General features: G+C 35.7%; 2 protein-coding genes across 2 annotated transcripts; one reads left to right on the top strand and one right to left on the bottom strand.

Moving 5' to 3' along the window:
- Positions 1-37,225: 37,225 nt before the first annotated feature.
- On the top strand, positions 37,226-37,896 carry LOC112715876 (histone H3.2). The gene has a single exon (XM_025767695.3). The coding sequence runs from the start codon at positions 37,323-37,325 to the stop codon at positions 37,731-37,733; it is 411 nt and encodes a 136-aa protein (XP_025623480.1). The 5' UTR covers positions 37,226-37,322; the 3' UTR covers positions 37,734-37,896.
- Positions 37,897-38,129: 233 nt separating this feature from the next.
- On the bottom strand, positions 38,130-41,620 carry LOC112715875 (carbamoyl phosphate synthase small chain, chloroplastic). Its single transcript, XM_025767694.3, has 9 exons — positions 41,414-41,620; positions 41,070-41,202; positions 40,902-40,990; positions 40,679-40,807; positions 40,446-40,574; positions 40,258-40,370; positions 39,820-40,167; positions 39,286-39,451; positions 38,130-38,773 (listed from the first exon to the last, which is right to left on the bottom strand). The coding sequence occupies exons 1-9, from the start codon at positions 41,535-41,537 to the stop codon at positions 38,682-38,684; spliced, it is 1,323 nt and encodes a 440-aa protein (XP_025623479.1). The 5' UTR covers positions 41,538-41,620; the 3' UTR covers positions 38,130-38,681.
- Between the last annotated feature and the right edge of the window lie 22,771 nt (positions 41,621-64,391).

Raw genomic sequence — 64,391 nt, 5'->3', positions numbered from 1 at the left:
GGCGTCGGTCACGCGATCGCGTCGGTCACGCGATCGCGTGACCCATGTTATGCTTCTGGCGCGAGTGCAGCCTCGCGCCTGCACAACTCTCTGTTCGAATTTATATATTTGCCAAATTTGGGGTGACGCGATCGCGTGGGGCATGCGATCGCGTGAGTGGGCTTCAGGAGAGAATGACGCGGACGCGTCGACAACGCGGTCGCGTGGTAAGGATTGTGCGTCTAGCACCACTCTCGCACAATAATTCGTTGTGCACCCTTTTTACGTCGAAAAATCATGGCACGCGGCCGCATGGGGAACGCGTTGCGTGGGAGGCCATTATTCCCATGCGACACGGACGCGTCGGTGACGCGGTCGCGTGGGATAATTTGTGCTACTGGCACGTCTCCAGCCACGCTTCAGCATGACTCTCTATTCATTTTTATTTTCTCCCCTCTCATTTCGACGCGGACACGTCGCTGATGCGGTCGCGTCGCGTGGCAAAAAAATTTTTTTTTTTAGAAATATATCCGGTTTCTGTTCTAAAATAGCTCATGATCAGAAATTTAGTAAGAACTCAATGGAATCAAATAAGTAAGAAAACTACTACTACGAAAAATAAAAATGGCTAAGGATACGAAATTATCGGGTTGCCTCCCGACAAGCGCTTCTTTATTGTCACTAGTTTGACGGTCAGTTATGCTAGTTCAGCAGATGAGTGGACCTTTGGCGATCAATCTCGCCTCCAAGGTAATGTTTCAACCTCTGGCCATTCACTGTAAATTTCCTGTCAGAATTCTCTTCCTGTATTTCCACATGACCGTATGGTGAAGCTCTGGTAACCACAAATGGTCCTGGCCACCGGGATTTCAGCTTCCCGGGAAAGAATTTGAGTCTTGAATTATATAGAAGTACTCTCTGTTCGGGTTCAAAAACTCTGATGGCTATCTTCTTGTCATGCAATAGCTTATTTCTTTCCTTATAGAGCTTGGCATTCTCATAGGCTGAATATCTGAATTCGTCAAGCTCATTCAACTGAAGCATTCGCTTAATTCCTGTAGCTTCTGAGTCAAGGTTCAGGTATCTGATTGCCCAGTAAGCTTTATGCTCCAGCTCAACTGGCAAGTGACAGGCTTTGCCATAGACCAACTGATAAGGGGACATGCCAATGGGAGTCTTATATGCTGTCCGGTATGCCCAGAGAGTATCATCAAGCTTCTTAGACCAGTCCTTTCTTGAAATACTGACAGTCTTCTCTAGAATCCTCTTAAGTTCCCTGTTGGAAACTTTAACCTGTCCACTTGTCTGAGGGTGATAGGGGGTTACCACTTTATGACGGACTCCATATCTCTGCAGAAGAGAGTCCAACTGTCTGTTGCAGAAATGGCTTCCTCCATCACTAATGAGTGTCCTTGGGACACCAAACCGGCTAAAGATATATCTCTGAAGAAAGCTCATTACCACTTTGGCATCATTGGTGGGCAAAGCTACGGCTTCCACCCACTTAGACACATAGTCAACTGCCACTAGAATATAGTTATTTGAATGTGAGGGTGGGAAAGGTCCCATGAAATCAATACCCCACACATCAAACAACTCAACCTCATGGATCTCCTGCTGTGGCATTTCATGGTTTGTAGGGAGATTTGCAGCTTTTTCACATCTGCCACAGTGCTTCACAAATGCTCTTGATTCTTTAAAGAGAGTCGGCCAGTAAAACCCGCTCTGAAGGACTTTTGTAGCTGTCCTTTCACCACCAAAGTGGCCTCCATAATCAGACCCATGACAATGCCAAAGAATTTGCTGCTTTTCCTCATCCGGGACACATCTCTGGATTATTCCATCCGAGCACCTTTTAAAAAGGTATGGTTCTTCCCAAATGTAGTACTTTGCATCAGTCAATAGCTTCTTCACTTGTTGCCTACTGTACTCCCTTGGGATAAAATTCATGGCTTTATAGTTTGCAATGTCTGCAAACCATGGTGCTTGCTGAATGAGGAACAACTGCTCATCTGGAAACGTCTCAGTCACAGTTTTTGGTGGTTGTACTCCTGCTTCAGGCTCAATTCTGGAAAGATGGTCGGCTACTTGATTCTCTGACCCTTTTCTGTCTTTTATCTCAATATCAAACTCCTAAAGGAGCAACACCCATCTGATTAATCTTGGTTTAGAATCCTGTTTGGTTAGAAGGTACTTCAAAGCAGCATGATCAGTATAAATAATAACCTTAGAACCAAGTAAATAGGACCTAAACTTATCAACAGCATACACAACAGCTAATAATTCCTTTTTTGTAGTTATGTAATTCTTTTGGGCATCATTCAACACACGACTGGCATAGTAAATGACATGTACAAGCTTACCATGCCTCTGTCTTAAAACAACTCCTATAGCAAAGTCACTAGCATCACATATTAATTCAAATGGTAGATCCCAGTCAGGGGGAGCTATAATGGGAGCAGAGGTAAGGTTTGCTTTCAGAGTTTCAAAAGCATGCAAACAATCAGAATCAAAGACAAAAGGAACATTAGCAACCAAGAGGTTGCTTAGAGGTTTAGTAATTTTAGAAAAATCCTTTATAAATCTTCTATAAAATCCTGCATGACCCAAGAAACTCCTGACTGCTTTAACATTAGTAGGTGGTGGTAATTTTTCAATTACCTCTACCTTTGCTCTATCAACCTCAATTCCCTTACTTGAAATCCGGTGTCCAAGAACAATACCTTCTGTAACCATAAAATGACATTTTTTCCAGTTTAAAACAAGGTTTGATTCTTGGCACCATTTCAAAACAAGAGATAAATGATTAAGGCAGGATTCAAAAGAATTACCAAAAACATAAAAGTCATCCATAAATACCTCAATAAACTTTTCAACCATATCAGAAAAAATTGAAAGCATACACCTCTGAAAAGTTACTGGAGCATTGCAAAGTTCAAAAGGCATTCTTCTGTAGGCAAATACTCCAAAGGGGCATGTGAATGCTGTTTTCTCTTGATCTTGAGGGTCCACTACAATTTGATTATATCCAGAATATCCATCTAGAAAACAATAAAATGCATGACCAGCTAACCTCTCAAGCATCTGGTCAATGAAAGGTAGGGGAAATGATCTTTCCTTGTAGCAGTGTTGAGCCTCCTGTAGTCTATACACATTCTCCATCCTGTGATGGTTCGTATGGGAATAAGCTCATTCTTTTCATTCTTGATCACTGTCATCCCTCCTTTCTTGGGAACTACCTGCACAGGACTTACCCAAGGACTGTCAAAAATAGGATAAATAATTCCTGCTTCCCATAGTTTCATTACCTCTTTTTGGACCACCTCTTTCATGGTTGGATTGAGTCTCCTTTGTGGTTGCACGACTAGTTTAGCATCATCTTCAAGGAGGATCTTGTGCATACACTTGGTTGGACTAATCCCCTTTAAGTCACTAATGGTCCATCCAAGAGCTGTTTTATGGCTCTTGAGCACTGAAATAAGCGCCTATTCCTCTTCAGGCTTCAGGAAAGAGCTAATAATTACTGGATATGAGTCATTCTTACCCAAGAACACATATTTCAGAGAAGGAGGTAAGGATTTGAGCTCAAGCTTGGGGACTTCCTCCTCTGCTTTAGACGTGTAGACCATAGCCTTCTGGGGTGGTGAATTATCAATTTCAACTAATTTATATTCAGAGATAGGATCCAGAATGTCATCCAGCATCTCAGCTTTCAGTACCTCTTGAACAAGTGGTTCAATAATATCTATTTTCATACACCCTTCAGAATCATTAGGGTGCTTGAGAGCTTCAAAAACATGAAGGACCACCTGTTATTCATTGACTCTCAGAGTCAATTCACCGTTTTGTACATCAATCAAAACTCTACCTGTAGCTAAAAAGGGTCTACCAAGTATGATAGAGGATTTTACTTCCTCTTCCATGTCTAATACAACAAAATCAACAGGAAAGATGAATGGTCCTACCTTAACAAGTAAATCCTCAACAACACCCACAGGTAATTTAATAGAAAGGTCAGCAAGTTGAAGAGAAATACGAGTAGATTTTACCTCCTCAATTTGAAGCTTTTTCATCACTGAAAGTGGCATGAGATTGATACTGGCTCCAAGGTCACATAAAGTTCTCTGAATGGTGACATCTCCAATGGTGCAAGGAATGACAAAGCTCCCTGGATCTGGCATCTTCTCAGGAAGGTTGTGTTGAATAATGGCATTGCATTCCTTGGTTAACACCACTGTTTCTTGTTTCTTCCAGTTCCTCTTGTGGGTCAACAATTCTTTCATAAATTTAGCATAGAGAGGCATTTGCTCCAGAGCCTCTACAAAGGGAATGTTGATCTGTAGCTTCTTGAAGACATCTAAAAATTTAGAGAACTATTTTTTCTCGGAAGCCTTCTGAAGTCTCTGAGGATATGACATTTTTGGCTTGTATTCAGAGCCTTTGGCAATGTAGGATACGTGTCTAGAGAGTCAGAGAATGGGTTGTTTGCACGCTTTGTAAGGGCGTGCTCGACTTCTTCCTTTTTCTCCTCTGGAGCTTTCTTTTCAACTAGCTCTTCATTAGCCCTTGTCTCAGAGCCAGCTGTTTTACCACTTCTCAATTGAATCACCTTGCAGTCTTCTCTTGGGTTCACCACTGTATCACTTAGAAATGTAGTTGCAGACCTTTCAGGTATTTGCTTGCTTAGCTGGCCCATTTGCACTTCCAGGTTTCTGATGGAGGCTCTTGTTTCCTGCATAAAACTCCTCATCATCTCCCAATTCGAATCTTCCTTGGATTTAGAGTTAGCCTGCTGAGGCTGAGGTTGGCGGTTATTGTAATTATTCTGTTGGAAGCCGCCTTGAGAATTATTGTTGAAATTTTGAGGTCTCTGAAGTTGGTCTCTCCATCCAAAATTTGGGTGATTTTTCCATCCTTGATTGTATGTCTGAGAATAGGGATCATTGTTGGGATTTCTAGTAGCACTCCCCATGTAATTGACCTGTTCAGAAGAGGCTTGAGTATAATCATAGTTATCATTCTGCACAAAATTACCTGTCATGTCATACGAGGCTTCTTGAGGGGAATTTTGGATGTTGATAGTTGAGACTTGCATGCCACCCATCTGTTGAGTAAGAAGATTTATTTGCTGAGACATAAGCTTGTTCTGAGCAAGAATAGCATTAAGAGTTTCCACTTCCATGACACCCTTCTTTTGAGGAGCCTCATAGTTCATAGGATTCTTGTTAGAGGAGTATAAATATTGGTTGCTAGCAACCAATTTAATAAGCTCAGTAGTCTCCTCTGGTGTCTTCTTCTTGTGCAATGAGCCTCCTGCAGAATTATCTAAGCACATTTTGGACATTTCACCCAAGCTTTCATAAAATATGCCTATTTGTGTCCATTTGGAGAACATGTCTGGAGGGCATTGCCTAGTCAGTAGCTTGTATCTCTCCCAAGCTTCATACAGAGTCTCACCATCCTTTTGTCTGAATGTCTGAACCTCTATCCTAAGCTTAGTTAGCTTCTTTGGTGGGAAAAATTTTGTGAGAAACTCAGTAACCACCTTGTTCCAAGTATCCAAACTGTCCTTGGGTTGAGAATCTAGCCATAGTTTTGCTCCATCTCTCAGAGCAAATGGGAAGAGCATGAGTTTGTACACCTCTGGGTTTACTCCATTTGTTTTCACGGTGTCACAAATTTGCAGAAAACTAGAAATAAACTGATTTGGGTCTTCGTGGGGAAGGCCATGATACTGACAATTTTGTTGCACCAGGGTGACCAGTTGAGGCTTCAACTCAAAGTTGTTCGCAGCAATAGGGGGCACCACAATGCTTTTTCCATAAAGATCCGCAGTATGGACAGAATAAGAGCCAAGCACTCTCCTTTGTTGATCATCCCCATTCGGATTTGCCATATTGACATTAGCATTATTATTGGGATCCATAGTGGATTCTGTAGCCTTGTAAAGTCTTGCTTGTTGTAAACGCCACCTGAAAGTCCTTTCAGGTTCAGGATCAAAGTCTAAGAGATGTTCTTTGTCTCTATTCCTGCGCATAAACAACCAGAAAACAAGAAAGAATGGGAGTCTCTACGTCAGAGTGTAGAGAATTCCCAGTGAGGTAACCTGTGTAAAGAGATAAAAATATTGAATAAAATAAATAGAAGGAAAATAATAAATAGGTAACACCAAACTTAATTTCAGAAATTAAGAAAAATATTAGTGCACCGGGTCGTACCAAGTAATACCTTACGTGAGTAAGGGTCGATCCCACGAGGATTGATGGATCAAGCAACAATAGCGTTTGATAGGATTAGTTAGGCAAGCAGAAAAGAGTGTTTTGGTATTCAAAGAGCATTAAACATAGACAAATAAATAAGTTGGGAATAATATAATGAGAAGATAGTTAAGGTTTCAGAGTTATCTATTTTTCCGGATTAATTTTTATTACTGACTAATTTAATCATGCAATATATAATTTCATAGCAAACTATATGTGACTAGGCCCTAATTCCTTAGACCTTCCTAGTCTCCTCTAAAATTCATTAACTGCCAATTCATTGGTCAGTTAATTCCAATTAGAGGGTAAAAATCAATTTTCAATTTATATGCCACAAAAATTTTAATTACCAAAAAATAAGGGGATTATATGTCACGTATCCCATTAAATCCAAATAATTAAAATTTAGGATAATATGTTTCCAAGCTGTTGTTCAAGTAAAGAGGTTTTCCAAGTTTTACAAGAACTCAATTAGAACATGGGTCATACTTCCGTTCCACCCAATATTAATTAAATTAAGAACGAAAACAATTATTGAAATATAGATCAAAACATGAATAAATTAGAAAGATCAAACGAATTAATCCATTACAAATAGACAGAACTCCTAACCTTAACAATGAAGGATTAGTTGCTCATGGTTCAGAGAAGAAAAATAAGGGTTCTGGTAACAATCTATATGTCCTTGTCTAAATGTACACAGTTCCTATTTATAACTAATCCTAATTAATTAAAAAAATCTAATATCTAAAATTAAGATAAAATCTTTTCCTAAAAGATAATATTTGAATTTAAATTTGAATTAATTAACAAATCTTCAATTGATGGGTGAGGACCACTTGATTTGTCCATTCTGCAGCTTTTAATCTGTGTTTTCTGGGCTGGAAACTGGGTTAAAACAGCCCAGAATTCGCCCCCAGCGTCATTTGTACTTTTGCAGATCGCGCATGTGATGCGTCCGCGTCATCCACGCGTTCGCATCATTTGTGCAGATTCCAGTCCACGCGTTCGCGTCAGGCACGCGATCGCGTCATTGTGATTTCTCCATTCCGCGCGGTCGCGTGGGCCATGCGTCCGCGTCGGTCTTTGCTGGGCATCTCTTTGGTTTCTTCTTCTTCTCTGCAGAAACTTCATCAAATCCATCCGAATGCTACCTAAAATAAATAAAATTGCACAAAACTCAAAATAGCATCCATAGTGGCTAAAATATAATTAATTCTCAATTAAACTCAACAATTTAGATGCAAATTCACTAAGAAAAGATAAACAAGATGCTCACGCATCAATAACCCTACTCTTTATCGAAAGTTAGTTGGAGGTCTCGTCTACTTGATTGTCACATGACCATACATCGCCTATCCAGTTCATGTTCTTAGCCAGTTCTTGTCAGCTCCTCGTACTACTTACTATGGTGCAATTCTTTGTATTCTTCGCTACATCAAAGACACTCTATTTTATGGTCTTCATTTTTCTGTCCAGTCATCCTTAACCCTTCAGGCGTACTCAAATGCTGATTATGCTGGTGATCCCATTGATCGTCATTCTACTACTGGTTATTGTTTGTTTCTTGGTGACTCTCTTATTTCCTGGTGAGCCAAGAAACAAACGTTCACTGTTCGATCAAGCACCAAAGCTGAATACCGAGCTCTCGCTGACACCATTGCTGAGGTTGTCTTGATTCGTTGGCTTCTCGAAGACTTGGGTTTTCTTCAATGATCCCTAACTAATGTTTATTGTGACAACTGTAGTGCTATTCAGATTGCTCATAATGATGTTTTTCATGAACGCACCAAACACATTGAGATTGATTGCCATTTTGTCTGGCAACGCCTTCTTATTGATGTTGTTCGTCTCATAGCTATTGGGACTTTGGATCAGACTGCTGATATCTTCATGAAGGCTCATCATCCTACTTGTTTTCGGACTCTAATGTCCAAACTCAAGATTGTATCTTTAGCTTCCACTTGAGTTTGAAGGAGAGGGGAGAATGTTTAAGTATAATTAAGATCAATTAGATCAATTAACATTATTTAACATATCTATATATTTATCATAAGATATTATGCTTTTATTACTTTAATTTTTCTAACACCTATATATAATACTCGTTTATATTGTATCATTCTTAACTCACTCAATAATATATCATACTTTCTTCAATTTAGTCTCTTGTTTTTAACATAAGTCATACCATGGTTTAAGGTATTTTTCGGAACAATTTTGTTACAAAAATATTAATATTATTAAATATTTTTTTATTTAAAGATTAAGTACTGACATATATTAAAAAATTAAAAATAAATAAATTAGTTAATTAATTTGTAATATTATTACAAGCATAAATATTAGTTGTATCAATAACTAAGAAGTCAACGACCACCTCTGCAATGATTTAGGGCATTCTTATTATTAGTTGATAAAGGTCCAGCTAGCTAGCAACATCATGGTAGTGCCAGGCCATGCATGTCGAGTTCGGTTTGGCGGCAGTGATTACCAAATCGGGACACGTTGCAAGAGTGACGATGGAAGGATTGACTTGATGGCGGAGCCGGCAATTGCGCTTGAAGCGTGGGGATGAAATGCTAACATTGAAGAGACAATGTCTACCCGGATTGAGTTGTCTTTCTCAAAACATGTGAGTCTTTGTTTTGAAATAAATTTTAGTTAATTTAATTCTTTTTAATGATTTTAATATAATCAATTCATTTTCTTTAATGTTTAATGGCCTCTAATACTTATTTTTTAGGCCACGAATTCTATATTCCAATCAAGGTTATGAAAATCAGATTAGTCATTAAACTGTTTTAATCATTGGTTATTGATTTATTAGTCTAATCAATCTAACCAATGGTTTAATTAAAAAAATTATTTTAGAATAAAATAATAAATAAACATCTTAAAATATAATTATAGTCTAATATAAATATTAAAATATTTTTTGAATTTAAAATACTATATAAAATATTTTTAGCCAAATCTATATGATCTTATCAAAATACAAACTCAAGTTAAATAGTAAAAAAAAAATATCAAATTTTAAATGCCAACATAAAAATTTATCAATCATCAAAATCTGCAAGAACTTGTTGCAGACCACACTAATAGCAACTCTCAAAAGATAAATCCAATCAAAAACACTATTAACAAGAGACTAAACAGAGCATAAAGTAACCACACTAAACCTGAAATCAAATAAAGATAAAAAAAATAAAAAATTTTAATAATGATTTGATTTCTATTTTTTGCAATAGCAAAAAAATTTCAACAAAAATTTTAGAAATTGAAAAAATAGCAATAGCACAAAATTAATGAGCAAAAGCACAAAATTTTCAGTAATTATTTGATTTTCATGTTTAGCAGTAGTAACCAAATTTCAACAAAACTTTCAGAAATTAAAAACACAACAACAGTACAAAATCAATGAATAGCAACATAAAATTTGAATAATGATTTCCTTTCCATTAATTGATTCACAAATTTTAGTCCAATCAACAGAAAAATTAATATTATCACCAACATTCGAATTCATGGTCTTAACATGAAAGAAGGTTCCATTCCAGCCGCTTTAATCTATAGGATTCAATACAAGGTCATGAACACTTGTAACTCTAGAGTCCTTCTTAAGTCCCAAGATCGTGAAACCACTTTGTTTGTCACAGACATGACAAAGGCCAACGTTATGATCCCAAGGCTCATAAGATGGGATGAAATTGACCTCCCTCAATCATGGTCAATTGACCGAGCCATTCCAACGCAACCTAGACAAGCACCTCTATTACGAGAAGTAAAACAAGATGAATCAGGGAAAGTAGAGATTTTCTTTGATAGACGAAACTCTTTTTCTTCTAGATCTGAAGCAGGAACATCTAATGATTTTGCTTCAGCAAGAAGATCTTTTTCAGTAACTTCCCAATCTCAGTTTTCAAAAATGTCGAGACCAGCCAATTCTGAAATACATATTTCCGGATTACAAAACAATTCAAGCATTTCTCAAGGAGTTTACCAAGAAGATGATGGTGATGTAGAATTTGAAGTTGAATCTTCTATTCCATCCCATCAATCTCCAACATATTCTTCTTTGAATGGTAAATGAATAACACGAAATTTATTATAAACAGAGACGTCTTACTTAAAAACCTTAACTCTAAAGAGTATGACCTCCAAAGAGAATGGTATTTAAGTACTTATACAGCTTCTCAAATCTCATCATTCAAAGAAAAATATTACAAATTTTTAAATGATGTTAGATTGCATATTCCTTTTTTTGAATGGTTTCATGCTTACTCCATAAAAAACAACATTGAGTATCCTTTTAAAACTAAACAAACTTCATTTTCAGCAAATATTATTTCAACTTGGAAAGTCAAAGATGGGAACTTAGTTAGATCCGAGTTTCCTCTAAAAGGAGCTTTTATTATCTCAAATACGGAAGGACATAATCCTGTTATGGCCTCTCCTTTTAAAACAAAGAATGTGGATGAAGCTGTCGCCCCTAAAGATATTAAAAATCTCATTGAACAATCAAATTATACCAACAGATTTTTACAATGCTTGGGTGACAACCTTTCATCTTCAGGATCTACTTTCTCTTTGAAAAATGTTTCTGAAACATCTACTTCTAAAAGTATTGAGAAACCTCTTTTTAAACCTTTTAAAATAAGTAGCAAGGCTAAGCAAAGTCTTAAAACCTCCATTTTAAAACAACAATCTAGTGATTCGGAAGTTATTCAAAAGATTGACCAACTTTTGAACCGTTTTACTACTATCCCTGAAACTCCTACAAACTCGGGTGAATCTACTTCTCGTATTCAAACACGCGCATCTAAAGCTATTAATGCCCTTGGCCTTGAGTCCAATGAATCTTGCTCTGAGCAAAGTGATGATTCTGGCAAATCATCCCTTAAGATCAGCCCCATTTTGACCAACTCCCTAACCAAGTGGAAGGGTTTAACTAAACCATCTACGTATGGTTATAATCGTGTTTCCGCTCCAGATCTAGCTCTCGAAGAAAGAGAACTAGGTTTTGTTAGCTTCAATGCCAATAATGTCTATGAATGGAATATAGATGGCAAAACGGAATATAATATCATGAGTATGCTCCAGCACATGACAATGGTAGGCACAGCCTATCAAGCAGCCCATGACACCTCTGAAGAAGCTATAGCCAATGTTATTGTTTCTGGATTTAGTGGCCAGCTGAAGGGATGGTGGGATAACTACCTTTCCGATAACCAAAAACACTCAATCTTTTCTGCCATAAAAGTCAACGACCAGAACGAACCCATCATTGGTGACGACGGGGAACCTATCCCCGATGCTGTCAATACCTTAATTTTTACCATAGCAAGCCACTTCATTGGTGATCCATCTCTTTGGAAAGACCGTTCTGCTGAGCTGCTTTCCAATCTCAGATGCAAAAATCTGATATCATAGCCCTCCTTTGGTTCAGAGAGAACATATATATTATCACTAAACTATCACTCAAATTTCGAATCTGGGTTTTTAACTCTTTTTTTTTATATTCCTTTAAATCTATAGCCACCAGGAGTTCTTACGTTTAGACCATTATCACTTTTGGGGACATCATCAAGTTAGCCTTACTGCCCGAAATCCAGAGTCTTACTGCTACAGTCCCTTTGAGTGATAAGGTTAAACGGCCTGTACTTCCAGATTTAAAGTATTGTTTCTTATGTACATAGTGAACAGTAAACAAGAACATGAACAACAGTAAATAAGAACATGAACAATAAAATCCCAGATCCATGAATTTCAGAGAAAGTTTAATGATAATATGTATATTCCTACTTCCCCATCAGGCTCTAATACCAGATGGCCCGAAGTGGATCAAGGAGGGAAAGGGGAAGAAGGAGGTAGGTGTCAGTATGAATGCAGTATGATATATGCAAGAGCAAAGAAATAAATATGAAGTTAGATGCAGCAGTAGTCCGCACGCAGATGCAGGTTAGATATGTAGTTAGATGTGGCGGTAGTCCGCACACATATGCAGTTGCAGAAATGTAAATATGGAAACACTTAAAATAAAGAACTGAATAAAAGATTTTTATTGAATGTATTGAAAAGGGAGAAGAGGGAAGAAGAGCTGGAGAGCTTACAAGGGGAACTCTCAGAGCGTCTCTCACTAACTTCTCTCTATGTTTTTGTGAAAATGAAAAGGGTGCCTTACAATGAAAGCGTGGCCTCCTTTTATAGTTGAGAAAATTACTGTTTCTACAGTGCCGGTTATGTTAACCGGTACTATTGGTACAGTACAAGTTGATACATTTTTGTTTTTTGCCAATTTGGCTTAAGATCTAATCTTCTCCTAGATTGATTCCAAAGCAATCGTCTTCATTTTAATTGTAATCACTTGATGATTCTTCTGAGGGAGTAGGATCATCTTTGTGTTTTTTGTCTTCATCGATCATCTGCATGATTTGTTGAAGGTGTCTTGCTAAGGTTTCTTTTGATTGGGCCCCTGCAAGGGCTGCTGCAATCTGGGCTTTCTGGTTGAGGAATACTGATTCTTCATGGTCGAATGGTTTGGTGAACTTGGGGGTGCTCTTTGAACCAATTTCGAACTTTTTCTGGATGAGCCATGGCGGCATCAAACTGAGACCACCATTTTACAAAGGCATTTCTTTGGAGCATAGGTGGTGCTTTTGGATGTTCTTGTTTGCCGTACCTGTACTGCCATGAGAATACCCAGGCCAGGGAAAAAACAGAGAAAAATTGAAGATCTACAAGAATGCTTGTTTCCTGTTGGTCAAATTTTTTGGTGAAAATTTTGAACCCCTCATCGGCAAGTGGGGGCAAGATTTCTGGTAGAGGACCAAAGTAATCCCACCATTGGGAGAACCAATTTGGGAATTGATAATTGGTATTTTTCTTGAAATAGATGAGTCAAGAATGTCTGTTCTGATTATTTTGTAACCAAAATACTCTTGTCCAGGCATCCACATAATCCCAATAAGAATATCCTATCGGGTCATAAGGATTAGAGAATTTTTTTGTATTGTTTGGGTTTTTACCAAATTGATTAGGGGTGAGTACTTTTAGAATTTGAATGGTTGAATGAGTTATGTTGGTGGCATCTTTAGGATCTTTGTAATGTTTTATTGAGACTGAATCTGAATCCACTAATATGAATTCATAAAACTGTCTGGTTTTGTTTAAGGCTGTTGGTCTAAAATGGAATCCTGGTGGAAAGACTTTAGGTATAACTTTAAAAGGTGATTTTTCCCAAAACTCAGGTTCCATTAGAAGGACAGATGAGAACTTGTTTTTTGAAATGTATGTGGTTGGTTGTTTTGATTGAGTCTTGACATGATGGGTTTGGTTTGATTGAGGTGGCATGATTTGGGCAATTGTTTTTCCTTTTGGATCATTGCAAATGGTTTTTTGAGTTGCCATCTGTGAGATAAGTTTGGTAAGGTCTATTTCATCTTCATCTGAGCTGTCACATATGTCAGCCCAGGATTTTTTATGGAGTTTTATAAGGCCTGCATCTTGTAAGGCCAACAAGGTTTGGATTGGGAAGGCATAATCTGCCTTTGTTTGTTTGGCTGTTTGACTACTTGGGGGTTGAGTAGATGACTCAACTACATTTTTTGTGATCTGAGTAGATGACCCAGTCGGCTCTTGGGTTATAGGGGAAGGTTGTTGGGTAGATGACCCGGTTGGGGTACTTGACCCAGATCTCTTGGTTGGCCCAGGAAGGGCTAGGCGAATACCTCTGCCTCTTACCGAGGCTAATGTTGCCTTTTTAGGCATCTTTTCCTTGATTATCTCTCTGCAAATATTCACGTGTGAGAAAGTCAGGGAGAGAGTTTGAGTTACCCTTGATATGCTCAATGTTGAAATCAAAGACACTTAAAATTGCTTGCCATCTGGCAAAAATTTGTTTTGATGCAAGATTTTTCACATCATTTTGTAAAACATCTTTGGCTGATTTGCAATCAACTCAGACTAAAAATTTTTGATTGAGTAAGTCGGATTGAAATTTTGTGATGCATAAAACAATGGCTAAAATTTCTTTTTTAATTGTGGAATATTTTTGTTGAGTAGAATTCCAGTGTTTGGATGTAAATGCAATAATACATTCTTTATCATGCAGTTTTTGTTTTAAAATACCACCGTATCCTAAATCTGATGCATCAGTTTCTACTATTTTGAATGCATGAGGAATGGGCAGGTAAAGACATGGAAGGTTGCGGACTTTGGTTTTAAGAAATCTGATAATATCCGAATGTTTGTCTGTCCAAGGTGGGGGATTTTTCTTAAGCCTATCATGAAGGGGCTTAAGGAGATTGTTTAGATTCGGGATGAAATCTGAAACATAATTGAGACATCCTAGAAACCTCTGGAGCTGAGGTTTATCGAGGATATAATCTGGAAACTTTTCTGCAAACAAAATTGATCTTTCAATAGGAGTTATTGTTCCTTGGAAAATTATGTGACCAAGAAATCGGATTTTTGTTTGAAAAAGAACAATTTTTGGTTTAGAAACAGCAAGTCCATTTTTTTGGATGATGTACATAAAAGTTTTAACATGTTTGAAATGTTCATCCAGAGTCTGGGAAAAAATTAAGACATCATCAATATAAACGATTGCAAAGTTTGAGTATGGGTTGAAAATATCATTCATGATTTTCTGAAATTCGGAAGGGGCATTTTTCAGACCAAAAGGCATTACATTCCATTCATATTGTCCGAATGGAACGGTAAAAGCTGTTTTATATCGGTCTGATTCAGTGATTTGGATTTGCCAAAAGCTCGATTTCATATCAAATTTTGAAAAAATATTTGCTGAGTTTAATCTATTAAGCAAATCCTTTTTGTTTGGGATGGGGTAACGAATCCACTGTAAAGCTTGATTCAAAGGTTTGTAATTGATAACAAGCCTGGGAGTTCCTCTTTCAATTTCAGCTTGTTTATTAACATAAGAAGCAGAGCAAGACCAAGGACTTTTGCTAGGACGGATTAATCTTTTATCCAAGAGATCATTAATTTCTTGTTGACAATGCTGCAAAAGCTGCTCATTCATTTGAATAGGACGGGCTTTTGTAGGGATTTTTGATTCTTTAAAATCCTTTTCATATGGAAGATCAACTATGTGTTCTTTCCTATCCCAGAAAGCATGAGGCAAATCAGAACAAATAGATTTTTCAATTTGATTTAAAAGATTTTTTATTTTTTCTTGAATCTTTGGTTGCGAAAGCTGTGATTCAAGGGTTTTGAAAGAGATTTCTTCTTTTAGAAAACAAATCTGTTTGGTTTTGGATTCAATTAGGTTTAGAGATCTTTGCTTTGGTGAGTCTAGAAACTCAAAGAAAGTTACTTGTCCTCCTACAAAAGAGGTAAGTCCAGGAAAATCTGCCAGGTATGGAAACAATAGATTTATGAAAGGTGTCCCCAAAACTACATCATTTTTTATATCTTTTGCTATGATAAAATCGGTGGGAATTCTGATATTTCCCTTTTCAATAAAGACATTGGTTATTTTAAAATTGATACCTAGCCTTTCACCCGTTATTGAGCAAAGGAGTTTAGTAGTTTTTTCGAAATATTTTGTGGGGACCAGACCTTCCCTAATACAATTTGAATCTGCACCTGAATCAAAGAGTGCAATGGTGTCAAAAGCAAAATCATTAACGACAATTCGGACATTAACACGATGCTTCATAAAGGAGAATACATTTATTATTCTCAAAATTTGTTTTACCTCATTGTCGTTAGAAATTTTATTTTCTTGTCCTTTAGAGCACTCAGTTTGGTTTAAAAGAGAACCAAGATCCTCATCACCAGATTCTTCTTCTTGTACTAATTGCGAGAGAATAAGATGATGATCGTTTTGGTTTCTTTTGAATAACTTCCGAATCACTAGATTGTTGTTTTAAAATGGAGGTTTTAAGACTTTGCTTAGCCTTGCTACTTATTTTAAAAGGTTTAAAAAGAGGTTTCTCAATACTTTTAGAAGTAGATGTTTCAGAAATATTTTTCAAAGAGAAAGTAGATCCTGAAGATGAAAGGTTGTCACCCAAGCATTGCAAAAATCTGTTGGTATAATTTGATTGTTCAATGAGATTTTTAATATCTTTAGGGGCGACAGCTTCATCCACATTCTTTGTTTTAAAAGGAGAGGCCATAACAGGATTATGTCCTTCCGTATTTGAGATAATAAAAGCTCCTTTTGGAGGAAACTCGGATCTAACTAAGTTCCCATCTTTGACTTTCCAAGTTGAAATAACATTTGCTGAAAATGAAGTTTGTTTAGTTTTAAAAGGATACTCAATGTTGTTTTTTATGGAGTAAGCATGAAACCATTCAAAAAAAGGAATATGCAATCTAACATCATTTAAAAATTTGTAATATTTTTCTTTGAATGATGAGATTTGAGAAGCTGTATAAGTACTTAAATACCATTCTCTTTGGAGGTCATACTCTTTAGAGTTAAGGTTTTTAAGTAAGGCTTCTCTGTTTATAATAAATTCCGTGTTATTCATTTACCATTCAAAGAAGAATATGTTGGAGATTGATGGGATGGAATAGAAGATTCAACTTCAAATTCTACATCACCATCATCTTCTTGGTAAACTCCTTGAGAAATGCTTGAATTGTTTTGTAATCCGGAAATATGTATTTCAGAATTGGCTGGTCTCGACATTTTTGAAAACTAAGATTGGGAAGTTACTGAAAAAGATCTTCTTGCTGAAGCAAAATCATTAGATGTTCCTGCTTCAGATCTAGAAGAAAAAGAGTTTCGTCTATCAAAGAAAATCTCTACTTTCCCTGATTCATCTTGTTTTACTTCTCGTAATAGAGGTGCTTGTCTAGGTTGCGTTGGAATGGCTCGGTCAATTGACCATGATTGAGGGAAGTCAATTTCATCCCATCTTATGAGCCTTGGGATCATAACGTTGGCCTTTGTCATGTCTGTGCCAAACAAAGTGGTTTCACGATCTTGGGACTTAAGAAGGACTCTAGAGTTACAAGTATTCATGACCTTGTATTGAATCCTATAGATTAAAGCGGCTGGAATGGAACCTTCTTTCATGTTAAGACCATGAATTCGAATGTTTAGGAAAAGAGAGTCAAGAATGTTAAGGTCTAACTGACTGACTGTCTTGTTTGGGAAACAGTTGAAGTAAACTGGACCATGTCCTAGACTTGTTTCAACTGTTCCGATTAAGGAGTCTTGGAAGTCATTGTGTCTAATGTCTCTAAGACACATGAGGATAGAGGCATTCAAACCTTCTCGGATGAGTGGTTTGACTGCAACTTGGACACACCCTATGTGAAGATATCTGTAGTGGCGGGCATGTTCTCTAACTGATTGTTTAGTCAGAAGATGGAATTCCTCACTGGAATCGGGTCCTAGAGGAATATTATTTTCAGCGGTTTTGATGATATAATCAGATTTTCTCTTGTTATCATCAGGGACATATAATTCATCTTGTGGGATTTTGGGTATTTCCCAATTGTCAATGGCTTGATTGATATCTTCGAAGTAGACTTCTTCTTCAAAGATATTGTGTTTGGGGGAAAGTTCCTCAGGACGAGTAACTTTCTCAGTAAGGGGATTGGAAGAAGAATGGATCGGAGAGGAGGAAGAAGAGGACGGTGAAGAAAAGGAAAGGCGTCTAGAGAGAGAGCGAAAGAGTTTAGACATAATTACATAAAATCTGATATCATAGCCCTCCTTTGGTTCAGAGATAACATATATATTATCACTAAACTATCACTCAAATTTTGAATTTGGGTTTTTAACTCTTTTTTTATATTCCTTTAAATCTATAGCCACCAGGAGTTCTTACGTTTAGACCATTATCACTTTTGGGGACATCATCAAGTTAGCCTTACTGCCCGAAATCCAGGGTCTTACTGCTACAGTCCCTTTGAGTGATAAGGTTAAACGGCCTGTACTTCCAGATTTAAAGTATTGTTTCTTATGTACATAGTGAACAGTAAACAAGAACATGAACAACAGTAAATAAGAACATGAACAATAAAATCCCAGATCCATGAATTTCAGAGAAAGTTTAATATATATATATATATATATATATATATATATATATATATATATATATATATATATATATATATATATATAGGAGTTGGTTGCAAGCAAGTACCATGAAAGCAGTGCCATTAACCTTATACAGAGAGACGGACGGTGAGTGACAAGATGACGGCGAGCTGCTTCAAGCCTTGAACACAGAAGTCAAGGACGATGGGGACGTCGTGCTGAGCTACAGCCAACAAGACAGGGCTTGGGTTGGAAAGGAGGGGAAGGAGGAAGCCAGGGACGGCGGAGATACTGCGACAGAACCGTTGAGGAGAAAACTAGGATTTTGGGCTTCAGATAGGATGAGTGAGAGTGTTTGAGTCTGAATGTGAGTCTCATGAGTGAGGGGGTGTTGGAGAAAAGAGTGGGTGATTGACTTTTTTGAATCAAAATAGTGGCATTTATATAGAATCGGCCAGATTCTGGATGGTTGGACCGACCGAAAATCATCCAGTTTAACGATTTTAAATCAGTTCGTGACTGGACGGTTATAAGTAGCGGATTGGACTGTTTTCTTTGCTGGGTCCCGATTGAACTGGTTCGACCGGTCAGTCCAATCTGGTTTTCAGAACCACGATTCCAATACAAAAGAATAAGATACTTTATCATTAAAAATCTTAAAATATTTTCTCTCGTATAGGGCTGACAATATATACTCTACCCGCGGGTACCCAACCCTAACCAACCCTTTCGAGTAGAGTTGTCTACCCTACCCGCTGCAGGTAGGATAGGGTAGGGTAGGGTAGGGTGCAAACTTGCCTGTGGATAGGATAGGGTATGGGTTTAGGGTATCCTACCCTACCCTACCCGCATCTTTAATATATTATATAATATATATGTAAAAGTTATATATGTTGTGAAGAAAGTGAGTCATGTACTCACAATGTCCTTCTTATAAAAACTTGAAATAATCACTAAGTTAGTTGATAATCATATTATTTATAATTTTATGTTGGATTTTTTTTAAATTTTATTATTTTTAGTTTTAATTTGAACTTAGTTTTTTATTTTTTATTTTATTAATATGTATGAAATTTGGAATGGTTGAATTTTATATTTGTTTGAATTTTTTTTTGTTTCTGCAGGTAGGGTCGGATAGGGTAGGGTTTAGAACTTTTGGGTGCGGGTATGGTTAGGGTTGAGAGATTTTTAACCCATGGATAAGGTAGGGTTAGGGTAGAATATAAATCTTACCCTACTCTATCCATTGCCGGTCCTACTCTCATCATACAACAACAAATTAATATATACTGATTTAAGTTTAATTCTATTTAATTATATTACAAATAAAATATTGATTTAAAATAACTAAAATGGGTAAAATACTTCTTTAAGAACTAATTTAAAAAAACTAAAAAAATAACCCTTTAAATATTGATTATTAAATGACTAGGATAACTTTTAGGATTAATTTTTTTTACTTGTATTATAAATGAAATTTGAAATTAATTTTAAAGATATTAATATACTCTTTTTATTTATTTTTAAAAGACTAAAATACACATTTTAGGATTAAAATTTTTAATTGTGTTAGAAATTAGATTTAGAATTCGATTAGAAAAAGGTTTACATAATTTATTTAATTTTTAAAAAACAAAAACAATCGTTTATGATTATTTATTAAAAAAAAGCAAAAATATTCCTCCAGAGTTGTTTAATTTTTATTAGAAATAAAAAAAATTTGAATTTAATTTTGAAAAAGAACTAAAATGTCTTTTTATTGTTTAATTATATTGTATCAGAAATTAGAAAGATGGATTTAATTTTTTAGAATAAAATATAATTTTCAAGATTTATTTTAAAAGATTAAAATTCCCTTTTAAACAAACGTTGTTTAAATGGATTAGAAAGCAAGAATTTAAATTTGATTTAAAATGACTGAAACGCTGATTTAATAAATTTTACAGGATTAAAATACCATGTTTAATATTAAGAAAAAGGTTATATGGTCATTATAATTTATTATTTTTAGTCATTATTTAGTTATTAATTTAATTTCTTTAGTCTAATAATTTTAAACATATTATATTTCATATTTTTAAATATTAATAATTAATTAATAACAAAAAATAATAAATTTTTATAATCCTCTAAAATTTTTTTAGTATTAATTTTTAAATCTAAAATTCTCATTTTGGATTAAGGTTTTTTTTAAAAAGACAAAATTTGAACTTCATTTTAAAAGACTAAAATAATGTTTTAATTAATTTTAAATAGATTGAAATACTCTTTTTAAGGTCAAAGTTGTTAATTTTTGTAGAAATTTAAATTTTGAATTTTCTAAATTTAAAACAATGAAAAACACCTCATTTGTGATTTGTTACATATTATAATGTTCTTTTAGTATTCTAACGGTATAATTGTACTAAAAGTTAAAAAAATTTAAGAGTAAAATATCTTGGTCTATTTTACAAAAGGACAATAATTTATTTTTTACAATTAAAAAAAAACAATTTAATGGACGTGTTACGTACTCAAATATAATATTAGATCGGGACAAATAGCCTCTTTACTAAAATTTTTATTTGGGATAATAAATAATTCTTTAAGAAGACACTATCAATTCTTCGTTTATCGTTAAGAGATCAGACTAAATTTACGGCTATGCTAGAAAGATAACGAAAGATTTAAACAACATGAATATTGGGCTAAATATTTGACTCAATAAAATTAAAAAAAAATTATTTAAATTATTCAAAAAAAATATTATTCAAAAATTTTAACCATTTATTATTGTTACGGCCTGGCCCGGGATCCCCGCGGGTCAACCTGGCCCGAGCTCCACCCGGCCCGGTCACGCGGCTTTCAACCGACCCGGACACGCGTCCCGTACGGCTCACACGTAGCCACAGGACAACGTCCTTGAGAATATGGGCCTGTCCCCATAAGGGGGCCCACTACTGACATGTATATAAGGGGTAGATTGGCTCTTCCCCCGAGGTACGTCATATCCTCTCACCATATTATTCTACCCGCCTGCACATCGCTGACTTGAGCGTCAGAGTGTCTTTGCAGGTGGCACCCCCCCCTTTTTTGTCCTCTCTTCAAGACAAGTACTCGGCTACTCGGCAAATCCACAACCAGTGCGACCAAAGCTAAGGCGTCCTCACTCCCTCTCCTGCTCACCCGATCTGTCCGGAACCCGACAACCGAACATTGGCGCCGTCTGTGGGGACTCCTGCCTAAATGGAAGTCGTGCTGGGTCCCGGCGACCAAGCTCGAGCAGCCGGAGCGGAGGGGGCAGCCTCCGTCGCCTCGCTAAGGGGGCGGCGGAGGTCCCCCCAACAACACACGAGAACACGACCATTCGGGGGAACGGGCGGCGATAGTGCGATAATAATGCAGGAGCTACGCCACAGAGTCAAGAACCTAGAACGACAGCTGGCCGACCGGGAACGGGAGGGACGGTCCACCGATCCTAGCTATACCCCGTCTCCCGGGAGCGAAGAGGAAGACTCTCACAGAAGCCGCCCGCGGCGTACATCCGCATCCCGGACGGAAGCGGAGAGCACACGGGAGGAGTCACCCATAATAAGAAGACGAAACGACACGATCATCTACTCTCGCGGCAGACCAATCCGCCGAGCGGCAAGAGGTCGTGAAGACGGGGAAGGGAGATCTGAGAGAACACGACAACCTGTGATAATGGGCGTCACCCCGTTCCACCGATCTATCCTCGAGGTCCGGTTGCCGAAACACTTCGACAAACCAACAGACATGAGGTACGACGGAACTCAAGACCCTCTAGAACACCTCACGGCCTTTGAGGCCAGGATGAATCTAGAGGGAGTGGGGGACGAAGTAAGATGCCGCGCCTTCCCGGTAACCCTAGCTGGGCCAGCGATCAGATGGTTTAACGGCCTCCCTCAAGGTTCCATCTACAGTTTCTCGGACATCAGCCGTGCATTCCTGGCCCAATTTACAACGCGGATAGCAAAGGCCAAGCACCCTATCAACCTTCTGGGGGTAACCCAGAGACAAGGAGAGCCGACCAGGAGGTACTTAGATCGGTTCAACGACGAATGCTTGGAAATTGACGGCTTAACCGACTCGGTGGCCAGTCTCTGCCTGACAAACGGCCTCCTCAACGAGAACTTCCGAAAACACCTTACCACAAAGCCGGTTTGGACAATGCATGAAATCCAGACGGTGGCCAAGGAGTACATAAACGACGAGGAAGTCAGCCGAGTCGTGGCTGCCAATAAGCGGCAGTCCGGTTACAGCCAAGCTCGGCAACCAGGTGACAGAGAGAGAGCAAAAGAAAAAACCAGGGAGGAGGCATCAAACAAGGCACCTAGACCGTTCCCTCGGGTCGGGAAATTTACTAACTACACTCCACTCACTCTCCCCATCGTGGAAGTCTATCAGCAAATAGCTGAGAAGGGAATTCTTCCGAAGCCCCGACCACTTAAGGACCGTACGGGAGGAAACAAGAACCTTTATTGTGATTATCACAAAGGTTATGGCCATCAAACGCAGGACTGTTTTGACCTGAAGGATGCACTAGAACAAGCGATAAGGGAAGGAAAGCTGGCAGCGTTCTCCCACCTCATCAGGGAGCCGAGAAGACGTTATCGCGATCAAGACGAGGAAGGCAAAACCGTCCGGCCAAGCGGCGACAAGAACTCGAAGACAGAGACCACGGCCTCACTGTGATAAACGTGGTAACGGCAAAAAACGCCGCGCCAAAATCCCGGTCGGCACACAAGAAAGACGCTAAGGTTCTGACGATCTCATCCCCGCCGGTGCAAAACTCTAAGAAACCTCCCTCCATTTCTTTCGGCCCGGAAGACCAATGGTTCAACGACGCCCCGGAAACCCCCCCATGGTCATTACGGCCAGAGTGGGAACCGGCCTCGTCAAACGGATCCTCGTCGACACAGGAGCTGATTCAAACATCATGTTCCGCAACGTGTTCGACGCACTAGGGCTAAAGGATGCCGACCTGACGACTCACCAGCACGGGGTTATCGGGTTGGGCGACCACTTCATCAAACCGGACGGAGTGATATCCCTACCAATCTCGGTGGGGCAAGCCCAAGGCCGAAGATCGGCGATGGCCGAGTTCGTAATCCTCCGAGATTCCACAGCCTATAACATCATCTTGGGAAGAAAAACAATCAACGATTTCGAAGCCATAATCAACACCAAGCTGCTAGTCATGAAGTTCGTTGCCGATGACGGATCCATAGGGACCATAAGGGGAGACCTCGAGACGGCGGTCGCTTGTGACAACGCCAGCCTCTCCCTTCGAAAGAAGTCCAAGGAAGCATCCGGCGTGTTCCTAGCTGACCTTGATGCCAGAGTGGAAGACAAGCCGAGGCCAGAACCAGAAGGGGACCTGGAGAAGTTTAGAATCGGTGACGAAGTGGAAAAGTTCACATTCGTTAACAAGAACCTCCCACTTGAGCTGAAGGAGCCTTTGATCGAAATGATAAGAGCCAACAGGGACTTGTTCGCCTGGACTCCAGCCGACATGCCGGGCATAGATCCAAAAATCATTTCACATCATCTAGCCGTCAAGGCGGAAGCACGCCCAGTGGCTCAACGGAGGAGAAAGATGTCGGCGGAAAGAGCAGAGGAGGTGGCCAGACAGACGGCCAGCCTCCTAGAAGCAGGCTTCATACGGGAAGTGGACTACTCGACATGGCTCTCGAATGTGGTACTCGTGAGAAAACACAACGGCAAGTGGAGAATGTGCGTGGACTATTCTGACCTTAACAAAGCATGCCCCAAAGAATACTTCCCCCTCCCTAACATAGATGCACTCGTCGATGCCGCGGCGGGATATCGGTATCTGAGTTTCATGGACGCCTACTCCGGTTACAATCAGATACCGATGCACCGTCCTGACGAAGACAAGACGGCGTTCATAACGCCAGGAGGAACTTTCTGCTATAAGGTAATGCCATTCGGCTTGAAAAATGCGGGGGCAACATATCAAAGGCTGATGAACAGGATATTCCACGACCTCATAGGGAAAACAGTTGAAGTCTACGTGGATGACATCCTGGCAAAAACAACACGACCTGACGATCTCTTGAGCGACCTGGCGAGTGTATTCGCGTCCCTCCGTCAACACGGTATGAGGCTGAATCCCCTCAAGTGCGCCTTCGCCATGGAAGCCGGCAAGTTCCTGGGATTCATGATAACTCAAAGAGGGGTAGAAGCTAACCCGGAGAAATGCCAGGCAATACTCCAGATGAAGAGCCCGAGTTGCATCAAGGATGTCCAGAGGTTGGCAGGGCGGTTGACCTCATTATCCCGATTTCTCGGAGCTTCGGCAACAAAGGCCCTTCCATTTTTTAACCTCATGAAGAAAGGGATGGCGTTTGAGTGGACACCCGCATGTGAAGAGGCCTTTCAGCACTTCAAAGAAATCCTGGCGGCACCACCCGTTCTCGGGAAGCCGAAGGACGGGGAACCATTATACCTATACCTCGCCATAACGAGTGAAGCCCTGGCCGCAGTTCTGGTACGGGAGGACAGAAAAGCTCAACAGCCAGTCTATTTCATAAGCAGGGCCTTGCAAGGGGCAGAATTAAGGTATAGCAAGTTGGAAAAGCTAGCCTTAGCACTCCTAACTTCCTCACGAAGGTTAAAGCAGTACTTCCAGAGTCATCAAGTTGTCGTCAGAACGGACCAAGGGATCCGGCAAGTACTCCAAAAACCCGATCTGGCGGGAAGAATGATGACTTGGTCCATCGAACTCTCCCAGTATGACATACGATACGAACCTCAGCAAGCCATCAAGGCGCAGGCGATGGCGGATTTTCTAGTAGAAGTAACGGGAGATCCAAGCGAAGAAGTGGGTACACGGTGGAAGCTCCATGTGGACGGAGCCTCCAACCAGACCTTCGGAGGTGCCGGGATCATCCTGGAAAGCCCGATTGGGGTTGTATACGAACAGTCGGTCAGATTCGAGTTTCCCGTCTCGAACAACCAGGTAGAATATGAAGCCCTTATAGGAGGCTTAACCCTAGCGGCAGAAGTCGGCGCAAGAAGACTAGAAATATGCAGCGATTCCCAAGTCGTCACCTCCCAAGTAAACGGTAGCTCCCAAGCCAAAGACCCTTTGCTACAGAAATACTTGGAAAAGGTTAAAAGCTTGAGCCAAAAGTTCGAAGAGGTCACGGTCTACCACGTACCTAGAGAAAGGAACACACGGGCAGACCTCCTGTCAAAGTTAGCCAGCACAAAGCCAGGAGAAGGGAACCGGTCTCTCATCCAAGGCATGACAAGAGAACCAGCAATCACACTGCACATAACAAGCCTAGGTCCTTCATGGCTAGACCCCATCACCGACTTCCTAGAACACGGCAAACTCCCTACTGATGAAAAGGACGCGGCGAAATTGAGAAGGGAAGCGGCCAAATACGCCGTCATCCAAGGACAGCTGTTCAGGAAAGGGTTCAACCAACCCCTACTGAAGTGCCTACACCCCGACCAGACGGACTACGTCCTCAGGAAAGTCCATGAGGGCTGCTGTGGGCACCACATTGGAGGCAAGGCCCTAGCGAGGAAACTAATCCGAGCCGGTTACTATTGGCCGTCGATGATGGCAGATTCCAAGGAGTTTGTCAAAAAATGCGTAAAGTGCCAACAGAACGCCAACTTTGCCAGGGCGCCGGCCTCCGAGTTAAGCTTGCTAACGACCTCCCGGCCATTCTCTCAATGGGGAGTCGACCTCTTAGGGCCCTTCCCAGTCGGCCCCGGGCAAGTCAAATACCTCATAGTCGCAATTGACTACTACACCAAATGGATAGAAGCCGAACCACTAGCTAGCATATCCTCGTCCAATTGCAGGAAATTCATGTGGAGGCAGGTGATAACGCGATTTGGGATACCGGAAGTCGTCATCTCGGACAACGGCACGCAGTTTACTGACAAAAAATTCATGGAATTTCTCCACGGCCTGGGTATAAGGCAAAGGTTCTCTTCGGTAGAACACCCTCAGACGAACGGACAAGTAGAGTCCGCCAACAAGGTTATCCTTTTAGGGCTAAAAAAGAGGTTGGACAATAAAAAGGGTGCTTGGGCCGACGAGCTAGCAGCGGTTCTCTGGTCCTACCGAACAACTGAACAATCCTCCACTAAGGAAACTCCTTTCCGACTAACGTACGGGGTGGATGCAGTAATACCCGTAGAGATCGGTGAGCCAAGCCCGCGGTTGCTTTTGAAAGGAGTGGAGGAAACCGTAGAAAAAGACCTGATAGATGAAGCCAGGGAAATGGCCCATTTGACAGAAACGGCGCTAAAACAAAGAATGGCTCTGCGCTACAACACCAAAGTGCTCAAGAGGGAATTCGAGCCAAACGACCTCGTCCTGAGGCGAAATGATATCGGCCTACCGACCCCCGGAGAAGGCAAGCTAGCGGCGAACTGGGAAGGCCCATACAGAGTCAAAAAAGTGATGGGAAAAGGAGCCTTCAAGTTAGAAAGGCTTGACGGCAAGGAAGTCCCGAGAACATGGAACGCGGACAACCTAAGAAGATTCTACTCCTAGAAGATGGCCCGACAAGCCGACCAACCTAGCTAAGTAGTTAATTTGCAAATTTGACTTTTGAACTTTTCATAGCGACTTACGAGTCCTTTATACGATTACCGAATAAGATATACTTGTGCAAATTTTCTCTTCTGTTTTGTCACTCAATTCTCCAGATAAACCATCTCATCACGACCAACGACGACGCGTGACCCCGGGACTGATCACCCCGGGAACCCGTCAACCACCGTCGTAACGACTACGCGAAAGACCATGGGCCGTTGATATAAATGACGACAATAAACCAAAAACGGTTAATAGAAACGATAACACGACCAGACGAATAAGAAAAAGTTTATCACGACAACTCGAGCAAACGACTAAAAAGGTCATTGTTCACAAGCCAAAATAAAACGGCTAAAATCGAATTGTCCATAAGCCAAAACGGCTAAAATTAAAATTGTTCATAAGCCAAAACAAAACGGCTAAACAAAAACTTTAAACAGAAGATTCATTTCTTGGGGACGTCGAATACTTTGCCATCCTGAATGACTTTGAGAACACCAATCGCCGACGTATCAAACTCGGGAGCAATGACTTTGACCTGAGCCTTAAGAGCCTCCTCGGTCGCCAAGATCGCACCCTTCCCCTGCTTCACGACATCTTTGTACTTGGCCTTCCACGTTGCCAATTCGGCCTCCACGGCCTGCTTTTCCTTCTCCATCTCGGCTACCCATTTTTGCGCTGCGCCGACCTGGCTCTCCAAAGTCATCTCACGTTCGACAAGGCGAGAAACCGTGGCGTCCGAGTCTTTTAACTTCTTCTCAGCAGTGGCAGTTTTCTTCTCGGCAGCAGTGGCCTTCTTCTCGGCGGCGTCAAGTTTTTCATTCAATTGGGTCAACTGCTCCCGGAGAGTCTCGACTTCACTCTTCAGTTCATTGTTAGCCTTCCCACTAGATTCCAACCTTCTGCGGAGGGACTCCATCCCGGACAGCTCAAACTCGGCCTTCCGGGCTATCACGGCGCCCCGCAGAAGGGTACGATACATCCACCTCGCCTGCCCGGCAAGGGAAGACTCGTGGAAATACTCCTCAGTACCAGGGATCAGCTGGGAATCTATAAAGTTCCCAGCATCAAAATTCCTCTCCATGACGGTAAGGACCCCCTCGGGACTGGAGGACGTCTTCCTTTTCCTCTTAGGGTTAGGGACCTCTTCCACACCGTCATCGACCTCAGGGGTAGACGTCGAACCCCCGGTGCCTATCACCTCGCGGAAGGGAGAAGCATGAACCGTTTTGTCGCCCTCGACCTGGGAAGCTTGGGTCGAGGTCCCAGTCCCGTCAACCGCGGCTTCCTGCTCGGAAGTAGTTTTGTCCTCCGGAGGAATTGCAGACTTCTCGGCGGCAGATTTTTCATTGTCCCCTTCGTCGTCGCTAGCGCAGAGGAAAGTTTGGAATAAGTTGGGAAGTCCCGTCACCGACGCAGACATCTCCACTGCAGGAAAGCAAAGAAGGTCGGTTAATCGCCACAAAACATCAATAAAAGCAAAAGGATAAAAGGTAAAGTAAAAGTTTCTCACAAATATAATTACGACCGGACTCCCGGTCACCCATAAGGAGGTGGGGATTTACTTGATTCTTCCCAAAGACTGCCATCAACACCTCGGCAATCTGCCTATCCACCGCCGACATGCCATTATAGGTTACCTTAATAAAGGTATTGGACCCTGCCCCGAAACTCCAATAGGTCGGGATGAGCCGTACCCCCTCCAATGACAGCCAAAAGGGGTGACGACCTTTGACAGGGCGGACTTTGAAATATTTGTCCTTAAACCCATGGTAGGAATCTTCGAACAAACCGAAAATCCTCCGACCCTGGGCAGACCGGAAGGACATGAACCCCTTTTTGTGTTTCCCCTCCTTTGAAGGGTTTGTGAGGGTGAAAAAGAAGAGGAAGACATCTACGGACACCGGCAGTTCGAGGTACTCACAAACCATCTCGAAACAGTGGATCGAGGCCCAACTGTTCGGATGCAACTGCGACGGCGCCACGGAAATTCGACCTAAAAGCTCCATTTGAAAGGCTGAGAACGGAATACGAACTCCGACTTGGGTGAACATGGACTTGTAGAACCAAATCCAGTCGGCGACTCGGGGATGTTGGAAGTTGATTTCATACAATCGCTCGTGAGGAGCCGGGACAAAAACGTCATAATTGGCTTCCTCGTCAGTCCCTCCACACAAGTACTCGACTTGTCGGAACTCGGTGAGCTCCTCCTCGCCCATTTGGTTAGGCGAATCCTTCACGTCGGAAACGACCCAAGCATAGGGATCGTACGCCGCGGGGTTAACGGAAGCCCGGGAAACCGTGCGAGCCATACCTACATGGGGGGACCATCCAGTCAGTCTAAGAGATCGGTTGCTCAGGCCGAATACAGACACTACCCCCACGACTCCCCGACTAAGGCCAAACGAGACCAAATCACGAAAAGAACAAGAAAAAACCTACCCTGGAATGGTACTTTCTCCCCTAACACATCTAGTCGCAATTAAAAGGCTACGCAACAACAACAAAAAACCAAACAACAAACATGCAAAAATAATGCATAAAAGAGAGAGTAATTCGAAAGTTACCTGAATTAGTGGAAGAAGGACGGAGCAGTTGATAGAGAAAGATGCGAAGGAAGGGGCGCACAACAGCACTACAAAGAAGTGTTGAGGTTTGGGAGCAAGAAGAAGGCAGAAAAAAGGAGATGCAAAAGAAAGAAAGGAGTGCCAAAACTGGCCTGTTTAAAAACTACCCCCCCAGGAAGCGCGAAACGTCTGGGGGCAGAATGGTCTTTTCAGCAAGGGTTTTTCACCCCATTATGAGCATTTAATGCTCGGCACTAGGAACGATGCGACGAAACGGTTGCTTGTTCAACCAAAGGACACGCGCGTTGGGGGCATATCCTTATCACGAACGGCCGACCAGACGATCCCGAATGAGAGGCGAGACAACACGCCATTGATAGCTCCCACAGCTACCATTGGCGCGTGGGGGGCACTGTTACGGCCTGGCCCGGGATCCCCGCGGGTCAACCCGGCCCGAGCTTCACCCGGCCCGGTCACGCGGCTTTCAACCGACCCGGACACGCGTCCCGTACGGCTCACACGTAGCCACAGGACAACGTCCTTGAGAATATGGGCCTGTCCCCATAAGGGGGCCCACTACTGACATGTATATAAGGGGTAGATTGGCTCTTCCCTCGAGGTACGTCATATCCTCTCACCATATTATTCTACCCGCCTGCACATCGCTGACTTGAGCGTCGGAGTGTCTTTGCAGGTGGCACCCCCCCTTTTTTGTCCTCTCTTCAAGACAAGTACTCGGCTACTCGGCAAACCCACAACCAGTGCGACCAAAGCTAAGGCGTCCTCACTCCCTCTCCTGCTCACCCGATCTGTCCGGAACCCGACAACCAAACAATTATATTCTAATTTACGAAAGCAACAATTTCTCTTCTAAATCATCTGTTGTCACCGCCATCACTTGGTCACCAACCAGTTCCATCATCGCATCCAAGATCCACCTCATCGCCGTTGGTTCGTCAACAATGATCTCATTGACGCTTAAGGATACCCATCCACTTAAGGATAAAAATAATAATCCACATACCTAATAAACATCTACCATATTTTAATTGTACCTAACTAAATCCATTCCAATCAAATAACTATCCACATAAGAATTAAAATAACCATCTGCATATCTACTAAAAGAACCATTCAGCATATTATGGGTTGACCACAACAAGGTGAAAATAAGAGAGAGAGAAAGGGTGTTGTGATGATCAGCAGCGCTGCGAATCGCAAGGGGAGAGGTGCTACAGTGATCGGGCGGCGATGGTTGCGTCACGCGAGGAGAAACCCGCTGATAGTGGATGGCATTTGGCGGTAATTTTTGGTAAAGAAACATAGTTACAAATAGTCATACAATTTGTTTAACATTAAAAACTATCCAAGTCTTTAAGGCTATATTTGTTTAGAGGCACGTGACACTGAAACAAAGACATATAGATATAAAATTGTATTTAACATATTAAACATAGACGTATACGTTATATTTAGAAATATGAATCAATGTATTTTATATTCATGAAAAATACTGAAACATTAAAAAGAAACATAATTTATTATTTTTATTTTTTTATTATTTCTATCGATTTTTTATATTTATATTTTTATCATTATATATATTTTTAAATTTTTTATATGAAAAAATAAGAATAAATTATTTTTTATCATTTGTTTATTTTTAAATTTAATTTATCACCAAACATAATGGTATAGTTAGGAGTTATATTTAGTGTGTCAGGTATCAAATCTTTGATCATCTTTTTGATTGGTACTGCAGTAGCCCTTTGGTTGGGTATTGGAGCAACATTACCTATTGAGAAATTCCTAACTTTAGGTCTCTTTTAAATTGATTCACTTGTAATTGCTCCATAGATCCTATATCTATCTATATGAAGAAGAAATCTTGTAACGAGCGAGATTTTTATTTGTACAAATGGTACTTCGAACTTGGAACGAACATGAAGAAATGGCAATTAACTTTTATCTCTTATTCTAATATGTGCGTCCGGAGGAGCATGTATGCAAGAAGGAAGTCTGAGTTTGATGCAAATGGTTAAAATATCTTCTACTTTATATGAGTATCAAAAAAATAAAAAGAAAGAATATCTTTTGCTTATCCATCCAATTTGTCGACTTTTCTAAAAATAATGGAAAAAAGAATAGACCCTTTAACAAGAGAAAAAATCTTCTGAGAGATAAGTAATTCGACTCATTCACATCGAGATCATGAATGTTTAGAATCCATATTATGCAAGGAGACATTGCTTTTGCTAATTCGAATTGAAGGGCCGATTCATCTGATTTTGATATAATTGACCGCTATTTGCGGATATGCAGAAATCTTTTTCATTATTATAATGGATCCTCAAAAAAAAGTTTGTATCGAATAAAATATATAATTCGACTTTGGAGCTATTCCCTTAGTGACATTAGCATCTTTCTTTCAAACATTCGGACATTGTAGGCTCTCCTCCAACAAAGGACTGGGAAACAAAAACTCACATTCCCGAATAAGACGCAAAAACTGAAAAAAGATACTCAATTCAATAAAACGTAAATTATAGTATCATAAGCATATCTTTATCCACATCCACAAATCTCATTTATTCCTATGGTTTTTTGGGGTGGAATTTGTGGCGGCAACCTATAAGTTTCGTCGTTTTTCTAATTTCTTCCCTAACAGAATGTGAAAGATTGCCTTTTGATTTACCAGAAGCGGAAGAAGTTTCTGAACCCAGCTCACGTACCGCTTTAATGGACGAACAGTCCAACCCTTGAAACATACTACAGTCCCAGATGATGAAGAGCCGACATCGAAGTAAACACTAATTATTAGGTTTTGATTAGTTTGAGCATTTTTATTTTTATTTTTAATGAAAATAAAAATAAGGCATTAAAATATATTTGAGTGAACATTTTAAAAATATTTTCAATAAAAATATTTTTAAAAAATAAAACAAAGTTGAAAAATACATTTTTCTCGTTTCCAGAATTTTCAGTCATTATTTTTGAAAAAATTTTCAGTGTTATGTTTAAAATTCAAATATCTCCGACTCCTCTTTTTATGCATTAATTTTTTTTCTCTCTTTTACCATCAATTTTATGCATTGATTTTTTTTCTCCTCTTTCTTTTACCATTAGTTTTTTAACATACTAACTCCTCCATTCTTTGCCACCAAATATTATTATCAGTTTTCATTTTCTAACCAGCTTACATAAACATCTTTTTGAAAAATGTTAAAATATAATTTTTAATATAATTTGTAAATAAAATTTTATTAATTAATTTTAAAAAAATAACATGCTTTTCTAATATAGGTATAAACTTAAGATGAAATTTTTTAAGTTCAACTAAAATAGCCAACTATAGCAAACAGTGTTAGAAGCAGTAAGAAAAAAGAACCAATAAAAGTGTGATCAATTTAGTTCTAAAAAGTTATAGTGAATAATAAATTAGTTATAAATCCGAGTCAATATTCAAAATGATTTGAAAATTGATCCCTAACTCAATTTAGTCATCTAATTTTCAATTGACCCAAATTATACCTTGAAATTTTAAGTGACTCAAGTTGACTTCTCTATCTATTTCCATCACTAGAGAGATGATGTGACACGATTAAACGACATCATTTTTGCTATTTATGCCTAAACGACGTCATTTTACTCCTCCTCCATCTTCTTCCTCTTTCTCAATGTCTGAACCTCCCACCACTTCATTACCACCACCCTCAATCATACCTTTCCAATTCCACCACTCTCACCACCACTCCCTCCTCCTCACCTCTCCCTATTCTACCACTTTAATTTATGGTACAATTTGAGTAAAAGTGACTTATTTCTTCTACCATACTTCCATTGGAATGTGTCCTAAGACTTTAAGATAGAAAATTCTATGGACTTCTCTTTAGAAGCTATCTCTTCCTCACAAAATAAAAGTATTCATGTAAAAAATTCTTATGGCAGTTTACCCATCTTCCAACTTCTCAACCGACGAATACCAACAATTGAACCAATCTGTCCTTGCTGCCAAAGGAGCTAAGAAGATATTATCTACAGTCTAGTTATCAGCTACTAATACTTCTAAAAAATTTGAAGAGAAAGTACCTTGGAGTCTGTTTTGCTGGCAATGAATGAAGAACCTTTTCACCAATAATGGTCAAAGCTTTATCTGAACCTCTCATAGCAATCAGATTGTAAGAAGAAGATAGAATTTGTAGCTCATTTGAGTTCAGAAATTTGAGAAATGAGAAATCTGTACCCAAATTGGAGTGGTAGATGAAAAAAAGGTGAGGAGGAGGATAATGGTGGTGATGGTGGTGAGAGCGAAGGGGTTGGGAAGGTATGATTGAGGGTGGTGGAAGCTTCAGACATTAAGAAAAAGGAAGAAGAGGAAAGGGATAAATAAAACGATGTCATTTAGGCGTAAACAGCAAAACGACGTTGTTTAATTGTGCAATGTCATCTTTCCCGTAACAGAAATGGACGGAAGGACTAACTCGAGTCACTTTTTATCAGAAGTCAAATTTCAAGGGTCATTTTGTATATTAACTTGGTAGATCAATATGAATACAATTAATTATGAGTAATTACCCAAATTAGTCCCCAAGAATTTTAGAATCGGACATTTTAGTCCTAAAAAAAAATTAATACACAGATCAATCCCCAAGATTTTACTCCAGCAGACAAATCAGTCCCCACTTTATTTTCTGGCAGAATAATTACCCAAATCAGTCCCCAAAGATTTTAAAAATGGACATTTTAGTCCAAAAAAAACTAATGTACAAATCAATCCCTAACGTTTCTCTCTGTTAGACATAATAGTCCTCCGTCCAAAAATAAAATAAAATAAAATAATAATTATTATTAATTGCACAATAATATTGTACTATTTTTTTGTATTTTTTGGACAAAAATAATAATAAATTTATTCATTAAATTCTTATATATATAGTCACTCAATAATAATAATAATAATAATAATAATAATAATAATAATAATAATAAAATTATTAGAGATTATTTTACAAGAAATTCAAGATTAAAACTATTTGATATTTTTGTATTTAATATAATCAAAAGATGTCCTATGTAAAAAAAATATATGTTTGTATTAAAAAATATGTATTAAAAGAAAATATTTTAATTTGGATTTATATTAAATACATATTTTTTTTAATACAAACATATTTTTTAAAATAGTACATCTTTTGATTATATTAAATAAAAAATATCAAATGATTTTAATTTTAAATTTTTTATAAAATAATCTCTAATAATTTTATTTATTTATTTATTTATTATTATTATTATTATTATTATTATTATTATTATTATTATTATTATTATTATTATTAATAAGTGACTATATATCTATATATATAAATACATATATAAGAATCTAATGAATAAATTTATTATTATTTTAATCTAAAAAATACAAAAAATTATGGTATAATATTATTATGTAAATAATAATAATAATAATAATAATAATAATAATAATAATAATAATAATAATAATAATAATCAATAAAATTATTAGAAATTATTTTACAAAAAATTTAAGGTTAAAAACTATTTGATATTTTTGTATTTAATATAATCAAAATATGTACTATTTTAAAAAATATGTTTGTATTAAAAAAATATGTATTTAATATAAATCTAAATTAAAATATTTTTTAATACATATTTTTTTAATACAAACATATATATATATATATATATATATATATGTTTGTATTAAAAAATATGTATTAAAAAAAGATACTTTTTTTTTTTTACTTTTGGATTATGAAAAGTCACGATCTATGTGTTTGGCACTATTTTAAAAAAAGATTTTAACTTCTCAAAAAGTTAATTTGTAGCTCTTTGAAGAAGTAGAAATATATGACTTATTGTTTCTCGAGAAGTCATTCTACCACTTACTTAAAAAAAATTTATTTTATAACAAAAAAATCTACTTTCCTTCTTGACTCTATGAAAAATACTGACCATTCATCACCATTTTCACACAAGATCTGCTAGAAGCACTTGCCTTCCACCATCATTCTTACGCAATGTTCCAAGTCTTACCATTTTTACGTAATAAAACATCTGATGGAAGTATTGATCCTCCACCACATTTTCAGACAAAATTACATCTGAACAACTTATTGCATATATTCCTTCTAAGTATTTTTTTTTATCATTTTATCACTATTTTTTATTATTAAATTTGTATTAATGAAATTTCAGTTTTAATTTTATTTTTTTCATATGTAATTTTATAGCTTATTATTATTTTCATAGTTAATTATAACAAGTTCTTGACCTCAATAACGGAGAAGAGAGTTCTAATAGGAGTAAAAATAAAAAATAAAAAACAGCAATAAAATATACATTGACACACATTTTATATTTATTTTTTATTTTCACCTACTATATCATACACAATATTAGTGATTAGGTTATGTAAAATCAACATTCAATATTGGAAAGTATTTGTTATCATCGTTATTTTAATATTCATTCTCTTTTGTAAAAAAAAAAATTTATCTTTTGAGTTATTTATCCAAACGCTACAACTTTAAAATAAGTACTTTTATAACTAAAAATTCAAATATAAAATAACTTATTTATAAGCTGGCTATTAATAAAAATCCTTATGTTTTAAGCTCTTTTTCCAAAAGAACTTATTTAAGTTATTTACCTAAACTGGACCTAAATACAAAAATATTAAATGGTTTTAACTTTGAATTTCTTGTAAAATAATCTCTAATAATTTTATTATTATTATTATTGAATGACTATATATATATATATATATATATATATATATATATATATAAGAATTTAATGAATAAATTTATTATTATTTTTGTCTAAAAAATAAAAAAATATAGTACAATATTATTGTGTAATTAATAATTATTATTATTTTATTTTTATTTTATTTTTGGACGGAGGACTATTATGTCTAATAGAGAAAAATGTTGGGGATTGATTTGTACATTATTTTTTTCTGGGGACTAAAATGTCTATTTTTAAAATATTTAGAGACTGATCTGGGTAATTACTTTACCGAAAAATGAACTGGAGACTGGTTTGTCTGCGGGAGTAAAACCTTGGGGATTGATCTGTGTATTAATTTTCTTTGGTGACTAAAATGTCCAATTCTAAAATCTTCGAAGACTGATTTGGGTAATTACTCATTAATTATTTTAAGATAGTAATTTATTTTATGTTTGATATTACATAAAAATAAATTATTAACTTAATAAAAAAATTAAATAACTAATCATACATTTAATAAAAATATAATTTTATATTCTAAAATATTAAAAAAATACATTTTAAAAATAGATCAACCAAATATATTTGTATTATTTTTAACGTTTAAAAATAAATCTTTTTTTTACAAACCAATCACATTTCTTTAGATGTAAAAAGTTAAAAATAAAAACCACTTTCAAATAATAAAAATAAAAAGCAAATCAATTAACCCCTTATATTTTTATCGTTATTTTCACTATTGTATCTTATTTTATCCTCGTCTAGTAATAACCCAGACTAAAGAACTTAAAAATACCTTTACCATCTTGAAAAGAAATGAAATTTGAAAGAGTTTGACCGTGAGTCCGCGGGCGCCAAAGTTTGGGACTTTGGGGGTAAGCCCAAAACTTATAAACGGAAGGAAATCCGTCATCCTTGTACGATAATCCAATCACACCCGTCCATTGACTACACACGGATCTCTAACAAAAATTTTACTCGCGCGCCACAATTTTCACCCTCCGCCCATACCCTCTCTTGCTATATATACTCACCTCACCATTGCTTCAAAATCCATTCGGCAAAACGCACAAATTCAAATTTCGACTTACATCTTCACTCATTTTAATTCCCATTCGTCGCTTCGTTCATTTCCATCAATGGCACGTACCAAGCAAACAGCTCGCAAGTCCACCGGCGGTAAGGCTCCGAGGAAGCAACTGGCCACTAAGGCCGCAAGGAAATCAGCTCCGGCAACTGGCGGAGTGAAGAAGCCACACAGATTCAGGCCCGGAACTGTCGCATTGAGAGAGATCAGGAAATATCAGAAGAGCACTGAGCTCCTCATTAGAAAGCTCCCATTCCAGCGTCTGGTTCGGGAAATCGCGCAGGATTTCAAGACCGACCTCAGGTTCCAGAGCAGCGCTGTGGCGGCTCTCCAGGAAGCCGCGGAGGCTTACCTGGTTGGGTTGTTTGAGGACACTAACCTCTGTGCCATTCACGCCAAGAGAGTCACCATTATGCCAAAGGATATTCAACTTGCAAGAAGGATTAGGGGCGAGAGGGCTTAGTTTAGTTATCGTTTCTCTCGATTTGTTAATCTATTTGTAACTTTTATGTGCTGTTTATCAGGAATCGTGCTTACATTGTTGTTTGTTTCTATGATTCAATCTCCAAATTGAATTATTATTTCTGAAGTTTTATGATAGAGCCTTAATGGTTATCTTGTTCTTTTGGAGTTTTTGTTAGCTTTATTTTTGCCAGTTGCCATTTTAGGTTCTGTGGTTTTGGTTTTTTTCTTATAAGGCTACCGAAAGAAATTAGAGAAACTTAATATTAATAGTAGGAACTAGTAAGAACATTAATCTAAAAGGAGGACCCAATTCAACAATTTTACGGTAGTATAATTTTTTTTAATAATTATTCTGGTTGAGATTGTGTAAACTGTAAAGTAAGACAGGGTGAAGTACAGGACCATGAAAATTGAAAACCAATCCCTTTTATTAATGAATAAATCAACCAAAATGGCAGCTAATAAAACCCAGCTCGGCTCCTTCATAGTTGAGAAATAGGAGACAGATCGTATCTACTGAGATTGAATTTCCAGTATGGCCCATGCTCCACACAAATCCCCAGTACCTTTAATTAAGGGATAGGCTATAAAAATAAATGAATGGGGTTGAATGAATATAGTGGTATCATTGTCTTGTAAAATTTATATTGTCCTTCATACTTAATTATTTTTTATTTAGTGCTAATTTTTTTTTTAACGTAGGCATTGCTACATTGGGTTGCAAGACAAATGTTAATCTGTTGCAAATGCCTAGCAAAACTTTGGTGGTTGCTAGTGTTGCTACGATGAATACGTTAATTCTCACTTGCTTGTAGCTTGGCCTTGTTATAGAAAGACACGAAAGACGAAAACTCAATTCCTACTTCCTAGACATCTTCAAAAACAATGGACCAAAATGACATTTTATGAAGATACCCTAATTCTTGCCGCCAACACTAGAAAGCACCTATGCATCCGAAGCTTGCGCTGCTGCCAGTTTTAGACTTTTATTAGCTTTCTTTCTATCCTGCATCATTAACTGCACAAACTCTCTAAAAGCTGCATTATACACAAGCGGGTATTAGTATTTTTGTGACAAACTAGCAACTAAAAGAAGCAAGTTAACTGGAATGCAGATGAAGAAACTCTGTTCTACTTGCAGAGTAAGGTGGTGAGGAAATGTTAGTATGGAACTCACACCATACGACAGTGAGACTCAAAAATGAGAAAAAATGAGTGACGAATGTCACGTTTTCTGTTATTGCTTCAATGCACATATATACACCTTGCCACTGCATACTAGCCAATTATAATACATCAATCTCTAACTAACTATTAACTAACTGCTGATATCAGCATATAATTGTCTAACTAATATACTAATTTAACTTACTACTAAGTACTAATACAACACTTTTTTCTAGCTAACTTAATTAAAGCATCACTATATTTATAACTCAATCACAACAGACATCAAAGAAAGTAGAAACCTCACTTGCACTAAAAACTATGGTTTCATCATTTCATATAATGTTTATAATAATATGTGCAAAAAATTCTAAATCTCATACCATAGTCAGAATCATGAGGTCCAGGGGATGCTTCAGGGTGGTATTGAAGGGACAAAACTCTTTGAGAAGGAAAGGCTAGACCAGCACAGCTTCCATCATTAAGATTGATATGTGTAACCTCCACCCCCTTTGGCAATGTGGCAGGGTCCACCGCATAGTTGTGGTTCTGCGAATTCATATACCATCATTTCATGAAAGAAGACCGCAAGTCCAACAATAAGATGTTTACATTTTTGGAATTTCTAATAAAGTTAAAAGACATTAAAAATCAAATAGTTTGCCAAACATCATTGCAATTGATTTTATTCAAATTGAATTTGATATTCTGCTTCATATTTCATCACAGAAAGACATTACCATGGTGAGTTTCATCTCAATTAAACTTTGTAATTGAATTTGTGATATTGCTTATACCAATTTATCATTTTCATAGTAGCTCTTACTGCCAATATGACACTAGGTTAACCATATTTATGGTGATATACTACAATACAAAGAATCGGTAGGGAAAAAAAAAACCTTTAGTTGACATACCTGAGCACTAATTTCGACACGGCCAGTTCTCAGGTTGCGAACAGGATGGTTTCCTCCATGGTGACCAAATTTCATCTTGAAGGTCTTGCCACCTAAAGCCTGGCCTAACAATTGATGGCCCATGCAAATTCCAAAAACAGGCACCTTTCCAAGAATATTCTTTACAGTTTCAACAGCATAAGGAATGGCAGATGGATCTCCAGGGCCATTGCTTAAAATGACCCCATCTGGCTTTATCTTCAAAGTTTCTGATGCTGGCCATGTAGACGGCACAACTGTAATTTTACATCTGTATGATGCTAATCGCCTAAGTATATTATGCTTAATCCCAAAATCATAAGCAACTACCTACAGTTCATTAGATGGCATGAAAGCACAACTTAAATAACCCCAATAGACAACAAAACGAAAGAGACAGTGCTAATGGAATATAATTACATGGAAAGTTTCTCCGGCTGGATCTTTATTTGGATGGAATTCCCATTCATCTTCTGTTTTATCAATCCATTCAAGTGGAGACATGCATGAGACGCCGCTTATTAGATCAATACCTGCAAATATAAAATAGGACTCATGTAACTCAATTTAGAAAACATTTACATGACCACAAAGACTCAAATCCTTACCAACAATGTTCCACGACTGAGATATCTGCAGTAGTTCCTGTTCTGTTTTAGAATTATCAGTGCTCAAGACACCAATAAGACTGCCATCTTGTCTCAATCTTCGTGTAATTGCACGCGTGTCAACATCATCTGTTGCATCACAAGTTACCATCAAACTCAATCAATGGCAAGAACTTAAATTATTTTGATATTAAATTACTTCTCAAAACAAATTTCATATACCAAGTACTCACAGATTCCCATGATGTTCCTTTCCACTAAGTAATCACCGAGTGCTTTAACACATCTCCAATTTGATGTACTGATACTCAAACTCCGAATAACTAGACCAGAAAGGAAGCACCGTCTTGATTCCTCATCATCTATCGGGCAGTGCATCCAAAATTGGGTTTAAATGAATTCCAAGCACATGGATTCAAGACTCATGGAAATTGTAGTTATAACATAAACACATACCAAAATTTACACCGGTATTCCCAATGTGCGGATTTGTCATGAGCACAAACTGACCAGCATAACTAGGATCCGTCAAAATTTCTTGATAACTGCAGTTTACAAAATTATCAAAATTTCAGAATGATAACTACAGATCCTAATTCCTTGATAGTTATAGTTTTTTCTCACCCAGTCAATGATGTATTGAAAACAACTTCACCAACTTGGGTTCCAGAAGCGCCAAATGATTTGGCATTCCAGATTGAACCATCTTGAAGCACAAGCCTTGCATCCGAAGTTTTCCAAGGCCTCTCACCCTTACCTATGAATCAAGCAAGAAAACTTGATCAAATTTGTTTGAGCTCTGAGCTGTATTACTATAACTAACATGTTTATGTGTAATCATTAATCATTTCCATGCATCCAAATGACAATGCACTACAATAGAAGAAATGGATTTCATAAAGTGAAATTGATTGGTTTGATTACACTACATTAAGTTAAGACACTCGTGGTTGAGAAGAGAGGGTTACCGGCAGAGCAAGTAAGTGAGAAAACGCAGTGTCTTGGAGATGCGGTTGGGGGTTTAGGAGCGAAGGGGAAGCTGACGCTGTTGGTGACGTCAGCGAAGGGTACGGAGAAGGCTTTGGTGGCCATTTGAGGAAAGGGTGACAGAGTTGTTTGAAAGTGAGTTAAAGCGAAAGGAATTCCGTCACCGAGTTGTAACTTGTAAGTTATAACTGTTTCCCTCCTCGTTGAGCTAGGCTTTGTTAAGTATTTCAAGTTTCATCCATTTTTTCCCTTTTTCACTTTTCTAATTTTTACATAATTATTTTCCTGAATTTTACCTTAAAGACAAAGAGATATCCAATAAATCAGAGATTGATTTCTTAAGAAATTCAAATAAGCTCAATTGAAATATTGTTTTGCTAATAAAAAGCGGGTGTTTAAGAAAATAGATAATTCATTATACTAAGTTTTTCTTTTTTTGTGCATCAACACTATATATCTGTATTGAAAGATTTTAGATAAATACTTGAATAATAATGATATTGTTTAATTCATGAAATTGTCAACTTCACACCATCAAAAAGAACTTTGTGGTGGTTGTTTCATGATATAAAAAAAAACCTTATTTTCTTTTATATTAAATTATTAGAGATGAATTTTTTAAAAATGATCTAAATGATGTGTTATATATCATTATAAATCTTTACAAAAACATTAATAATATTTTATCTCACCCACATTTTGTCTTTTATAATTAAATATTTTTATTATAAAAAATTAATGATATTTGTACTACTAATATAACAGTGTAAAACATTAATAATAAAATATTATTGTGTTTCACACCAAATTCATCCTAATCTAAAAAATTTAGTCTAGAAAAATAGTGGTCCTCTTTAAACGATTCTGTTAAACACTATCAATAGGCGATGGATTTCTTACTTCTTATTTTATGTGAAAGTACTGTTAACCTACCAAAAAATATTTACAAAGTGAATTTTATTTTTTTATTTTTGAAAAAATTAATTATTAAAATTTTGTCTTTCTAGTTTTGGTTTTTAGATTTTTTTTCATTTCTTTTAATCATAATTTTAGAAATGAAAGAGATGTTTCTGTTAAGATTTTGTCACTAATGTTCGTTTTCTTGTCACATTTTTGCAGCTATCACCGTCGTTGTCGAGGCCTGCACTCAACACCGCCATTACTCCTTTTACTACCATCACACCACCTTTTCGGTTCCTCTGCATTGTTGTGTTTTGTCTCTGCTTCTGCGAACTATTCAGATTTCATTTTAATCATAATTTCAGAGATGAAAGAGATATCTCTGCTAGAACTTTTTCACTAATGTTCATGTTCTTGTCACATCTCTGCAGCTACCATCATCGCTGTTGTTGCCTGCACTCAGCACCGCCACTACTCCTATTGCCGCCACACCACACTTCCCGGTCCCTCTGCGTTGTTGTGCTTTGCTCTGTCCCTTTAAACTATCCAGGTTTCATTTTACTTTATTTTGTTTTATTGCTTTTTCTATAGCAATTTTTGTAAATTTGAAAATTTTTCTGTTGTCTTCGCATCACAATGTTTATTTTAAAGGTGGAAAAGAAAATAAAACAATTATTCCACTTCAATGACAGATTAAGGGTGAAAAAGAAAATGCATCGTCTTAACTGAGTATTGCAATTGGCAATAAGCATAATGAATTTTTCTCTTCAAATTTGTGATTATTAATTGGTGTCTGATTGTGTGAAGATTTCAGATCTGACTTGACTTGGAAAACTTTTTCTAAAAAAAAAAAGATTTGCCCCTTTGATTTAACCAAACCAACACAATTTGAATAAGAAGTACAATTTTCCCTTCTTTTTGTTTTTGATTGAATCAGAACTTTGCATCAAATATAACAAAACTATATCATATGTATAATTTTTTCTTAACAATCTTTCTTTGCCAAGCATAATCTGGCACCCTCTAGAAAGTGTATTCTTGCTGATGATGAGTCAAATGGAACAATTGACAAGTGTCTATCCAGCATCAATGTTGAGAAAGTTGAAACTAACAAGCGGGCTCTCGGAGAGCTCCTCTTCACTCCTGGAGCTCTTCAGTATCTCAGTGGAGTTAACGATTCTACAGCAGTCGCCACATATCCAACCTCCTCTGCGTTGAGTTTTGACGTTGCCGCTATGTTCCTCTTCGTCACCACTATCTCCGATCTCAATCATTCTCCCTCATCTCTGCCCCTGCGAACTACTCCTTTAAGATTTTATTTTTATTTTATTTTATTGTCCTTTCTATGAAAATTATGTGAATTTGGATGTTTTTATTTTTGTAAGATTTCACAGTAAATTTGAGACTCTATGCAAGTATAACTTGTACCTAACTCAATATCTCTATCCTTGCCAAAACATAAAACGATTTATGTGAATACTAAATACAAAATAGTTGTCAAGTTAAGTATCTATGAACAAATATTTTTGATGATGAACTATTCAAAACTATTCTCTTTAAGGGGCAATGACATAAGATAGTAAGCATTTTTGAGAAATGCATTTTATGGCTTTCACTTGGCCTGTGAAGTATCCACCCTTATTTTCGGAACATGAATTTTATCATTTAATAATAAAGAAAAACATATTTTCATCATAATCATAATCCTTGTTTTACTTTTGCATAGAAGATGTTAATAACCTACTACTCAGACTATTCAGTGAAGCGCCAAATATAAATTCAGGGTATGGTTGAACTTTGCTATTGCTCATTCTTTGGATTACATTATATCGCATCTATTATACCTAGCCATGCTTGTTTTAAATTTTCAGGTGGGCAAACATCCAAAGTGCTCTTTTATTTTTGCACCAATATGTTTGTTTATAATTGAATTTGATTATTTACATTACTTTCTGTAAGCCTATAATAGCATCGCAATTGTTATTGACGAATGAAGTATTTCTTGATGAATAGAACATTAGGAAGCCAAATTAAATTTCTTTCTCACTAGGAGCTTCTCTTTCGAATTTGGTTGTTATTTTTCCTTAGATGTCAAGAGAGCGATCATTCAGATTGTCTTGACTCTGTCTATTTTTTTCTGCTTCAAGTTAAAAACTTGAAAACAAACCTATATTTTGTTTTGATTTGTCTGTCTTTTTTGTGTCCTAAGAGATTCTATATAATACTATATTGTGACTAAATGTTGGATCTCCTTTTAAAATCTGTAAGCATAGTTTATTTAGTGGATCGAATTGAAAGTGATTTTGATTTATTCGATATTCTAGTTCATGATCTCAAGCCCTGGCACATTTCGTGTTTCTATAATAAAAACATTTTCGATTCAAGAATTAGAAAATACCAATCAGGTTGGAATATAGCGAAGCTAGTTTAAAATATTGTTAACATAAAAACATAAAAAAGAATAAGAATGCGTATTTATTTCAGTTAAAGGATGAGATAATAGCTCTATTTGGAATATTCAAGCCATGGAGTGCCATTAAAAGCATTTGAAAATCTTTAGAAAAAGGAACCAACACAAATAACATTCCATTTATCAATTTCACCTCAAATAACCTCAATTTTTTACTTCAATTTCTTTAAGAATAACCAAAACTCATTTTTGGAAACTCTTTCATTATTGTTCTAACTGAATACAACTTTAAAAAAAAATTACAAATAACGAAGGTTCTAATGCACCATGCAGTAACTTAACAGCATATATGACAATCTTTGACATTTGTATAGACATTTATTTAACTAGGCTAATTTTCGGTAGTGCCCTTCCCTCCATATAGCATGTAGTCTTTCTTCATTTTCACCCAAAATTGCATCATTAGCACTGTAAAAAAATAAAACACAAAAAAGAGGTCTATCACTACATTTTCAATACTAGAATCTTAATTGACTGTACATATAAAAGCAAGCTGATAATAATGGCCCAAGAAAGAGCCAATGACAAATGAAAATTTGCAGGAGGTATGGGTATTGCTTGTGTTTAGAATTAAACAAACAAAAAATTCCTTATATCAATTCGGCACCTGAGGCAAACATTGGCTTAAGGAAAAGACGTCAACTACGTATAATGTATTCCATAGAAATACAATTCTAAACCACGAAAAGTAATAGTTCCAAATTCAAAGTTACATACAAAAGGAAAAAAAAAGATAACATAGAAAATTATAGTAAATGGTCAAAGTAAGTTATACCTTCAAAATTTTCTATGAAAATATTCATTTTTCTAAAGAAAAGCACAAGTCTTGACCACATGCTAGGATAACAACAACTTTGAAAAATGTACATGAATGAATTTTGCAATATATGTAGTCCTTTTCCCAAGAATAATGCTACAAGGACTAGGAAAAAGGTTAATGAGTTTACCCCCTTCAACTTATATAGAGAAGAGAGATAAAAATTCAACTCCACCTAGAGAAAGGCTAATCCATAAATGAAACCCTAAATTATACTTTTTACCATTCATAACACAGTTCACAACCCAACAAAACATGATACCTCTTGATAGTTAAATAACATGCTAACAATAAATATAAGAAACGTGATCCTTTTGATACGAGGGCACTTGAATAGGTAGCTTAAATAAGCAGCATACATGCAAAATATAGTTGGATAGATTACCGAATCAAATGAGCTTGATGGTGGATATTCATAGAAAATTAAAGTCCAAAACCAGCATCAATCGTTAAAATAATATGGTAAAAAACTCAAAAATTCCCTTCTCTTTTGAAGACTCCAAATTGGAGGTGCTACTCTCTTTTAACTTGTTATTTGCACCTTCCATAGATTTTCTCCAAGACCACAAAATTAGCATCAGACCACCATTCCCAACAAGAGAAATACATATAGTTGTATCAAAAACCTAGTCGATATAAACTTAAGAAACACAAAAAACTCGTATAGGCTCAGAAGATGTCATTACAAAATCCTTTCCCTATCACAGACAAACATTAATGGATTGTAATTAACAAATGAACCAAAAAAATGTGGATGAAAAATTAGAACTGCAGCAGCATGACTAACAAAATTCCAAGTATACTTCAGATATAAGTAGTTCTAACAAATAGTCAATTTTTAATAGAAAACGATGAACTGGCAATACAGAGGCTGAATAATGTATATTCTCCAAGCTCACAACCACAACCTATTTTATTCATTTAACAGTGAAGACAACTCTACACATTAGGATAGCATGAAGTATATTATTATGTAAAACTAAAAGAAAAATGCTATGAAAAGAATCCAAAATTAATTAAGATAGCTTTTTGGGTAGAAGAGATGATTAAGATTTTCAATTCTCATGGAACACGTTTAGTCAATGAATCCTTCACATGACAAAATAATAATTAGTCAATTAGCTTGACAAGCCAATAGAAAACAAGATTTAACTTTCAATTGATAAAGAAAGACCAATTTTGCATGATGTATCCCTTAGACTCATATCTCACAAAATGTATTATGATTGCTTCAAGGACATATAGCAATTCTTCTATGAAAAACAAAAAATAGGGGCCGAAGTATAAAATATAATAAAAAGTATGGTGCAAAGACAGCAGAAAAATATCCAAATTCACAAAAATTTCCATAGAAAAAGTAATAAAATAAAATAAAGTGAAATGAAACTTGGGTAGTTTGCAGAGGCAGAGACGAAGCATAACAATGCAGAGGGATCGGTAAGTGTGGTGTGGCGGAGGGACCGGAAAGTGTATGTGGTGCGACGGCAGTAGAAGGAGTGGTGACGGTGCTGAGTGCAGGAGGCAGTGGCGACAGTCACAGTAGTAGTTGTGGACGAGAATATGGCAAGAACCTTAGGAAAGGCAAACATCTCATCTCTTTCGACATAATGATTAAAAGAAAATGGAAAATGTGTAAATAGCAAAAACAAACAGGCAAACTTTTAATTATTAATTTTTTCAAAATAAAAGAATGGGGTTCTATTTGTAAATATTTTTATGTTAGATAATGTTACTCCCACCTAAAAGTAGGAGTAACGAATCCACAACCTTATTAATAATACAAAGCAGCAATTTGATTTCTATTAACAAGTTAAAGAAATTCAAATAATTTATAGGAAGTCCCATTAACTCATTATGCTAGACTTAGCAGTCAAAGCTATTCCTTTTTCGATAAGTAAGAATAAAACTTATTCCATAAACTTGTAAAACAAAGAGCTATGCAACATAAATGGGAATAAAGCTATTATAGATGTTCGAAAGATGCATTGATGCCAGGAGTTGAAAGTTGAAACCAATGCTCTGTTATTTTGTTATTTTGGTGAAGTTGACGCCAATACTATGTGGATCTCAGATGCAGCTTTTTGTTTTGTTTTGTTTTTATTATTTTCCCCTCTTTCAGTGTAGGACCTTAGATGCACTCAGCCATATTAATAGACTTTACGCATATATTGTATGGGCCTATTCAACTCCCTTGATAGTTTTACCCATATATCACCAAAAAAAAATAACAAAACAAAACAACATAGTTTGCTTGATTTTGATAGCTGCAAAATAATGATATCGGAGTGTAGCATTTTGGATTTCTCATCAACATAATATAACCAGCATTTGAAGGATTGCATTTAGAATAGAAAAATTAGAATATTGTGTGCTAGTAATGAGAAAATCTGTTTTGAGCTGTAGATTTCTTAGTGAAAAAATGAAGATTCTGTTATGCAAGCTAAAGAAAAGAGAAATGTATCTATTGTATTAGTAGAGAAATCACATTTTACAAAGATAGAAAAGTACAACTATATATAGCTAAAAAGAAAGAAAAAAAAAAGAAAAAATATACTAGCTACCTTTTCATATCCTATTATACAGCTGTGATCTACTAGTGTCACACAATATCCAATAAAACAGGGAGTATTGGGAGTACTAATAGTATTCATACATTAATAGCATCCCTTAAGCTGGGAGTGTACAAAATATATATTCCAAGCTTACTACATATCTCTTGAAAAAGACCTGGTGGAAGTGCCTTTGCAAGTACATCAGCAAGTTGTTCTCTTGATGGAATTGGCATGAGCTTTAAAGAACCATCTTGAACTTTCTCTCTAACTTTGTGACAGTCAATCTCAATGTGCTTCGTTCTTTCATGAAACACTGGATTAGCCGCAATATATCTAGCAGATTGGTTGTCACAAAATAATATCATAGGACCTGGTAACTTGATTTTGAAGTCATTCAAGATGTATATAAGCCAAATTCCTTCACAAGTTGCAAGAGCCATTGCTCAATACTCTGTCTCCGAAGATGATCGAACAACTATTTGCTATTTTTTACTTTTTTAGGATACCGAAGATCTTTCAAGAAAGAAGTAATATCCATATACTGACCTTCGGGTATTCGGACATGTACCCCAATCAGAATCTGAGAAACCACGAAGGGACAAGTCACAAATAGACTCAAAAAGTAATCCTTTTTCAGGTGCTCCTTTCAAGTACTTCAATACATGTAAGGCTACTTTGAAGTGCTCATCTATGGAACAATCTAGAAATTGACTTGCTAACAACAAAGCTTATGTCAGGCCTGGTATTAGTGAGGTATATCAACCTTCCGATGAGTATTTTATATGACTTAGCATCATTTAATAATGTTCCTGACGACTTTTGAGAGATGAGTTGAATAATTCATAAATGTGCTGGCTGGTTTTAAATCTAATAATCTATACTCTTTTAGGAGATCAAGAGTATACTTCTTTTGATATAAAGCTATTTTTCTTTTGTTTCTTGCAACTTTCATGCCCAAGAAAAATTTTAGTTCGCCTAAATCTTTGATTTTGAACGAAGTGTCGAATTTCATCTTCACACGCTAGATCTCTTCTATGTCATCCCCCGCTAGAACCAAATCATCAACATAAACAAGAATAGAAGTGAAACCTATTGAAAAAGATTTGGTGAAAAGGGAATAATTTGTCTTTGATTGTGAGTAACATGAAGCAATCAAGACAGAGCATAACTTAGAGTTCCACTTGCGACTTGCTTGCTTAAGGCCATATAAGGATCGTTCCACCTTGCAAACTATTCCTGGCTATGCATTTAAACTAAGGGGCAACTTCATATAGACTTCTTCAGGTAGATCACCGTGAAAAAAGGCAGTGGTCACCTTTAATTGATGAATAAACTAGTTTTTACTAGCTACAATTGCTAAGAATACACGAAGGATATTCATTTTGATTACAACACTAAAGGTATCAAAATAGTTATACCCTTGTGTTTGAGTGAAGTCCTTGGTCACAAGCCTTGCTTTGTGTCTCTCTATAGTCCCATTAGAGTTATACTTGGTTTTAAAAATCTATTTACATCTGATTGCATGCTTCCCTTTCAATAGAATAGTAAGTTTTCCAGTTCTTGCTTTCCTCCAATACTTCAAGCTCAGCTTTAATTGTTTTCTGCCAACAATCACTCAGAATAGCCTGTTCAGAGTTCTTTGGTTCTAGATTTATGAAAATTACAATGGAAAGTACTTTGTGTGATTGTGATAGGGAATTATAACTCAAGTAATTGGAAAGAGGATATGATTTTGTGATTGATGATTGAACCATGCTATTAGAGACAGTAGTTTGCATACATTCATAATCATCAAGATATCTTGGCTTGTGTCTTTCTCTGAAAGATCTTCTTAGTGAAGGAGGTGGATTAATGTCAATGGACTAGGAATTAGATAGATTTTCATCATATGATGGGGTAGTACATGATGTTGGTGCTGCTGGTAAACTTAAAGAAATGGGTAAGGTTGGGTATGGTTGAACATCAATTGTGTTGGAAGGAGTATTTAACAATGTATATTGAATGGGATGTAAATCTAAAGTATAGAAAGATAATGTACTACTATCAAAGACATCTATAGGATCATGATTATGTAATGTAGGCTTAGTGTCTTGGTTAGAATTGGAAACATGTTTAAATTGATGAGAAACTTGATTATTCTTATATGGAAAGAAATTTTCATAAAAAATTATATTTCTAGATGTGAAAAATTATTTGTTATTAATGTCCACTAAAAGATATTCTTTTGTTCCTGTTTTAAAGCCAAGAAAAATGTATTTTTTCCCTCTTTTATCCAATTCCTTTATATTTGCAACTAAAGTTGAAGCAAATACAAGATATCCAAAAATTCTGAAGTGTTGAATGTTTGGCATTTTACTAAAAATAATCTGATAAAGACTTTTATTATTAATAGATAAACTAGACACTCTATTGAGAATATGTACAGCATGTGATGCAGCATATTTCCAAAAAATTTTAGGAAGATTAGCCTTAAAAATGAGTGCCCTAGTAATATTCAAAATATCTTGATATTTTTATTCTACAAATTCATTTTGTTGAGGTGTTTCAACACATGAAGTCTGATGAATTATTCTCTGTTTTTCATAAAGGGAACTCATGATGAATTCAACTCCATTATCTGTCCTGATGTTCTTTATTTTTGTTTGAAACTGGGTTTCAATTAGTTGCACAAATTGTTGGATAAAAAAAAAGTTTCACCTTTATTTTTCATAAAAAATAGCTAAGTGAACTTGCTTTTGTTTTCTACTATTATTAAAAAAAATTTATGGCCAACAAAAGATGGAGTAGAAACAGGTTCCCAAATATCCATGTGCACTAAATCAAATAAATTAACAGATTTTGTTTGACTCAAATGAAAAGGCAATCTTCTTTGTTTTGCATAATGACATAGTTCGCAAAGTTTACCTTTTAATGGATATACAATAAAAGGATAACTCTTTTTTATTTCTTGTAACCTACCAATTGAGACTTGTCCTAATCCATAATGCCATGTTTCATAATTTATAGTGTTTGTGATAGCAGCAACACTAACTGAATTGCTGGTGTTGACTAGTTCTCTATTCTTTACTTCTAAGTTGACATAAGTTGCATCTGTATTGAAGATATACAAGCCATTTCTTTGTCTAGAATGACCAATTATCTTTAAGAAAAAATTGTCCTGTATCTCAAAGTGTATATTATTAAATAAGAATTGACAAGGTAAAAAATTAGTTGTTTCAAAAACAGATATGAGATTAAAATTGAAAGAGGGCACATATAACACATTTGTAAGATAAAAACCACATGTTAAAATTATAGTTCCACTAATTGTTGCTGTGGTCTCGATTCCATTTGGACATTTGATTAATACAGGATCTATTGTGTGATGAGAGTGAAAAGTATGAAGAGAAAAAGTAACATATGCAGTGGTACCAACATCAATAATCCAGTCATGTGTGTATAAAAAAATGTGGAAAACTGATAAAATATGGTGTATACCTGCTAAAGGAGCTATCACTGTGTTTATGGCTTGTGTTTGAAGAGAACTATGAGCAGTATCACTTTTATATTGCTGGAATAGTGAAATCAATGCTTGTTTTTTATCTTCAGAAAATAAGTTGTCTAGGCTCTTACTATTCTCCTCTTGAGTTGAATGCACATTAGGTATGTTGCTATCTCCACATGTTTTCTCAGCAACAACCATATTGTTCACATTTGCTACTCCAAATCACTTTTGCAAATGAGGAGGAAATCCATGTTTATGGTAACAGGTTTCTATGGTGTGTGTAGCCTTCATGCAATGAGAACAACTTCTCATTATTCCTCTTCCACTACTAACTCTGCTTCGGTTCGGTGGCAGCCCGGCAACCACCTCAAGCGAAAGCGGTGACTTGAACAACATGTGGTGACAATGAGGTTCCCAAAACTCAACGGAAAGGAGAACCAGCTTAAAATCCTTACCGACGAGGCCTTCCGGCGACGACAGCGGCATTTCCAGCGGTAGAGGCTTACCGGCGCACCCTCATGAGCGGTGACAAGGCCCTCAACAGCAACTGGGCGCAGCGGCAGGAACAACTCCGCGACGATTCTCCTCCGGCGGGGCTCCCCCTCTCTTCCTCGCGACAACACCAGCGACACTGGTGGCAAGCAATCCGGCGATTGGGCGGCGTGACCCCTTTTTCCCCTTCACGGTCCTCTCCTTCCCCTCTGATTTGCTTTGCGACGGCACAGGGACGGCGGTGCAGCTGGACTGGGTGTGGCTTCAGTGGCGATGGCGAGGCAGAACGGCGACCCACGACCACCCTCTTCCTCGCATAGCCCTCTGTTTCGATCTCTTTCTTCGCTCGGACCTGACAGTGGACTCCAAGGCGGCGCGACGCTCTCCTTCCTCTTCGGCCAGACGATGGCGCGGTGGCGGAGAAGCCCAGTGCGCGGCGTAGTCTCTTTTCTCCCCCCTCTCCTTCTTCTCCTCCACGGATCCCGTTTCTCCTTTCCCTCTCTATATCTTTCTTTCTTCCATTTTCGCAGCTGTTGCTGCTGGTTGAATTGGGGAAGGCTGCGGCTGTGTGTGTGTTTAGGGGGGTGACTAGGGTTTCATTTTTTGAAACTTAGGGTTAAGGGTACTTTGCTAATTTCAAATAAAATTGGGAATAATGTAATAATTGAAACCCAAATTAAATCTAACACTAATTGTATATAGAAAATACTATTTGCTCATTATTTTTACAAATTATTTTCAAGGAAATGTCCAAATCAAATAATTAGAAATATTATAATTAAATCATTTATTTTCCAAAGTAGTATTATTAATATTTAAAATATTAATTATTTAATCCAAAACATATAAAATCTTTATTATTTCACAACTATCAACTTTATAATTTGAATATAGAAAATAATCCAATAATTGTAAAATTGGATAATAATGTTAATTGATTTCAAATTCAATTAATCAAAACTTGCTCCAAATTTCTTTAATAAAGAAATTTCTGAAATTAAAGCTACAGAAATATTGAATTTTGAAATTAGCTCATGATAGCCCTTTTTCAAAAGTTCTAGGTCTTACACAAACTAAAGAAAAGAGAAATAAATCTATTGCATTAGTGGATAAATCACACTTTTACAGAGACAAAAGGTACAACTATATATAGCCAAAAAAAAGAAAAAAGAAGAAAGAAAAATTATACTAGCTAACTCTTCATATTCTATTATACAGTTGTGATCTACTAGTGTCACACAATACCCAATAAAACAGGGAGTACTGATAGTATTCATACATTAATAGGTAACTGAGAAGGATCTTGCTATTTTGAAGTAACTTATTCTACTGTCTATACACTTCGATGTGTAAGCGGTGCATTACAATCAACACAGCTCTTGCATCCTTCCTTTCATCTATGAAAATTATTGTCATTAAATTTATCATGAAATCACTCATTCCAAAAATTGAAGTAATTTTTTTAGTTTACTTAATTTTTGTGTTAGCTTTTTTTCTTTTTTATTTGTCTTATACTATTTTTTTTTACTTTTGGGATTCACCATGGATCGATGTCTAAGCGGTGCATTACAATTAGCACAGCTCTTGCCTCCTTCCTTTTATCTATGGAAATTATTGTCATTAAATTTGTCATGAAATCACTCATTCCAAAAATTGAAGTAAATTTTTTTTAGTTTACTTAATTTTTGTGTTAGCCTTTTTTTCTTTTTTATTTGTCTTATGCTATTTTTTTTATTTTTGGGATTCACCATGGATCGAACTCAAGACCTTTCAGACATAGAACTCTAATACCATGTCATAAAATCACTAATCCTAAAAATTTAAGCCGATAAAAAAGACAACATTAATTATTATATCTTTAACAAAATTTGTAAATAGTATTTGATATGAGAAGCATAAATAGTATTTTTTTTAATTTTTGTTTTATAATTGTAGAGAAGAGTGAATATTGCACTAAAAATGACAAAAACGGTGCTTAATAGAAGGCTGAGAACGCTGTTTTGACGGAGCAACAATCCGCCCTTGGTATATTGCATTCCGTGCGTATTGCAAGCATGCATGACACGCGTCCCATGCCAGTGGACCCGTGACCCTGCGAGAGTGGAGCTTCTCAATTTTTTTTGTCCTCAATTGTTTAGTAAAGTGTGATCTCACCATTTAATATCTTTACTCACTTATTTTCTCTTAATCCCACTTAAAGAGTCTAAGGTGAGAGATCGTACTTTATAAAACAATTAAGGACAAAAAACTGAGAGGATCCATTTCCCTCATCTCCCTCACCTCTCCTTCTTTCTCTCTTTTGAAACAACTCCAACACCCACACTACAAGAAAAAGGCGCATTTGTAACAAAAAATATTGTTACAAAACATCGAAATTTTGAAACAAAAGTTTTTTGTAACAAAAAAAGGAGTCCATTGCAGTAAGTCCTGTTACAAAAAGTTTTTGTAACGAAAAATGGAACTGATATAATTCAATACCATATTTTGTAACAATTTTTTCTGATACAAAAAACTAGAAGCCGTTACAAAAATGGTAACAAATTTTGGACTTGAAGGTATTTTTCGTGACAGTCAATTTTTTTCTATCAAAAAATTTTGTTACAAAATGTAACATGATTTTGTAACATTTTTTTCTTTAGTTACGAAAGTAAATTAATTATTTTGTAACAACTTTTTTTTATTACAAATTACATGCATAATTTACTAAATTATTTTTTAAATTAACTAATATATTAACAATTTTAATAAGCAAGTTTACATGTATATAATATGCAAAAACATACATAAGTCAAACAAGATCCTTTTAGCTAAAATTGTCTTGAAACAAAATAACATTAGCTAGTGAGTACGTTGATTAGTGTCTCTATGCATCAAAACATTCTTGAGCCCTCAAGGTAGCATATGGTCACCATTTCAGTACTCCTGTAAATAAGAAAAACCGAAACAAAAATGTTAGAAACAAGATATAACACTGATTATAAATTTTTCACTAAGTTTTATCCAAAATGTTTAGAAAAATTTTGACAGAACCTCCCCTAAAACTTGGATATTTCCACCGTCCACGGTTTCAACAAACACAACCAATTCACAACTTATATCTCGGCCATACCCAACCAAATTTATAAAACCAAATAATAGGACATTTATCATTTTTCAACCATGACACAAGTAAAATGTGATAAATAGATCCATATAAAAATTAAAGTATACTAATATAAAATGGGAATCATCTACGAAAATGTATTAAAACCATAAGCAACTTTAGGAGTACCTTTAGGGTCTAGTTTGTTTCATTGTTAAAGCGCGCTATGAGAGAGTTCACAACAGCTTGTTGAGCTTCCAATTGAGCTTTCATTTGAGCTAATTCTTCCTCTTGCCGTATTTGTTGCTCTTCAAATTTTTCTTTGAGCACATCTATTTCCTTTGTTAGCTCCTCACGGTCTTGCATTGCCTCTTGAAGTTGTGCTTGAATCCTTAACTTAGACTTTGGAGCCTTTATGCCATAACTTGCACCACTTTTCTCACCTCTCACAAGTAGAAAAGCTTCATTTGGAGTGAGAGGATTTTCCAAATCATAGGATTCATCGAGCATACAGCTAATATCATCCTACACAATCCAATTTGTAATTTAAAAATGGAGATAAAATTTAACTTTCATGCAACAGAAAGAGGAAAAGGTTAGTAATGTTACATCAATTTGTTTAGCTTTTCCATTGACCCATTCTCCATTATTCTTCTGATGAGTAATTTGCCACAATTCTTGAATGTCAGGCTCGACACCGGTTCTAGGATGGCACTGCAAATTTTTTGGAAGTTTAAAATATAGCATGTAATTAAGTGCAAACGTGACATAGCAAAAAATATAAGACCAAATTAAAACTTTAAGACTATTTATCCGATCACGTCTAACAACTTGAAATTTCCTTCGACCAAAAATATGTGGTACAACATGATGCTTTCTATTATCTTTGTTTCTTAAACTTTTTTTCTATAGAAGACCAAACTCACAAAAGACAAAAGGAGGTAAGGTATAATTATTTGCATTGACCTAAAATAGCAAAACAACATAAGAACACCTCAATGGTTGTCACAATGAAAAATTCAAACCTGAAAAGAAGGACTTCCAAAGTAGGACACCAAATTCTCCCATGTCTCCGGTAGAACATTGTTTGGTGAATTTTGAAGGCGCTCCTCATCAGTTTAGTACAACTCATAGTGCTCACGCAATCTTGAGTGCCAACTTCGATAACATATGTTAGCCTTAGCTAAAATCATTTTGCGCATTACTTGCGTATCTGCTATATCAAACTTTTCCTACATATGATTTGTCAAAGTTAGTTAGCAGAAATAAACCCTATAATATACATAATAACAAAAAATATAAATATGTATTACCAAAACAATGTCGCATATTTTTTGCTTGACATTATCTCCAACTTGGCTCTATTTCTCTATATCCAAAGGAGCATTTTGTCTTGTAATAATACCCACTTTATCATTTCACTATCAAGCTAGGAGACAAACTTTTTAGTGCTAATAAAAATTTCTTCTGCTTTATTATGTAACTCAGTTTTTCCAACTTTAGTATACAAGCCTCAAGAAAGGAAAAAGAACAAACAGAACAACATATTAAATCATTTAGTTTTACATACAGATACAGTTAGGAATTAGCATCAATTTTTCTCTTCTAAACCTACAATAAAACAGCAAGAATGAAGTCCAAAAAATTAATATAGAATAACTACATATTAGAAAAAAATACCTCTACACTGAAGAATGTCAGAAGTAGAACCAAACTCAGCACTCAGCGACGGGTTGGGGCCGTTCCACCATCGAAGACGCAGGCCACCGGCGAGGAGAGGTGACCGGACAATCAGAGCTTCGGCACGAGCAGAGCTTTGGCACGAACAGAGCACAGCCAGCAAAGGAGTCACCCAACAAGACGACCATAGAAACGGAGGTAGCAGATACAGAAGAGGCATGACGCGGAGGCAAAGAAGGCGGAACGCAGCGGAGCCAAGACGGCCAGGACGACACAAACGGAGGTGAGCAGTGACGCAGACGAAGCAGATTCGAGGCGCTTGCGACGGAACAGATACTAAGGAGGACCACGACGCTGCCAGAGACGTTTTCCAAGGGGCTACGCCGGTGACTCTTCCTCCGACAGCAGTTCCATTTTCTATTGCAGATAGGGTTTGTAGACGGTACGATGAGGGTTGAGAGTGACTGAGTGTGAGGCTTCGAGTGAAGTGGGGGAATGGAGGAACCTTAGGTTTTTTTTTACCGTTTTACATTCACTAGCTATTAGCCCTTGGGTTTTTACAGTGCATTTAGTTTTTTAAATTTTTTTTGAAATATTTTTAGTTATTGTTATTTATATTTATAAATTAATAAAAAAATTTTAAATTTCACAAATTAGTTTTAAGTTATCTTAAAATTTTAATTATTAAAAATTATATACTAATTTTCTAAAGACATATAAATTAATATTTACATCATTTAAAAATTAATGAATATGTAAAAAATAATATATAAAATATATTTTAAAAGAATTATATAAACAATTTTTTTAATTTCTGAAACAATAAAATTATTTTAAAAAATTATATAGACAATTTTTTTAATTCTTAAAGTTTTTAACATTTTGAAAAAAAAATTATAAATTATACATATATTTTGTGACACAAAAAGAAAACTTGTTACAAACAATGTTAAATTTTGTGACAAATTAATTTTTTGTTACAAAATAATTTATGTTTTTCAGACAAAAAGATATTTTGTTACAAAACATTTGGAATTTTTGAAACAAAAAACTATTTTGTTACAAAATACTACGAATTTTTACAACTACTTTACTTTTAATATTTTGTAACAACACACCAGCACGTTACAAAAACTACCATAATTTGTAACATAATAAAATAGATTGTTACAAAATATCTGGATGTCTTGTAACAAAACATAGTTTTTTTGTAACATTCAACAACCATTATTACAAAAAAATAGTTTTTTGTAACAATTTTAAATTTGATACAAAATTTTTGTTACAAATGTTCCATTTTCTTATAGTGCCATTATTATCACTAGATATCACTATTTTCATCTCTAGCTACCAACATCAATACCTTCATTAAACAAATAAATATATTTTTAAATAATTAAACTTATTATTAAAAAATAATTTAGGATATTTTTTACAATTAATTTCTATTAATTAATTGATTGACAATGATAAAAGTATTAAATTTAGTTAGTTAGTTACACAATATTAGTTAAATTAGGATATTAGTTAGATATATTTTAAGGTTATAAAAAAAAGTACCAGTTAAATATCGTTTAAATAGGTTAAATATATTTTATATAATATATTAATGTAAATATATATAAAAATATAAACATATTTAAATATGTATAAATATATAATTAAAATTTTAAATATGCATAAAAATATTTAAAATTTTAATATACCTATAGATTTTTTTAAAATTAAAATATGTAATTATTTTTATGTAATATTTAAATATATGTTTTATATATAATATTTTGTTTACATATATTATTTAACACTTTATTATATATTATTTAAATATAATATTTAATTATATATTTTATATATTTAAAATCATGTTAAACATACTTAATATAATATGTTAATATATATTGTTAAAATATCTTATTGTTAATTTGTTGAATATATTTAATTTAATGTATTTTAATTTAAGATATATTTAAATATATTTAAATATATGTTTATATATATTATTTTGTTTACATATATTTTATTTAAATATTATGTTAATGTTATTTAATATATTATTACTATTTAATAATACTCTGTAATATTATTTATAATATTTAAATAATATTATATTTTAATAATACTATTAGTACCGTATTGATATAGCTATTTTTAATGTCATTTTAATTATTAAACTTATTTATTTGTTAGTAGTAACATCAGTTTATTATTTCTTACTACATACTGTGATAGCACATTATTATTATTATTATTATTATTATTATTATTATTATTATTATTAATGTTGTTGTTAAATATATATTAAATATAGTTTATATATAATAGATATTTCGTTTTAAAAAGAATAATTCTAGAAGATAGTTGATGACATTACGCATTCTGAAGATTACATTGTTAAATATTTTGAGTGTCCATCATATATAATCACTACAAGAAAATAGAGTTATTTTGACACTTTATTTTTTAACACCATAATTAAATGTCAAAATTAATATATATTTTTGACAAATATCACAAATGTCAAATTTTCTATATTTTTTTGACGAAAAATTTGATAGTAGAAAATTACTCCTCAATTTTGACACTCATTTGTTTTCAATTTACTCTACTATTTTTTTCTTCTTTGGGTTCTGTTAATTTTGACATCACACTGCTCTTAGTTTAGGATTATACTACTCATTCTTTATCTTCAAAATCTCAATTTATTCTTTAGTTTCAAGATCACATCTCATTCTTTATTAAAATTTTTTGTTGAGAATATTTTATAGTCAATAAGTGTCAAAATAAATAGCATTTTTGACAATTAATAAGTATCACAGAAAATATATTCTCAAAATTTTTTAACAAATTATTTTTGACAGCCAATATTTATCAAAATAAGATTTAAATTTTTTTCACAATCGCTTATATGTTAAAAATATTATTTTTGACAAAACTTTTATTAACATATTTTCATAGTTAAAATAGTGTCAAAATTTATTTTTTTGACAAATTTTAATTTTCTTTTACACATTATAATCCTAAAAAAAATCTATATTGTTGTAGTGAATTATTTTTATGTTTGTTTATTTATTATTTTTATTTATGTTTGTTTATTTTATTATTATTATTATTATTATTATTATTATTATTATTATTATTATTATTATTATTATTATTATTTGTTTCAGAGTTTAAAAAATTTGAAATCAAGACATTTCTACCAAGATGTGTATGATCTCTGAGTTGAAATCGAATTACGGAATAGTGGATTCTATCACATATCTCAAATTGAAAAATTTACTCTACACAATGCTCTTATAAATGTCTTAATTGAATGGTGGCATCCAAAAATTCATATATTTTATTTTTCACACGGTGAATGCACAATTACTTTGGAGGATGTTACAATGATATTTGGACTCCTAATAGATGGTCTGTCAGTATCAGGATTTAGAGATGGCAGCAATACTGGCCTCAAAAATAAATTTATGATGCAATTTAGCATTGTACCTACTACAGCTGATCATAAATGAAGCCATGTCAAACTTCATGGGTCCACACCATAATGCAATTGGATACCGCACTTGGTAAACAGATGTACGTGAAGATCCATATATTGTTGTTGTTTAGGACGGATTTATTTTCTAAGAAATCATGATTGTCAATCTACTGAAAGTTCTTGCCTCTGCTCTGAATTTTTTTATTAGGGACTTTAGTTGGGATCCACTTGCCTGGCACATTTTTATAGAGCATTATGTCGAGCATTATGCTGCTAATGGATCTTTTTATACCATTGCTTCAAACCACGACAGTAAAGCTTTATAAAAAGCTTTTTAACCACCCAAAACTTTCGCAATTGTCTTTTGTTTAGCAAACCATGTTTTATGGTAATTTATTGTATAATTGAATTTCGAATGTACTTCAACAACCACAGATTTCACCTTTAAAGATAGATTAGATTCAACCAACGGCTTTATCACGTCTGCAGTCATGTTTGAGTTTAGGTTGGAATGATCTTTAGAAGTTTTAGTTTTGGTGCATGTGTGACTACCATTGTACCGCCTTATAACCCACAAAACTTTCTCTTAGTAAGACTAGCCTTGATAAGCCAATCACAACTTGTTCTATATTGTACACACATAGCATAAAATGTGGTTGGCTCATATTCACACACCTGGTAATCCATACCCCTACAAATGGTATCATTTAAGGTTGCAAGAATCGAACCAGTAATTGAACCTGTCAAATGATGGGTTCAATGGTTCAACTGGAATTGAATCGTAATTGAGCTGATTTAATTAAATATACAATAAAATCATTAAAAATTCAATATACATGTAGAGATTATAGAAGTTAAGGTAGTAACTTAGTATAAATATTTATGCATTTCAGTGTAAAAGAGACATGCAGATCATAATTGAATCAATTTTCTTTTTCATTCTCAAATTATTTTTCACTTTCTATCACAGTTCTGAAAATTAAACTGGACCGATCGGTTCAACTGAGTTAACAAAAAATCAGTCATCAGGCCAGTTCGGTTAGGCTCATAAATCGCTCAGTAAAAAATTGGTCAAAAAACCGGTCAAACTGGCAGTTAACTGATGAGCTCTCAGAACCGGCTTATTTTTTTAAAGATTTTTCGGTTCATTGTATTCTCCAAAAAAACAAAAAACCTAAATGGCTACCCAAGACCCGCAGCCCACCCCACTCCCACTCCTACTCCCACTCCCATTCCCTCTCCCTCGTCCCCTCCTCTCTGAAACTGAAGAAGTTGAAATTGAAGAAAAAAACCCTAGCCATCCACAACTACCGCAGCCACCCACAGCTACCCAACTTGTAGCCACTGCAGTCCCCACAGCCCCGCATTGTTGTCATCGCCGAACCCTTCTCTCTCTGTCGTCCTCTTTGTCTCTCTGTCGCTTCTCTTCTCCTCGTCGTGGGTTGGCGTCACTGCTTCTCTTATCCTCGTCTTGGGTCGTCGTTACTTCTCCATTTCTCCCCAGCGTTGTTTTTGCTTCTCCCGTCCTTGTCGTTTCTGCTTCCCCCTTCCTCGCCGACGTCGTTTTTGCGTCTCTTCTCCACACCGTGTCTCGCCGTCGTTGCTTCTCTTCTCCGTGTGGTGTCTCGCAGTCGCAGTTTATCTCTGGCCAAAATTTTCAAATTCTCAACCCATAGGTCTCAAGTCTCAGACTAACTCTCTTTGACTCTATTCCTCTGAAATCTGAAATTTATTTTGAATATACATATGTATTATTGATGATTCTGAGTTTTGAGATATTAATTTTTGAATATTTATTTGATTTCTGTGTTGATGAGTTATAAATTCAATTGTTTAATTTATTAATTCTACTGAGATTGATTTTTAAATCCAATCTATTATACTTGTTATTTTGGTGAATTGTTTTGCTGTTATTGATTCAAAATAAAAACATTACCATAATTCTATCTTGTATTGTTTATGCTGATTTATTTTGATTTTGGATTGGTGATTCTGGTTGCTAATTTTCAATCCAATCTATTGTACTTGCTATTTTGGTGAATTGTTTTGATGTTATTTATTCAAAATAAAAACATTGCCACAATTTTATCTTGTGTTGTTTACGCTAATTTATTCTGATTTTGGATTGGTGATTGTAGTTGCTGATTTTCTGATTCTGAATTGTTGATGGTGTTATGGTGCATGCTTCATTGCATTGTGCTAGATGGCTGAAATTTTTCTAATTTTGAGATGTTTATGGTTGATTCTGACTGCTTTGCTTATGCTGAAATTTTTTATTTATACTTTTTTTTTTATATTTTGTTGTTGATTATTTGTGAATTTTTAATAAAAAATTATGAAAAATTGTAAAATTTTAAAATTTACCACCTTAAAAATCTTTAATTTAAATATTTAAAATTATATATTAAATTTTTTATAATTTTATCATATATTTAATTAAACCGGTTGAACTCCGATTGAACCTCTGAACCATTAAACTAGTCATTGTACCGGTTTATTAACCGGTTCGATTCTCATAATCTTGCTCTCTATAACTTCTTAAACAATAATAAATTATTGCTGCATAATTCTTCTATGCAAGTTCATCAACTTAGAGTAATTCATTCACCTCTAATCACATTCTTGGTTCAATATTTCATGGTATCTCTCAATGAATGCAATTATGTAACTTGGTAGCAACATGTACTTTTTGCTATTGAAAGCCAAAACCTGCTAGAAGATTATATTTAAGAATCACAAAAAAGAATTCAGAATCACAAACTTACACAAAAACTCAAACCACTAGCGACAAAGAATTCAGAATCACAAAAACATTTTATCAAAGACTTCTAATCAAGTATTCAACAATAAAAACACAAAATCCAAAAACAGAAAACTCAACATCGAAAGCCAGAGAATCCAAAAATAGAAAAATTAAACAAAGAGTCCATACTCATCATCCAAATTAAATTCAGAATCACATCACCAACAACCCCCAACTCAGAAAACAAAATTAACAACCACCACTCAAATCAACAATCAACCCTAACTCAGAATCTGTAAAACCCATAAAATTAGTAAATAATTAGCCAATAAATTAATTATTAATCCAAGAAATTAGAAAATAAAATTGACTTTTCTTGAGTTTTGACCTGGCAAAGATCATGGTGGTTTACCACCTGCCCAGTATTGAGATATATGTGGGGTTTGTGGTGGTTTATCGCCCACATGTTTTTAAATAAGAATGCTTTATGGGGTTTGTGGTGGTTTACCACCCACGTGTGTGTGTTGTTTTTCAATTGAAGATCTTGCTAGGTTCTGATAAACCCAATTTGTAGGGTTTATCTTGTGCTTGATTTAAGGGATTTTATGACCTTTTACCCACATTTATTCAATGAAATAGCATGGTTTTATAACTTCTCCCTTAATTGTGCTTAAGAGTGAAAACATGCTTTTTAGGTCTTAAAATAAATAAATTTAATTCTCCTTGATTCCATTAGATGCCTTGATATGTTTGTTAAGTGATTTAAGGTTTAGGAGGCAAAGATTGGATCAAGGGAATGAAGAAAGAAGCATGAAAAGTTGGAGAACTCATGAAGAAATGAAAGAACCGGAAAGCTGTCAAGCCGACCTCTTCGCACTTAAATGACCATAACTTGAGCTACAGAAGTCCAAATGATGCGGTTCCAGTTGGGTTAGAAAGCTAACATCCGGGGCTTTGAAACGATATAAGATTTGCCATAGTTGCTACACGTATGGTGGCGCGCACGCGCATAGTACGCGCACGCACCGTTGCTGCCACCTGGTTCACTTAAAGCAAAACGTGGCCAGCGAATTCTAAAGCCTTGTGGGCCCAATCCAACTCATTTCTGATGCTATTTAACCCAAGGAATGAAGAGGAAAACACAAGTTAGTTACCATTAGTCATAGTTTTAGTAGTTAGAGTTAATTTCTAGAGAGAGAAGCTCTCACTTCTCTCTAGGATTAGGATTAGGATTAGTTCTTAGATCTAGGTTTTAATCTTT

This window comes from Arachis hypogaea, chromosome 10 (genome assembly GCF_003086295.3).
Source record: "Arachis hypogaea cultivar Tifrunner chromosome 10, arahy.Tifrunner.gnm2.J5K5, whole genome shotgun sequence".
Taxonomy (NCBI): domain Eukaryota; kingdom Viridiplantae; phylum Streptophyta; class Magnoliopsida; order Fabales; family Fabaceae; genus Arachis; species Arachis hypogaea.
Note: the sequence above shows the minus strand (reverse complement) of the source record. Positions and strands in the feature narration are given on the sequence as shown.

Excerpts from the sequence above, each read along its gene's own strand:
- LOC112715876 (XM_025767695.3), top strand. The coding sequence starts at position 37,323 with ATGGCACGTACCAAGCAAACAGCTCGCAAGTCCACCGGCGGTAAGGCT.
- LOC112715875 (XM_025767694.3), bottom strand. The coding sequence starts at position 41,537 with ATGGCCACCAAAGCCTTCTCCGTACCCTTCGCTGACGTCACCAACAGC. Across the intron at positions 41,203-41,413 it reads CTCACTTACTTGCTCTGCCG|GTAAGGGTGAGAGGCCTTGG; the intron begins GTAACCCTCTCT and ends CTTGATTCATAG. Across the intron at positions 39,452-39,819 it reads GTGTCGAAATTAGTGCTCAG|AACCACAACTATGCGGTGGA; the intron begins GTATGTCAACTA and ends ATGAATTCGCAG.